This window comes from Astatotilapia calliptera, chromosome 18, assembly GCF_964374335.1.
Source record: "Astatotilapia calliptera chromosome 18, fAstCal68.1, whole genome shotgun sequence".
NCBI classification, from domain to species: Eukaryota; Metazoa; Chordata; class Actinopteri; order Cichliformes; family Cichlidae; genus Astatotilapia; species Astatotilapia calliptera.
In genome coordinates this window covers 4,747,874-4,808,821 of record NC_137439.1, presented here as the reverse complement: position 1 = coordinate 4,808,821, position 60,948 = coordinate 4,747,874, and the positions used below count along the sequence as shown (strand labels likewise).

At 51.8% G+C, this 60,948-nt stretch overlaps 2 protein-coding genes across 2 annotated transcripts; both read left to right on the top strand.

The window, feature by feature from the left end:
* Positions 1-486: 486 nt before the first annotated feature.
* LOC145421921 (uncharacterized) lies at positions 487-26,249 on the top strand. Its single transcript, XM_080292914.1, has 4 exons — positions 487-586; positions 9,417-9,534; positions 23,115-23,696; positions 24,576-26,249. The coding sequence occupies exons 3-4, from the start codon at positions 23,376-23,378 to the stop codon at positions 25,407-25,409; spliced, it is 1,155 nt and encodes a 384-aa protein (XP_080149040.1). The 5' UTR covers positions 487-586; positions 9,417-9,534; positions 23,115-23,375; the 3' UTR covers positions 25,410-26,249.
* Positions 26,250-45,476: 19,227 nt separating this feature from the next.
* LOC145422039 (uncharacterized) lies at positions 45,477-49,125 on the top strand. Its single transcript, XM_080293254.1, has 2 exons — positions 45,477-47,370; positions 47,505-49,125. Exons 1-2 carry the CDS (start codon positions 46,593-46,595, stop codon positions 48,239-48,241), a joined length of 1,515 nt encoding a protein of 504 aa, XP_080149380.1. The 5' UTR covers positions 45,477-46,592; the 3' UTR covers positions 48,242-49,125.
* Positions 49,126-60,948: the final 11,823 nt, after the last annotated feature.

Genomic DNA, 60,948 nt, shown 5'->3' with positions numbered 1-60,948 from the left:
AGACTTTGCAGCGTTTGCAGACCCAGTATCCATCATCCCTGCATTTGGCACAGGTGAATTTCTGACATGTTCTCTTGCACCTGCATGACACAATGGAAGATCTGTGCTGAGAGTCGAGGAAGGTGTGAATGTGTGTCTTTTATATGTACAGGTCAGTCGATGTGTGACATATAGATACGGCAGGCATTTCTGAAAGTTTTAACACAGAGGTTTGGCCTGCCTTGGATCTGAGCAACTCCGAGTGAGCAAATGTAAATGTGCCAGGCCTCAAGGATAATGGGTGGTTTGCACAACAAAAAACCCGAGGAGAAACAAGCTGACGACCTGTGAAAATCTCAGCATGGGTGATTAACACTTCGGGACTTGCACCAGAAAATAAAAAAGCCAGTAATTCTAGGGGTTGTTGGGTTTAGGGAAGTTACGCAAATTTGCGCAGGTTAGTAAACCTAGTGTTGAAGCAGACCGTGTAATTGATTGTGATTTTTTTCTCGAATACACACACAGGAGACCGCTTCGTCCAGTTCACACCAGTTCACACCAGTTCAAGCCCAGGATTCCGTCGAGCTTCACTTCGTTCAACACACAGGTAAGAGTGTTACCTTTCCCACGTTGTCAATCCGTAATGCAGCCAACACGTCTCTCCAGTTGTAATAGAATGTAGGTTTGAAGCAGCACGCCGTGCCTTTAAAGCACACTGTGTAATTGTGATATTCTCCAATGTCGACTTGTGGTATTCCAAGGTCAGGTGACAACTTTATGTTGAAATAGTACACGGGTCCAGCTGGCGGTGGCTCTAGGTACAGTGATTCTGAGCTCAGCATGCGTGACACAGAGCTCGACTGGTTGAACAGCAAACACAATATGCAAGCCGTAGGGCTTGCTCCATATGTGTTCGCGGTGTCGTTGTCACACCTCGCGACGTCGGCGTACGCTTGAGGTGATATCAACGCTCTCAGCGGCCGGCGTTTGCCGTCGGCTGCGCTGACCAGCATGCCTTTGCAGTTATGTGCGTTTGAACAAAATGGCAAACGTTGATCGTTTAACATTTGCAGTAACAGGTCTCTATTGTACGTGTGTCGAACGAGGGCTCTACCCGGTATAGCTCTCTCTGCGAGAGACGCCATCAGGGGCTTGGGGTTCTTAGCCAGCAGTTCCATTATGGTCAGCACCGGAGTGCAGCTTGTGCACAGAGCCGATCCCTGAGTGGAATCACACGCACACGGCTCGGACGCGGCGTGCGTGTCATGAAACAATACTTTGATGTCAGATGGAGAAATGTGTCTGCTTTGCGACACTTTGCGCAGTACACGATGTCTGATCTCCTGTCTATAACGGTCCACTTTGCTCACGTCGCAAACGCGCCGTGTGTCATCCGCCGGGCAGTCCGCCGCAGATCTCGTCTTTGGCCACAACGTGCACATTTCACGACGCTTGCCGCGTGTAGTCTCTCGTGAACATTTGACACAAGGCTCGCCCGCGCTACGCCCGGCCGAGCATCCGGCACAGAGCCAAAGACAGCACACTTTTTCCACAGCATCCTGAAAGGTCGAGCATATCCCGCACACAAAGCGCGACATGACCTCACACGACGTGAAGTGCGGCTGACTTAAGTACCATGTAGGATTGCCTCTTAAACACATGCTGCAAACTCTCACGTTGCAGGGACACCGAAGCTTGACGCCTGCTCTGTGTCTGTCTTTGCTGCTTTTCACCAAGGTCACCCGACACACTAGGCACTTCGAGTCATTGCTGTTGTGTTTTTTGTGTCCGGGTTTACCCAGTCGGCCGCTCCGCGTGTCTTTGTAGCTCGTCGTAGATACGCGCCTGTACAGGTTCGTAGCTTTGCACACAGACCTGACCAGAGCGTCTTTGCGTTTCGTCTCGCAATCTCTCAGCAGCTCTTCTGGAACCCGAGTCGCGGACAACGAAGCGTTTTTGATGGCGAACCGAGGGCTTTGCTGTGCTCTATTCAAAGCACTGTCGCTGGAGCCCATGCCTGTGATAGATGACATGGTCTACGTCCCCGGGGCGGAAGGCTTCCGTCTGACTGAAATGATGTCGGTGGCCCCGTGTTCAGATCACAGGTTCAACTTTGCTCACAGCGTACACGTACTGCTGCAGCGGACCTCCGGTTCGGCAAAGGTACGCTGTCCTTGTGATCAGCGTACAGACGGCAAAGCCGGTGATATAGTGCGACGAGTCGATCACGTGAGACACGACCGGGTCTCCGCGAGAGCAGCAGCATATCGAGCGCGATCCGGAGGCAGGCCGCTATGGGCCTTCGAGATGAGCCAAGTCGTCACAGCGTACAGATGGATATTGAACCATCGCAGCACGGACTACACCAAGTGTTGCGACGCTGTGGTTGTGTATCAGATACAGAGATCCAAGTGGCTGCCTCCGGGGCTTTACGTGTACAGAAGAAGGCCTACGCACTTTGGCTGCACAGTGGACAGACCCGTAGCTGTGATTGAACAATTCAACCTTAACCGAACAGCCGTCGACCCCGAGCTGCCGAACGCCATAACGATTGACATGTTCCCGGGCTGCGATAACTACAGCGCCATGTACATTGTGATGCGCAAACAGAGTAGGCTCACGCCCGAGTACGGCAATAGGATATTCGGAGAGGCCGCAGCGTTGGGTATCGTGGAGTCGGTGCATCCACCCGGATACATGTCAGCCTCCGAGCGTTACGAAGTGGCCATCAGGACAGAGAGGATGTATGTGTTAGACCTACGGTGGAAGGCGTTCGACACCAGAACGAGATGCGTCCACGCCATACCCAGGATCAAAGGCATGAAAGCCATCTTATGGTCTAACCACAACGGCGATGTACAGAACACAGAATGCAAAGTGTTGAGTTGGCTCTTTGGCCACTCCAACGAATTGCCCTCGGACGTGCAGATGGTAGACTACACTGCCGAAACTCTCGGAGTCCGGTATATACTAGTGGACATGGACACATTCACCGGCGTTTTACCGCAGCCTCCTCGCGCCGGCATGTCGTTTTTCACACACACACATTTCACCGGCGATTTAGCCACAGCTACGGCCGCAATCGGCCACGTTACGGGCCCTAGAAGCAGGATGGGCTCGCCTTGTCAAGGTAAACCGCTCGACGTCTGGTACACGTTACCCTCAATGGGTTCGTGTCATCCAACACCTTACACTTGTGGCGATAGATACGCAGACGTGAACATAACAGATGAGATGAAGGCAGACTTGATCGAATGGACACTCAAAACAGACGCCGCTGACTGTCAAGGCCTTGCCGTTCAGCACACACTGTATTACCACTGGGAGACCGCTCAGTACAAGATGATGTTGTGTCACACTGTACCAGACGCAGACACTTCGCTTAACATGTTCAGGCTTTGATCGTCGTATTGTGCGATACTCTAAGCTGTCTCCTTCGTTTGGAAATTGTGTGTGTGTGTGTGTGTGTGTGTGTGTGGGTGTGTGTGTGTGTGTGTGTGTGTGTGTGTGTGGGTGTGTGTGTGTGTGTGAATAAATTGCCACTGCTGGGGCTACCATCAGACAAAGACTGAGGTAGTACACCATCAGGCAAAGACTGGGGTAGCACTATACACTATTTATAAAGCACACTATCATCTAGTCCATACTGTTTCATGCTTTGTATTTCAGGACAGTGTCATGGCTCAACAGGATTATGGTGTTACAGAGTGGAAGCGCATTGCCAAAGCGCTGCATTCTGGAGCCTTGCACAACGACGTGACTTTCGAAACGACCCAAGACGCTCTCAACCATCTGTACTATTACCAGGAGTCATACATCGCCGCGGTCAGCGGCCATGACCATGGACAGTATCGTGATTTCTGCTACATTCATAAAGACAAACCGTGTCGCACTCATCAATGTCAACTTAAATTGAGTGTGTTTTTTCCCGGGGTAGCCACTGACAATCGATGCGCATTGTGCAATGGCGTGACAATGGCCCCGACCGCCGACGGAACCGTCGCCTACGGGATCGAGAACGGAAGACCGTGGTGTGAGATGTCGGATTTGGAACAGTTGTCTCTGAAACACTTGGAACACTTAGCTGTGTACCACACGCCATATTTTGTGATGTTGTTTCTGGGGTCAGTGAAGAACAAACGACACGTGTTACACAGCGATCAGGCGAGCAGGCAGGAACTGGTGCTTGTCATCTACAGCAAGTACGGGCACGGAGAGACGCCATTGACCTTTCACGATAGACAGAATAAGGATATCACTTTCCTAAAGCTGTGGTGGAGATACACGAACCGACAAAGCTCTAAGGTACTGAATCTCAAGATCCCTTATTATCTTGAAATGCCCAACACCACAACCCACGGCACGTGGAACCCTGTACACGACAAATTTGCAGATAGAACACCGGAGCCCCTCTACTCGTTTGTCAAGAGTGCGTGCATATGCCGCGACGTGTGGTGCGAGGACGACGCGTACAACGCTCCGCTATGTTCGTCTCCGACATTACAAAGCGTCGCACGTGCAAACGACAACTCTGTCGTGTATTCGCTACAGACACCCGTGCCTAAGCTTCACATCAATACAGTCTTGGACGCCACTGTGACAACGTACAACACCAGAGATTGGGAGTCCTTAGGTATGTCGCTGCCGTGTTGCAAACCGCTCGCCCCCAGGCTGGACTCGCTGGTGTTGGAGGAGTCTGTGGACTGCACCGTGCTGTCGCTGCGTGCAATTGTATCACTACACGAGATCTGGATTCCTCTCGAGTCGTGGCTGTCGCCGGAACACTGTAACGACAATCCCATTCTACCCGTGACCAGGCACAGGGTTGCCGCGGGCGTGTTGGGCTGCTTCAGAGATATCTACGAGAAAAACACAGTGCCTCCCAGGCAACTGTATGCTACCCACCGAGACTTGATCAAGACGTTGCTAGTGAACACGCGCACGTGGGACGTCGTGTCTCTATTACCCTATGTCTGTATGAATAAGATGTACAGGGCAGTAAACAGTGCGGCGGACGAGACGAGCCTGAGGAAGGCCTGTTGTGGGATAATGGTGCAGATATTGCTACCCCTCACCGGTGATGTCGAGAGTGCAGTGGACAGTTGGTGGAGTAGTGACGCGTCGGACAGTGCCGATACTATCGAGTCGCAGTTCTTACTCTTGTGCAAAGAAGGCTTCCGTGATCTGAGCACTTGGGACGCGTTACAACCCGAATCGTTTGGCGTCCGATGCATGTCGATAGTGGACGGCGGCTATGTCTGGCTGGGCGACAGCGTGACGGACGACAGCGTTATGAGAGATCGGCTGTCGGAGATCGGCCTGACCGAACCTGTCCGCGTCACCGTCATCGAGATACCACCGAAGCAAACCGTGCCATCTGAAGGATCTCTCACCGCGCCGATCCACAGGCCTGGCACAAGAGTGCTAGAATGTTTCAGAGGACTGGCAAGTGCACTCACAGTGAATGCTATGTGTGTGTCTATGCCCAACGACATGATAATACGCCGACATGAATTCCGTCGTAGCCAAGCTAGTAATAATGCCTACCACGGACCCGGTAAGAGGCCCTTGGCTCCTGACAGCGGCAGCGATCCGCAGGACAACGGCAGCGCTCGACCTAAAATGTCTTATGTTGAAACGCACACCGATGAGCCCATCATCATAGAGCTAATGAACTTTCCCCATAACAACGACACCCACAACATCACATTTCCAAGTATAGGGGACAACGTTGTCCCGAGCGAGCCATGCCATTCCATCAGCTTTTCATTCGACAGCCGCTTGTTCGACACTGGGACCTCGCTGGCGGACGTCGATGATTTAAACGCTGGATATCCGCTGATGGCACACATCGAGGATCTCGATACTATAGACGCTTCCACGCTGATGCTGCACAACGCCACAAATCATTCCTACGACATCGTTGCTCCAATGCTGAACATGGAGGTAGACGGCGAGGAGGTAGACGGCGAGGAGGTAGACAGCGAGGAGGTAGACGGCGAGGAGGTAGACCCCTACGATGTAACCTCTTTTGATGTCAACACCATGATCTCGAGCTTGTTTCCCAATGTAGCGGCCGACAAAATGCATGTTAGAAATGGCGAAGACTGTGACATATTGGCTTTGAGTAACACAGACAAACGCAAGAAGCAAACGGTGGCGCCACAGTGTGAGCAGATGGGTGGTTGCGATGACACGCCAGCGGGTCCGAGTCATGGAGACGACCAGCCAACCCAGGCCGTACATGACGTCCGACTCGAGAGCCCTGTGAGCGGTGACAGTGCACGGCGCGCCCAAAGAAATCCACTGCCGACAGACGACGCATCGGCGATCGAACTACCTGACAGTGTCCTGTACCCAAGCGAATACACATCGGACGAGCCAGAAGTACTGCGTGCTACAACCGAAGCCGATCTGAGGTTCTTAGATAAAGTGCCAAAATGGAGGTCTAACGGAGTGCAGTACAGTCACCTGAACGATGCACGCTACGGGACGACGCACTCGCCCTACTTCACAATGGCTTTCACGACAGCCTTCGAGATCCAGAAACACAAAGGCTATGCCACTAAGCTAATGCTAAGGAAAACCCCCGACACGCCTCAAACCAACCCCACCGTGGGCTTAGAGAAAGTCGTTTGCACGCACGGTTGCGATGCCAACGCTCAGCAGGCGTCCGATGTTTACAGAACAGCTGTCGAGGATATCAACTCGAACTACATTATGGGCATATACGTATGTTCTAGACTGACGAGAAAATTTACCCGTCCGAAGGAATTCACCTACACACGATCGGATATACCATCGGTGACAATAAACTGCAAGACGGGCGCTAGGGTATACTACGCAGTAGATCTATCGAAGCCACCCGAGCGGGGGTTTCGCTACGTGTGTCTACACGTCAACGAATTCCCGATCGGCATGAGAATAGATTCCATTCTCGACATCAAGAGCACAGAAGCCTTGTACTTGGGCCACGTACTGACTACACAGAACGTCGCCGGGCTTTTGATCCACAGGATTTTCTCCGAAGACGCAGAGTTATTGGAGACTGTACTGGACATGCACACGCGGTTGCAGATACACCCGTTTGTGGCAAGGACATTCGCCTTGCACCTCATGAAGATGCCCTTCACGGACACAGGCGTCACCGGGGCCTTTGTCGGGGAGCATGTGGGCGAATGGAATTTAGGGAGTCCAGACGGATTGGCAAATATGACCGACAGCCAAAAGTGTACGCTGGCGTACCACGTCACCACTTGTCTTATCAAAGCACAAATCCTCACAATGAGTATACTCGGGTTTCCCCTGTTGAGACTACACCCTGGTAGGATATGGAGAGACGGCGCGCGCTTCAAAGTGGATTTGCTGGCATGTCTGCTCGATCACATCACGTCCAAACTGATTTCGCAGGTCTGCGTGCGCAAGAACGCGAAAGAGGACTTTGACAGTCCCATTGCGCCAGTGCCGGGTGGTGTGCGTGCCATCACCGACACGCTCAGAACGTTAGACCTCGACCGATTTGTACCTCAGTGGGAAAACCTGCCCGACGATTACGAAAACGACGTTCCCGATGGCGACATAGAGGTTTTCTATAGTATGTATGAGCAGTTAACACAGCAAGACGTGCGGGACGTGCACATATTGTCTCTCCTGGGTGAATGCGAAACATATCAGCCTTTCACTGTACCGACGGCAAACTGCCGGTCTGCACCGTTTGCGCCGTTTCATGTGCAAATACACAATCAGTACGTCAAGTGGAACAAGGTCATAATAGTCGAACCGGTACAGGCAGCGGACGCTCTGCCACTGCCTACGTTGATCCCACAACATTCATCGAAAAATAAACAACGTTCTTCTTTGACCACACGGCGTCGTTCTTCGACCACAACGAGGATTCCTGCACGTGAGCCCAACGAAACCGCTCCTGCTCAAAGACAGCTTCCTGCGCCAAGACCATCCAAAAGCAGAGCCCCCCGCAAGTCAATTTCTACACCGACCCCAGCCGTGTCACAAGCACGAGCATCCCGCCAGAGAGCAGATGCCGTGTCGCTACCACGAACACCACCTTCCCTCGAAACAGAGCAACCTCCCCAACCCGCATCGCCCGTCCCTGACACTGAGCGCAATCATAGCTACGTGCACGCATTGAACTGCGGTGTTGACTATATGAACACACGTCACAGTGTTTATTACGACTGATTTGTCTCCCTGTTCACTTTGACCAGTACATGTATATATGAATGCCAATTTATGCGCGTGCACGCCTGTGTGTTTGCTTTAATGCTTTAATGAGTGCCACAACTAGTCCCTGCTGCACTGGGTTTCATTTGCTATATATATATATATATATCCACAAGTGATTTTTATTCTTGTCAATGTGAAAATGAACATGTTCATCTCTGTACATAGGGCAAGGGTTCTTTATTATACACACACAGATTACATTTGCTGTATGTCTACGAGTGCTTGGTTTTTTTTTTTTATTGTACATTCAAGGACCGCTCAGGGCATTGTTGCCCTAATAATAGGTTGGAAATGATTATTGTCAATGTGGAAATAAACATGTTCATCGCTGTACAGAGGGTATGAGTTCTTTGTTATGAACAGAGAGTTTTTCCCGTGGGCTAATAAGATGAAATGTACTTCATCCACCGAAAGCCATCTCTCCGGTGTCATAAGCAGAGTGTACAAAGCATTTTCACCGTCGACTTTATTGTCATTAAGGTACACTGTAAATTCTCGGTTCTGCGCTCTTTGCGCAAAGATATGAGCCGCCGTTTTTCGTACCAATATATCTCGTGCCTCGAATGAACATTCTAGCCCCAGGTCCAATAACACCGAAGCGGTGTGAAATCCACAGTACCCGTCGCTTTTCACCGGTTTCACTGCAATGTCATTCAAGCGAAGATATTCCTTCAAGGTGTCACCCACGGGTATCGATCCCCGTGGTGTAGGTTGATCGCTGATGACACACCAACCGCGCTGGGTCAAATGCAACGCACCGTGGGGCCGGTTTACATAGTGCGGATTGAACACGTTGTATTCGCTTCCGTGCGCGATCACTTGGATGTTCAGCCCAAACATACCTCCGACTATAGCCGTTATAGGGACAAACTCACGCTCTCTGTCGCAGATTTCACGCAGTTGCACAATATCGTTGCACACCGAAAGCGTACTGTGTTGACTTGGGAGTCTTTTCACTATCAAATGTACCATAACTGCGAGCGTTTCTGGTGTCCTGGGCTCGCTAGTAGCATGGGACCGTTTAGTCGTGAGCACCCATAACGCTTGTATCAACCATGGATAAATGTTGTCGGCGTTCACGTCGTGGTGGTCCTTGGACCCCCGTACACTGTATGATGTCCAACCTATGTTTGTCATGCAGGGATTGTTTATCACGGGATCGTCATTTACTGTGTACTCCTCTTTGTTCGCAGGGGCCAGCTTCGCCAAGAACGCGTCCTCCTCGTCAAACCCCAGATTCTCGACGCTGTCGACCACAAGTCCCTTGCATACACAGTGTTGTCTTGGTACGACGCCCTGGGACACACTAAGGTTAGCTACACCCATTGTCAACATGTCCACCTCGACGTCAACATCGTGTTGATGTGTAGTCTCCTCACTGGTGGTTGTATTTGAATTTGTCGTCTCGTCGATCGGCTTGTCCGGTGTCGACACGAGACCCTCGTCGACTGATTCTGCAACATCCGTGAAAGTAGTGTCACCGTCCTCCAGTGTGCCACGGAGCGATTCTTCTGTGTCACCGTGGTCCGTACTACTACTGTACACGAATAGCGAATCGCACCACAAATCAAAGTCTCGGACGGTGCCGTCCACCAGCGACGTCGCCACGGGTCTAATTGTGTCTGCGCTCAGTTTGCCCTTAATGCTGCTGTGAAGACCGTACGCTATGTTACCCAGGTACTCGAACTTAGGCCCCGTAGTAGCATCGGCCTCGCGTCGACTGGCTCGGCCGTGATGTTCGGCGAACCAACGGTCTCTGCTTTCTATAGCCATCTTCACGGTTGCCGGTAGCAGGGCCGTGCGACGTACGTAAGGCAGCTGTGTCAGCATCTCGGGCACGTAAAGCTGCACCAGTCTGAGGCGGGTGTGTTCGGCGAGCATGTCCCGAAACACCAAGCGCGTGGCCTTTGACATTTCCCCGCTCCTGTACTCCACGACTGAGTCGGCCGCGTCGGAAATGTCAAACGTGCGACACAGGCACTTGTCGGCGTCGGACCCCGACTGTAACAACTTGCTCCGTAACGTCGGGTGAGCGTATATAGCCGATAGATACACCATGAGATACCAAGCCGCGAAATATAACAGTCCTCCCGAAGTAACGCAGACCAAGTCGCACGCAAGAGCCGAGGCGACGGCCTGGCTAGACCGAGACAGCGCCGTGACCCCGCACGCGGCAAAGCTCAGCGCTAAAGTCGAGCTCAAGAGGCGATCGCACGAGCTATCGCCTCGACCTGCAAAGCAGGGCACGAGTCCGCGGTGAAGCGCTTCGACGATCGCCCCTCTGTCGCTCTCCGTCATCACCCCCAACGACACGAGATTCCCCAGTGGACCTAAGAAGTAAACGTCGTAGTGTTTGCGATCCACGTGCCAACACGGGCCTGCTGTCATGGGCAGGAACCGTTGCAGCGTGCGTTCGGGTAGGCCTCTCCAGCCCCTGGCCAACAGTTCAAGTAAGTACGCCGGGCTCGGGGCGACCGGAATGGCCAGCGCTCTAAATAACTGGTAACAAGCCCTGGTGGAATTCACAAACACGGGCCACAACTCCGTCGTGTAGCATTTTCTCCCAGGCGGCTCGAACGTCAGTTGATCTATCGCGTTTTCCGCGACTCTGGGGAAACACAACAGAATGGCTAAAGTCACGTCCTCCGGGTCTTGCGCTCTGGCTTCCATGGCAATCGGAGCCACGTCCATCACATCCACTGCAGTGGATATGTCGGCGTATAACTCTTCCGTTACCTTATCTGTGCGACGCGACAGCTTCTCGCCAGTGGAGTATCTAGCGTTTGCGCGTATTTTACTCTCGAGCTCGTGGTCGGGTTCGTACGCTTGACTGGACGACGACGGCGGCGGCGGCAGCGGCGATTCGTCGGACATCTCGCGTGCTCTCGTAGATACGTGGTCATTTGCGAACATAACCACCAGGGCCTCTGCGTCCTGTTGCTCTCGAGGCTTGTACACATGGTATCCCACGGAATGCGCCACCGTAGCCAGGGCCCAGTTTTTTAAGTTTTCATCATCGGACCCGGGGCACTCTCCAAAGTTTATGCCGTACAGAATCCAACATAATTCTATCACGGCTTCGTTTCGCACAAGCCAATCGCCTTCCCCAGACGCTTCTACGGCGGCACACTCTATTAGAAACGCACAGGAGGCCAGAAGACGAGCTCTGCACAGTCGACACTTTACCTTCGCTATAGCAACCTCTGCTACGCGGACAGCATGCACAGCGGACCAAGGCGTGTAACCCGACAGTCTCATTGAGCGGAGCACGAGGCGTGTGATCGCCGTGTGCTCGTTGCCGCACGCGTCTCCACAATCACGCAGATGCGTGAACATCGGGCATCCTCTGGCGTCTTTGGCAACGCATTTGTAGTCGTAGAATTCTTGCGCCCAACCTAACTTGAGATCGTTGTTAGTGTCCAGTGTGTCCTTGCGTTCCTTCACCCAGCTCGATCGCAAGATCACATGCAGCACGGGAGCCAGCATGGCATCGCATGCGAACGCACCGAACAAATCCACGGCCCAGGATAAATTGTCAGTGTCCGCCAAGTAGTCGCGAATCAAGCCTAGCAATCCGTCGTCGTTCTTCTGCTCTATCACCATTCTGTTAAGCTCGGGCAGAGCGATGCATGCCAAATACGCGCCCCGTAGCCGTAGAATCGAACGCAAGCATTCCTCGGGCGATGACAACCAGGTGCCGTTGGGTGGTATGTCTTGTAGATGTATGTCCCCTTTCAATTCAACCACAGTGCTGTCCGCCACGTACCACACGGCCGTGGTGGATGACTTCGCCACTGCCTCACCAGAAGCGTGCTCGCTGATCCCCGCATCTACGTAGGGTACCATGGCTCCGGCTGTGGCTTGGTCCAACGACACGCATATCGCCCCACCTTTCCATTCGTAAAACCCTTGTCGTATCGGTTCTTTGCATACTTCACAATCCACATCATCATCATCATCATCATCCTCCTTTGGCCCTTTAGGTATATCCAACACCAAGTAGTCACACTGACTGTCCATGATATCGTTGCCTTAAACAATCACATATACAACAGAGGGGTTATTAGTACATGTCGGTAACGTGATCTCCAGTACCGCTCGCACTTCCACTCACAGGGCGCGTTTCCACTGCGGCATTTCGGTCAGTGGAATTGAACGCAACCCTGAGTTTTCACCAATTTGCGTATCTGACACACAAGCAAATGTCTCTCGTGTAACAGCGTCTTGGCAGAGAGCGATCCCACACCAACTAACGTGTCTAGTACCGCGAGGTCGCTCCGAACGTCCAAGTACAGGTCAGACATGTGAGAATCCGAGGCGCATTGTTTCGCATCCAGGTCCAGTCTCTGTCGCATGTCTTCCAGCAGTACTTCGAGATCCTCTTTGTGAACACCCTGGTCCCGGGGAACGCGTGTCAATTTGAGGTTCAGAGCGTTCAGTTTCTCAGCGCAGTAATCAGCCACAGAGCGCGGCGCCAGGCGCTTCGACCTGTCGATTATGCGGCGTATGTACGCTCTGGCTTCACACCAGGGTTCTCCGTGTTCAACACCGGGTCTTCCCTCGGTGTAATTCAACAGTTCCATCACCGTGATGTCTTTGGACACCTTCGCGCACATTTCGCGCCAAACTTGTATGTATCGCACATACAGATCAGCGTATCTGTCTAATATCAACCTGAGCGCATCTGCGTCGTTGTAGCAGATGTTCAGGGCATCGTGTACCGCGGCGATGTCAGCCGTCGTAGACTCGCCGTAGGACTTTGGCGAGCAGGCAGCTCTCGTCGCGGATAAGCGTACCATTTCTCGAACTAGGTTATTGCGACCTAAGGCCGCCTGCACCATGTAGTACAGACGCTCATCGCTACAGTCTACTTTGAGCTCGGGGTATCTCTCCAAGACTTTCTTGAAACCCGCCATGAGTTCTGAAACGGTTTTCGTGTAGTTGTCTAACGTCCTCCTGTACTTTTCAGCCGATGATTTGCAGTGAGCATCGTAGGCCTTACACCGGTGGCACGCTACTTCGTCGTTTGACTTGCGCTCTCTGTGGTAGCTAGAGGTGTTATGTAAATCGGCTGGTGGCCACTTAGCAGGCTGCCACGCGATCTCAACGTCCCGATCCACACTTTTGTCCGGCTGATGATGCAGTTCGGATGGCGAGATGGTCATGGTTACGTCGCTGTCGCTGTCATCAAAATTGAGAAACGGTCCGCTTGCGTTTGGCTGCCCGTGTGATTCAGCTGAACTCATATCATCATCGTCATCATAATCATAATCACAATCATCACCAACATCAACATCATGAGCAGACCCTTGGTTGCTAAATGTCATAGACTCTTCGCATTCCGGCGATTGTCCGTCTGTTATTGACACTGCGGTTTCCTCAACCGCTAATTTGTATTTATGAAACACAGCATCAATTGCACTAGACAGCAAGGGTCGCAGCGACCCGGAGTAGTCGAAATCAGCATGTCGCTTCCAAAGAGAAGCGGAGACGCCCGTAGGTTCGGTCATGATGGTAGCGATAACCTGCCGGAGGACACGAAACACAACTCTGTGATCATTCACAACGGCAGACCCCACAAACGGCCGCCTCGTATGCATGATAAATACATAACGTATGTGTACACGTGCCTAAAGCGAGGCAAGCTACAGCTTGTCGACAAAGAGTTGTCACATTTGTTTGGACCAAATAACACCGTGTACCCTAAGCTAGATCCCATCTGGATGGCGAGGTTTCTAACTAGATGCAAAATATTTTACGATGACTATGTCAGCAAACACATACGCTCGTCTAGCTCCGTGCTCTCTAGCGACGAATTGCTGCTGTACGAAGCGAGAACGGCCCGCAGCACCCACACCGTGGCGGATGACCGCGGGCGCATTGTGCGACTTCACAACTTTGCAGATCCTTACGAAACCAGAGAATTATCGTGTGAAGAATGCGCTCGTTTTGAGGAGAGCACAGTCCTGTTTGACAATGCGGCGTTTGTGAAGCGTGCCGATCGAGCGGTTTTGTCTCTGGTCCTATGTGACGGCTCGCATCGGTCCCTTCACGAGCCGTCTGTCGGTATCTCGTGGGATGCGTATTTCACAGTGAAGGAAAAAGACATACGTGGATTGGAAATGGATTCTGAGTTCGTGTACACCGCAGACGGCGTGTGTCTGTATATGATGGTGGCCTCGTGGAACACGTCGGTGTGTTTGGTGTTTGACAGCTCTTGTCGAACCGATACAATTCGGACACTGTGCGCTTTGGCCCTAGGCGATCCGGAGCTCGGGAGCGCTTTCACGCTGCGGTGCAACATACCAGAAGGAGTACGAGATTTGGACCTGAGAAGCATACAACCGTTGCGGGCTGCCGACAACACCCTAGTTAAGCCAAACATAGGGCACGTCGATCAATGTCGGCGTGGGGATGCGTCGAGTGTACAGAGAGGCCTTATGTGTTTAGAGGAAATGGTCAGGGTGCCGGCGGGATTCTCGATCGTAGCCGAAAACGAGCTAGTTGTAGTGTTGAGACACATACTACGAGACGCTGTCATCGTCGTGCCCAAGGACACTTGTTTGGAAACGAACCGGACCGCAGACTGCCCTGATTCTGTCGTACCCGAGGGTTGTGTAACGGAATGGTTTTCGTGCAATTACTCTTCGTTTGTGATACGCAGAGGAGTCACGGGCGTGCCTCCGCTTGCTATATCCACTGCGCAGATGAGCGGTGACGCTCCCACGTGTACCAACGGCACATCGGCTAAAGTGGCAACGCTACGCGTGTTCCCAGCTACACCTTCCAATCGTGTAGCACCAACAACACGCCGTGGGTTTCGCGGTTATGCGTTTGACCACGCGGTGTGCCTGTTGCCAGGCTCTATGTCAATTGTAACCCAGAAACGATTGGAGATTCCCAGTTGCATTGCTATCATGTATTCAATTCTTGCGTTCAGAGGCCTGACTCTGAACGACAACACAGAGTTGTCAAACACTCCGACTGGTCTTCTCTTTGCCTGGAATGTAGAGTTAGACGAAGCTAAAGTTATCACGGCGACTTATCTGTCGTTATCCGACTCGTTTGTCCTGCCTACCGACAGTACGTTTGAACTAAGGGTGGAATCGCACGGGAGCTTGATGAAACTACGCAAGATGCTATCCGCTAACCCCAGGCCTTTGGTTTCGACCGTGAGACTGCATGTGCCGGGTACCGAAAGACCAATGGCACCTGACATAGAGCAAGGTTTGCTCGACGCACAAGAAGCACTGTACTTTGAAGGCAAAGAAAACGGAGACGCTACTACTACTACTACTACTACTACTACTACTACTACTACTACTACTACTACTACAACGGCCGAACACGCTCAGGGGGCAACGGATCGCGATGAGGACAGAGCGTCGGATCGCGTTCTACCTTTGACAACAACAAAGCTGAGATTTGGATCGCACATGATTCCGACGGGACACTGTGTGTTATTTGGCCATGGTGTTGATGACAGCAAGTGCTTTGCACGTGTGACCGTTGGTGTACGCACATTGGGTCTTTTGAACGTAAAGATATTGAGAGCGTGTGGGGTGTTTCACAAGAAGCACGGGAGCGGGAGAGCTGTGCTCCACATACCTCGGACAAAGGGGGTCGTTCCAAGACCCAAATGGCTGGGTGAAGACACGGTGTTAAGCGACGACCTGTGTGTGATCGAACTCAACGGGAGTCGCGCCGACGGCCTACCGGCTCCGTTGATGGAGCAAACGGGTTTCTTCTTTCAACTAAATTATTCCCCGTCATCCCCGTACGAGCGGGCGCAACAGACCGCATCGGAATGCCCGCCGGAGGTGACGATGTCCAGGATCGAACAAGCTATATGCAGCGACACCGCCAGAGGCTACGAGGAACAAAGACTCGTACGCCTATTCAAGTCTGCGCACGCGAAATACGAACAATGTCTATTTGACGTAGAGACGGAAGAATGCGACGATCCGTCGGCGTGTCGACGAGAGACGATGTCATGGATCGTGGCGGCTAAGAGACGAAAACCTCCGGGGGTACGCGAGGAGAAAGCCGTCATAGGAGACGGTGAGTTTTTCCCTTTGATCCACGTCGCCGTGGACTCGGACCGCGACAGGATCGAGGAAGAGGAGCTGCTATCGTCTCCTCTAGCCGAATACAAACTCCACCTGTCCCGTAAGTCCCAACCGGGACGGCACGCGATGGCCCGAGCCGACAGATCCGTGGGCGAGTGCGGTTGCGCGTACGAGGCCTGTTTGGACGAGGCCGTGTTACTCGGACACTGCGTCAGGGTGACCGAAACGGCGGGCGCTAAAAGGAACTTCGACGTCAGTGCGTGTTTGACGTGTTTCTACAGATCGGTGCATCCCTGCGTGCCCGACATGAAAGTAGGGGACATCGTGCTCGATTACGAATTCGTGGTGCACGGTAGAGGCCGGCTTCATCCAGTGTATGCGCTTCTTAGTCATTTGGCTCAGAGTTGCAGGGTCAACTGCCTTCCCTCGTATAGACTGATAATCCTGAGTAGGCACAGGGGGGCGTCGGTATGGACCAGGGGCACGGACGAGACAAACTCTCGCATGTTGCGAGCCAACACGGTGGGCGCTTTCCTATGCGCCCAAGATCACAGATTGGCCACGCTACTCGCGAGATGTTGCAACCCGACGCCTTTGCTCTGCTCGGAATTCTACAACGGCTGCGGCCTATTGCCTCGCGGGGACGAAGAAGAGCTGCTTCGGGCAGCGTATTCCAGAACCCTAGGACCGGTGTTTGAATTTGAACAGGTCGACGCTTTCCCGGGGAAAGTCACCACTAGCTTGGGCGCGTGGCGTTTTCTGCGACTGACGACGACATCCTCAGATGTCAAGCGGTTCCCGGGTATAACTGTTGTGGACGGCCACACCGTGGCGTTCGCCTCAGAGTCGCCGTTGTTCTACCTCAAAGGCGAGGGTCCTTTGGTGCAACACTTGGAATCGGTCGCGGTGATAGTGGACAGTAGCTCGCAGTACAGGACGGACGTACTGAGAAACGAGACACCCGACTGGCCAGATCCTACTGTCATACAAGACCCCATAAGACGTAGGCCTAAACACGCCGTCCTCGACGAGATGTTCATGCGGAACGGTTACAGGGACCCGTTGGAGGTATCTAGTGTGGAGCGAAGAGCGTGGTCTTCGCTCGTATGCGCGCAATGGACTTTTGTCAAGCGCCGCGACCGCGGCGGTGTGGAACGCGACTGGGAAAACGAGTATCCTGTATCTCAGAGCCTAGTCAGCGTAGGACCTAAGGACTCAGGCGTTGCTGCTATCAGATGGCTATGCGGAGCGCCACCTGAGCGTTTTTGCAACGGAGTGGCAGCAACGTTGCAATCCGAGGGCAGCGCGCTGGATCGCATCGAGTTACATTCCGAGATGGCTCGGCTCAAAGACCCGCTCGTGTGGCGAGGCTTCGACATCTTGTGTTCGCGCGTGATGGCCTGTCCTGCCGAAAAGCTGTGGTCCACGGGTCTCTGTACCGTATCGAACCACGCGCTGGATGCGTTCGACGAAAGATCCACGGTTCCCGCGGCGCACCTCGTAACGATAGTACACTCGAACGAATGGTACGCCCGTCCTTTGGGCACCGGCGACACGGCCGTCGAGTCTAGCCTTCTGTTTTCTGACGCGCAGGTTTGTTCAGCCGCGGAATTCGTTCACGCTTTGGCTCGTGTGATGCTTTCCGGGACCGTGCACGAAGAACTGGAGATTAGGTGCTTTCGCCAGGGAGTTTACGCGTACATTCAACGCTCTGTGGCTTGGTTCGCCAGAGCCGCGGGGCCGTTTAGGTCCCGTAACGTGACCGTGTTTACACCAGAAGCCGAGCGTGACACCAAGCCGTGGACGCATACCCTCCCCGCGGCGGTGGATGTTTTGAAGTCCAGCAGAAGCAGTTACATCGTATCTTGTACGTCTCAGTGCGCCGAGAGATCGGACGTGAAAGCGATGCTCGCTAACGGTGTGGCAACCGAGAGGGTGAACAGCTTCGGTAACCTAGTGTTGCACGCGGATCGCAAAAGCGTACAGCTCTCACGGCAACAGAGAGAAGCCGGACTGCATGTAGCTGTCGAGACTCTCTACTGTGACAACGCATCGCACGGCGCCGAAACCGGCGACGACTTGGACCGAGTGTACATTTACTGCGATCGTTCACTGAAGCGTTTTTGTGAATTCCACAATGTGCCTAAGGGGATACGGGGACCTGAACTGTGGGCCAGACCTATACCCTGGTCTAAGACCAACCCGTCGGCTTTTTGTTTCAAAGTATCTCAGTTGAAATACAGATGGGAGTCTGGGCTCGATGAGCCCACGCAGGTTCCCGTTCGCGACGCCGGCGCTGTCCATTCTCAGTACGAGACGCAAATACACAGGTGGCAACGGTGCGTCTCGGACGGCATGCTCGTCCCCAAAAAAGCTAGGTTTTGGTATTCGGTAGATCACAAAAGATCTTTCGCGAGAACGACTGAGCGCTCTTCGGTCAGCGAAGGCGAATCGTGTGAAAGCGAGGACTCCGACGGTCGCCCTCGGGCAGACCCGAGGCCCGAGGACTCGGATTCGGTGACGTTGGGCTGCGAGTGGTACGACGAGGCTGCAGCTGGTGTGCTGGTACTCAACTCTCACATTGCCATCGAGTTTACATACGCTACCCCTGCCACCGAGGGACACGTGTTCTTCGACCCCGTCCACAACAAGGATTACGCGGGAGTAGTGCAGTTGCAGGAGGACGGGAAGTTGATCAAGTTCTACAAGCCGTACAACTACAGATCTCTCACCTGCGACTTGTACACCGTTCTGATGTACGGATGCGGGCTAACGCCGGTGTTTGCGAAGGAGAGTGGGATCGCGCACTCGGATGCCGCGGCTGACAATGTGCTGAATCTAGCCCTGTGCGCCGTGGCGGTATCCCATCACATAACACCAATGGCCCGCACCCCGTGCAGAACCGTCGCAGTTGTTACGCCGGGAGGTCGCGAGCAAGCCCTAGCAATCGCCAGAGACATTAACCGTGTCGTCGTGGTGACAACGCCTCGTATTAAGCAAAGGGGAATAATTGCGGCGTACTCCTTCAAGCGGCTACCCGAAACGCTAGAGACTGAATTCAGAAACGTGGCTCTCCCTAGTAGGGCTATAACGGCAAGGTTCAGCAACTGTCCGTGCCCCACGGATTTCCTATGCCGTGTCGGCGTGTCTCTGTACAGCAAACTGATGCAACATTGGCCGCATCTCGCCAAACGAGGTGACGTGAAACACCCTACGAGTTCGCGAGACCCGAGATGGATGGGCCTGAGTTTGTGTCTCGCCGAGTGGGAGAGGAAACTGTCGATAGCGGACAAGTTGGCTCCGGGGGCGATAGAGTGTGCGCTTCGAACGCTCCGTCGACCACGCTAGAGCTTTACGACATGGCCTGTCGAGGCAGAATAACGGGAACGATCGACCCCAGGCTGATAGATTTCACCTCGTCCTACAGCGAACCCAAGTCCTCCGCGCGTACTCCGGAGCAACCGACGGATAAACAAGTCGGCGAGTACACGCTGTGGCTTACGATCCAAGCGCTAGAGAGATCTCACTTCATGCTGTCGAATCAAGCTCAACCGATCACGTTGTCGGCGGCCGTGGACGTCTACAGAGCTTTACTGCGGGACTTTGTGACTTGCTCTATAGAGGAGACCGTGGCAACGCTGGACCTGTTACAGGGCTTTTTCATAATAATGCTACGGTATCCGTTCATGCCAGAACTGTCGGTGGACACCAAAGAGTGCCCCGAGTGCTATTTTGAAACCGAGATCACGATGGACTCGTGGGAGCAAGTCAGGAGGCAGATTTCCTGTTGTCACTTCACGCTCAGACACGAACACATACCTTACGCGCGGGACGAGGCGCGACAAGCGAACGTGAATTTTCACATCGACGGAAACGGCGAAATGTGCCGCCTGGGACCTCGTAGAACCATGTTCATAAATCAGGGAGCCGACGAGGGCGAGCGCGTCGCGAACCCGGGCAAGTTCGTCGAGCAGATAGCGATGCTTAAGAGACGAGACGAAACGATTAAACAGAAGACGATGGGCAAAGAAATATTCCATCAGCTTTGCTTGCACACTCGAACTCTCCGGGAACTCGAGACGCCTCGGTATCTGAGCGCCTATCCCATCGCGTCGCTGTACAGGTTTTACGGCTCGCTGAACAGAAGCAGACAGAGAGCGCAGCTGCTCTCGGACCACTACGCACTGACACCCGTGGACAGGACCGCGGTGTCCGTGAAAACGGAGGACCTCCGCATGAATCTAAAGTCCATCTCGACGACCGGCAACAACGACAAGCTACTGTCGTACGTGTGCATGGCGATGATAGGACCCCTGCGTAGATACAACCCCAGGTACGGATGCGTGGCCGACAGAGTCGTGCTATTCAAACACCTGACGGCGTCCGGCTTTCCCGTGGAAAGCGCCTCGATGCTGGTGAAGAACGTGCTATCGGTGAAGCGCTCGCTCATGGTCGAGTCGACCCTGGACGCGGCCCTGGAGTTGCAATTGCGAAAAACGCTAAATCCTACAAACTATAACAGAAAGGTGTCGGCTCTAATCTGGTTATTCTCGCACATCGCGGCGTATTGCACGCTTCGTCAGCTGGACCATGGACACGTGCGCATGGGGGACTCGCCCGACGAGATGGACGCCGACGGAATCTACGTGTTCGACCAAGACCACGTCGGGATTAGAGTGTCCGGCGGAACGCCGGCCGCAGCAGCAGGCGATCGACGCTCAGTGCCCTGGGCCTCGGCCTACATGCCCTTCTCACGCATTCTGGAACTGCTTGCGTTGCGGGATTGCGCTAAAGAAAGACTTTGTTGACAAGATATCGATGTCAGAACCCGAACATTGTTACGATACACTCGTTCAATGCGGCTACATGCCTCTGACCGTTTTGGTGAACATGAGATGGAAACGAGACGTGTTGGAGAAACACAACGCGGCGCTGGCGGAAGACCACGCCGTTCACATCGAAGACCTTAGGCGCGAGTACGAAGAATCGAGACAGTCGAGACGGAGGCGCAAACCTTCGACCGAGCGAATGAAAAACACCGTGAAGTGGAAAAGGCCGGTGTCGGCTGCCAAAACGCCTAGAAGACGGCCAAAGAAGAGGACGGGCCGATGCGGCCCGTGAGCCCCACGGATTTTGCCGTTGTGCATACCACCCCAATATGTACATACTGTGTGCATGTCTAAGGGTGGAATTGTTGTTTGTTGTACTGTATAACATGTATATGAACATGTATATGAATCTAATGGTGATGACAATAAAGACAACAAAGAAAGTAAAAGACACCAGTCTGTGTTCATGACACGATGCTTTATTTTTTTTGCTCACTCGCTCACACATCGGGTAAACATCATAACGTAACATGACATTACATAACATACGGCGTGAACTCTAACACGGCGTGTGTAGGTCGAGCATCCGACGCGTAACTGTCACTTTCTGTCCAACTCGCTCGCCCTCGTCCTCGTAGTATCCTCCGTAACACGGGCCTTTTCGTTTTCTCGACGAGAGCCTTTTGGTTTGCCGCTCGGTAGCACGGTCGGAGACGGATCCTTTCTCCGCGGTCTCCTCCGTGTGCTGTGAGCGTGGGTCGTTGCATTGTCCGCCATCTGCGAGGTCTCTGTCGTCCATCTCTTGCTGTAATACTGCGTTTGAAATGTACGTATCCAAGATCGCGCTGACCGCGGTAGGTAGCCTCTTTCGCTTGTCCGGGTTCGTCAGATGCACTCTCTTGGCGAACGCCGCGTCGTTGGCGTGACGATGCACGTGCGTGGATAAAGTGGACCACTGATTGTGCTTAGTTGTAGTTTTGTCAAAGAACATGATCACCAGATTTCTGTTGTCGAACATAGTACCCAATACACGATGCTTTAAATACGGGAAAAGGCAGAGGGAGACCATGGCCACCATCGTGTAGAACCCGGTGCGACTTGCGTGCTTGTCATTGTATTTGCCGGCCAGTTTTCTCATGAACCGGTTGATTTTACCCTCTTTGCAATCGAAGAGAGTCGACACGGCCACGGCGTTGCCGAACGCCGCGTCGCGAATTACGCTCAGATGTTCCCTCGAGCACCTCAGCGGAAAGGCAGACCTAAATGCTACCTCTTTGGCAAGGGACAGGGTAATGGCCATCCAGGGCGAGCACAACACTCCGATAGAGGTGCTGGTTGACCCTCTATCGTAATGTACATGGCGGTACTCGTCGGAAAACTCCCGGGTCAATAGCGTGGCGAAAAGCGCCACCGTCACCGGCAACGAAGCCGTCAAAATCATCTGGTTCAGGTCCGTGTTACGAGGCGGCGCTGTGTTCTGTCCGGACGTGTACTCCAGGCCTCCGTATCCCAATTCCAGGCTGAGGTCCCTGGACGGCATGTGGTACGAGGCTCTGAATTCCACTTGCGGTTTGCGGAACACCAGCAGTTGTTCGACGGGGCACTCTGGCGGAGGCAACCTCTTACGTTTCGTCCAGTCCACCATGTCGCGCACCAAGGTACACCCCGGGCCGGAGCACACGTGTCTACTACAGTGATCGTGACACACGTGTCCTAGGGCCTCGCTGCTGCTGAACGTGCATGCGTTTTCGACGCAATAGCTCACCCACTGGGGATCGTCTATTAACCCCATAGGTAGGAGATTCGCACCCGGATCCCTCGATCCCATCGCCGTCTTCTGTGTGTCTGCCCTTCTTTTTCCTGTCCTTTTTTTTCCTCCTGTCTTGTGTCACGATTCCTCTGTGACCGTTGCATGCACGTTCGCCGCGATTGCGATGACGCGCAGTTGGTTCTGATCGCACTTTGTCCGTGTGTTTTTGTGCTTTCGTTACAGGCGAGTAGGGGCCAGAGCGCCGATCTGATCTTGGTAGACGAGGTGGGATTCGTCAGCTCCAAAGTGCTACTAGCCGTTCTCCCCAATATAGCGTTCAGGGGACGTAAACAAGTGCACATCACCAGTCACGTCAACAACACCCCTTGGTTGAATAAAGTAGCAGACATCCGAGGGGACGACGGGGAACCCGCCTATCACGTTGTATCGCAGAGCTTCAAATGTAAACACCACGCCAGGGACCCGGACTCCACCTGCGTTTGCATGGGAATCTACTGTCCACAGCACATTTCCGTAGACAGCCATCTGAAGCAACTGATGAACATAATTGTGCCTAGGGGCTTCGAGAGCGAGGTGACGGGTAGCAGCAGCACGTCCTCTTCGGACACCAAGAGCGACACGACTACTCCGTTCGAGGCTTGTATCATAAACAAGTTCCTATCCAGCAACTGCGTGGAGTTGGAACGCATGGTCCAGAGTAGCGTGGCCAGGGCCTACATATGCATGGACCCCACGTTCGGCGGAGGCTCCAAGTCCTGCGCCGGAGTGTGCTGCGCCGTGGAGCTAAGCGGCGGACAATTGGCGGTGAGTGCGGTCGTCTGCTGACAAGCCCGACACGAGCAGTTCGTCGAACACGTAGTCGTAATCCACCTTAGCCCGTTGTTGTTGTCGTCGTCGCGAGTCTCCCTGTGTGTCGCCCTGAGGCAAGTCGTCCGCGTGGAGGTCTAGCAGTGTACAAATGTAAGCGGTCACCCTGGCCTCCGATTGTAACGTCAGCGAGGTTTCGGTATCCGCAGTAGAGCACGACACCATGTCCATCACCTGAGCCCACGTTCCGCACGTACACTCTAAACCTGCCAATCTCATCATCCACCCCGTGATGGCGGTGGAAATGATTACGTGCAGATCGCGTCGCCCCCGCTCTCCCTGACTTTGTAACACAGCCATGTATCTCAGAGCACCGCCGCGGATGCCTTCTACGGACGCGAAAGACGCCAATGTCATATTGTCGTAACTGAGAAAATTACATTGGGCTATGCAAACGTGCACGAACCGCTTAGGCACTCTGTTGCCCAACGCCAGGGTTATAACGTCCGACAGCGTACAAGGCACGGTGGGCCTGACGAGCTCCGCGGCGTGACGGTGCTGCGCCTTGTACGTAGACGCCAATTTGTCGATCACTAGGATCCTGGCAGGGGAGTACGAGACCAGTTGAGCATACATGGTCTTAAGTTGTCCCAAGTCCATGTTAGAGTAGAACGTCATGTTGCGGCGGTAGGCGGTGAACACGATCATGAATTCGTAGTGCGATATCACATAGTCCCACGGAGCAGCGAGCAACTGGCGGATGTCTCTTCTGCACATCTCACACGTATCGCAAAACATTGTGTGTCCGCAATCTACTCAGACCGACAATGATGTGTGTGTCGATGTCCTTTTCTTTTTTTTTCTTTGCCCTTACAGGTGGTGGGCTTAGAGGAGTTGGAAATAGCGGACCTGGATCAAGTGACTCGCGTGTACTCGGCTCTGCTGTGCGCTCACGTCAGGCTATTGAAGGTGCTCATGCCCAGAGTCATGTGGAAGGAAGTTCCTGTGGTTATAGTATTCGAACAAAACACGTACGTCAACGCACTCGTGGACGTGAAGAACCTGATGGAACAATCGCTGTTGGGTTCGGGGTCTTTGATCAAATTCTACAGCAAATGGTCTCACGTCAACAACAAATACATGCTCGGGAAACACGTCAGCGCCAAGACCAAACTCGACATGGTGCTCAGCGCGGTCTCCGGCATATGCAAGGGTGCGCTTTGTTACTGCGACACCGTGATGTCTCTAGGCTGGGCCGTGCTTTCCGAGGCCACGAAGAAGACCAACGCTGTAGAAATGACTATGGGCTACACCAAGGGTGCCGGTTCCAGCAACCGAATGGGTTCGACTATGAACGTGGGCATGTACAAGCGATCTCGCAGGGGTGGCAATCTCCCCACAGCTATCACCTCGAGCGTGCTGGAGTCGCACGATGTGATATCGTTACCGGATCACAGGTTGACGGACAAAATGCACGCGGAGCAGGGCAAGTTGCTACTGGGTAAACTGAGAGAGGAAATGTCCATGGTCACCATAACAAAATCACAGAAGGGCTTGGATGTCGTGAGCACGGGCGGCAAAAGGTCCGTGGACGGTCAGTACACCAGAGACGACATGATTTCAGCTTTCCTTTTGTTGTGTCACACCAGAGAAGAGTTACAACAAGGGGGCGAAATGGTCCGTGTGCAGGGCGAAGTGTATTACAGGTGAACGATAGACTGTGTGAACCTTTTGTTGTTGTAGAGTATAGGAACCACACTGCCTAATTCATATGTCACATCGAAATAAAACGCTCGTTGAGCACATCGGTCGGTCTTGTTGTGTGGTTTGTTTTTTTTGTTTGTTTTTTTTTTTTTTTTTTGCTTGTGTGTCTGACTGTAGGTCGGGGATCCGAACTACCCCAACCCCGAACTACCTAGGTCGGGGTTGGGGAGGGGAGGGGGATTATTAAGACTCATATATTCCGAACGGCAAAGACAGGAGCCACAAGTATCACACGTTAACAATAACCTCGGTGAATCGACAGGGAACGATATGGCAACGTTACGCCTTTCGTGTTTTTGCCGTGTTGCGATGTTACTGTGCGCCTTGTCCCTAGCTACGGCTCTCATTACAACAGGTATGTAGTCACTTGCAATGTTTAAGTGCAATGGCCTGTATTGCACACTCTTGCCTTTGCTTTGCTTGAACGCTGTCCATTGCACGCCAAAAGTAAGGTTGTCACCTTTCGATCGTACCCCGCTGTGTGACTACTCAAATGTTTTTTCTTGCCATCAGATCCCAAACACGTAAGCGCGACGAGCGGACAAGATGTCGCTCTTCACTGTGAGGGTCTGAGGCGTACCAACGGCAACCTGATCGCATTGTGGACAAAGGAAGGACACGCCGATGACAGTTACGTGTTTCACGTTTGGAATAAGCGTTTAAGGGAGACCAATCAACACGCAGACTTCCACGGCAGAGTGCGGCTGATGGACCCATCCATGAACAACGGAAACGTTTCTGTGATTGTAAGGAACGTCAGTGTGGCTGACACAGGGTTGTACTCGTGTATGGTTCGGACAGGTGAACTCAGAGACCCCACAGAGCTTGAATGCCTTATCGTCCTCACAGTCACAGAACACGGTGAGTCCGCAATGGACGAAGAGCTCACGATCTCAACAGAGATCCCGCTCCATTTCGACCCCACGACCGAAGGACACGGCGAGTCCACAATGCACGGAGAGCTCACGGTCTCAACAGAGATCCCGCTCCATTTCGACCCCACGACCGAAGGACACGGCGAGTCCACAATGCACGGAGAGCTCACGGTCTCAACAGAGATCCCGCGTCATGTCATGCCCACAACAGCAGCACACGGCGTGTCCGCAATGCACGGAGAGCTCACGGTCTCAACAGAGATCCCGCGTCATGTCATGCCCACAACAGCAGCACACGGCATGCCCGCAATGCACGGAGAGCTCACGGTCTCAACAGAGATCCCGCGCAATTTCGACCCCACGACCGAAGGACACGGCGAGTCCACAATGAACGGGGAGCTCACAGAGATCCCGCGTCATGTCATTCCCACAACCGCAGGACACAGCGAGTCCGCAATGCACGGAGATGGTGCATATTCGTGTTCTACGCTATCCACACGAGGCTCCGTTGTGATAGCCTCCCTGAGCATGTTGGCGTTCATCCTGGCGGTCTAATGTTTTTGCAAATGTAACATAATATAGGCTTGCTACAGGAGCAGCTTGCTTGAAAGTATGGCAATTGTGTTATCACCAACCGCAGGACACAGCGAGTCCGCAATGCTTTCCTTTTGTTGTGTCACACCAGAGAAGAGTTACAACAAGGGGGCGAAATGGTCCGTGTGCAGGGCGAAGTGTATTACAGGTGAACGATAGACTGTGTGAACCTTTTGTTGTTGTAGAGTATAGGAACCACACTGGCTAATTCATATGTCACATCGAAATAAAACGCTCGTTGAGCACATCGGTCGGTCTTGTTGTGTGGTTTTTTTTTGTTTTGTTTTTTTGCTTGTGTGTCTGACTGTAGGTCGGGGATCCGACTCACCTAGGTCGGGGATCCGAACTACCTAGGTCGGGGTTGGGGAGGGGAGGGGGAGTATTTAGACTCATATAGTCCGAACGGCACAGACAGTAATAGGAGCCACAAGTATCACACGTTAACAATAACCTCGGTGAATCGACAGCGAACGATATGGCAACGTTACGCCTTTCGTGCTTTTGGATGTTGCTGTGCGCCTTGTCCCTAGCTACGGCTCTCAACACAACAGGTATGTAGTCACTTGCAACGTTTAATGGCCTGCATTGCACACTCTTGCCTTTGCTTTACGTGAACACTGTCCATTGCACGCCCAAAGTAACACCTTTCGATCGTACCCCGCTGTGTGACTACTCGAATGTTTTTTTTTTTCTTGCCATCAGATCCCAAACACGTAAGCGCGACGAGCGGACAAGATGTCGCTCTTCACTGTGAGAGTCTGAGGCGTACCAACGACAACCTGATCGCATTGTGGACGAAGGAAGGATACACCGATGACAGATACGTGTTTCACGTTTGGAATAAGCGTTTAAATGAGACCAAGCAACACGCAAAGGAGACCAAGCAACACGCAGACTTCCACGGCAGAGTGCGGCTGATGGACCCATCCATGAACAACGGAAACGTTTCTGTGATTGTAAGGAACGTCAGTGTGGCTGACACAGGGTTGTACTCGTGTACGGTTCGGACAGGTGAATCCAGAGACCCCACAGAGCTTGAATGCCTTATCGTCCTCACAGTCACAGAACACGGCGAGTCCACAATGGACGAAGAGCTCACGGTCTCAACAGAGATCCCATGGTATTTCGACACCACGACCGCAGCACACGGCGAGACCACAATGCACGGAGATGGTGCATATTCGCGTTCTACGCTATCCACACGAGGCTCCGTTGTGATAGCCTCCCTGAGCATGTTGGCGTTCATCCTGGCGGTCTAATGTTTTTGCAAATGTAACATAATATAGGCTTGCTACAGGAGCAGCTTGCTTGAAAGTATGACAATTGTGTTATCACCATTCATTCTGTATCATGTGTTTAACGCATACTATTTGGAAATAAACAGTATTATGTGTTTTTTGTGCTCCCACGATCACTGTGTTCTGTGTCAGTCGGTCGACGACTTACCCCCTTATTCTCACAAACACACTGGGGGGAGGGGGGGTCCATAGCTACATTACCCGGCCGACCTGGCTACATTACTCGGCCGACCTGGCTACATTACCCGGCCGACCCGGAGTATAAGACAATCCACCCAAGAAACAAAGTCTCATCCAACACAGCTTCTCGAGTTACACCTCGTACACAAGCTATGGCTGTGCACCATTACCTGACCATCTGGAACCTTGGACATTTGTGCGATCGGTTTAAAAACACGTCTTTCGCGACCTTCTTGGGCATGACGCGTCACCACGCTCTGCATCAATACGGTGAAGAATTTGCCGATCGCCATCAAAGATTGTGTAACCAACTTAGAAGCGTGTTGTATTCAAAACGACTTATGGATACAACGCACGAGAACTCTTTGCAAGCGTGGAACAAAGTCCAGGGCCGGACGACTGAGGCTACCTGCATTGAGACTACGTCTGCACTGGCTCAAGAGACAGGGGGCTATCCCACAGAAGGGGTCGTTTCACCCATGGCGCAGCTTGCCGTGTCGCCAGTGCCACCCAGAGCTCCGGTTAAAAGTCGTCTCGGGCTGAGACGTCGAGACCGGTCCGATTTGAAGCGTGCGGGCGGCAAGGACCGTATTCGCAGAAACCTGTCGTACGAGTTTGAAGCTGTGAATATGTACTATACGCCACGCAGGAATAAGCAGTACACCTCGAAGGGGACTCGGGTTCCTGTCAAAGCCAGACTGGGAGCCCCAGTGAAACTTCGTGAACCAAGTATGTCTCACCGATGTGTGAGACGAAGACTTGAGTTGAGAAGAAGACTGGACTTTACTTGTACAATGCAAGACAACTAATGTATAAAGATATTGTAACAAGTGCATATGACAGTTATTTGACTGACAACAAATGTACGACGATATTGTACCAACTGCGGCACGTAATAAAAATTTTTTATTGTCAACATTTAAACAGCAGTGCGATTCTGTTTGTTAGTGTTCGAGTAAACATTGGGTCAAATGATTCACACATACACAAAGAAAAGATTTTATACATTTTATTCAGCAATACCATCAAAAATAGTGACTGTTAAACAGAGACGCGTAGATACATGCAGCAGGTACAAATGGGAGGCATCGAGATACCAAACGCAGCCTCAACGCACGACCCAGAGACAAGCACAGTAGTATTATTATGAATCACAGCATCTCCAAATAGGACGCTTGCAGTCCCTTGCAGGCTGTGTAACAGTGTCTACAGTCACTTCTCTGCGCTGGCTGTGTCGATCCGCTAGTAAAACAGTGGTCTGTTGTTGGGCGATCCTGCACTGTGCTTGTAGAAACAGTCCGGCCCAAACACACAGTTGCCTTTGAGGAAATATTTGCATGTTATTTTGGACAGAATACTCGTCTTGTAGAGGCTGATGATCTCGTTCTTTTCGTCCTGATCTGTCACCCAGCATTTAGACGGTATGAAGTAAAAGGACACAGTCCGACATTCAGGGCATCCCTTCGCCGCGTTGTATGACACAACATCTGTCTTTCTTCTCCAGGTTCGTATACAGTGCAGGCAGAAGCAATGTTGGCAGTTTGGTAAGATGGCAAAGACGCGCTCCGAGGGATTCTGTTTGGTAAGTATGACGTCCATGCACACACCACATGTTCTGGCCAGGCTTTCGTGTACGTGGTGCTCAGACTTGACATACATTCCTTCACTGAAACGACCAACCTCGACCTTATTTCCTTGCAAAGCCATAGTTGTTTGACATTAGAGCTGCTTCTGTATATGTGTGTGTGTGTGTGTGTGTTTGTATTTATACTGTTCTCTCTGTGTGTGTGTGTGCGTGTGTGTGCGTGAGGTAGAGAGAGCTCTAATCGTCATCGCTCTCCGCGGCGGACCGATAAGCTCCTCCGGAGCGACGCTGCACGTGGGGTCGTTTCCCAACAATAGCACAGGGCTTCTTTGGTGGGATCTCAGGGTTGACCTTGTGCGTCGAGGTGAGTTGTCTGTTACGTTCGGCTGCTGTTTGTTCGTGTGCTAGAGTATGCCGAAGTGGGACGTCGCCGGGGTTATAGAGTTGCTGGTGTCGATGATGTTGTTGCGGTGTAATATCACGGAGCGTCAAGTGTTCCTGAGCATGTGTAGCGGTATACCTCTGTTCGTGTTGATGGGTACTATTCACCTGTGTCATTCCACTAGGTTGAGGCTGTTGCTGCTGGCGCACGCCGGGAACGCTCTGGTGTGCGATCATCATCGGAGGAGCGGAGGGGAAATTCGTGGATGTCACAGATTGCATCCAAGACGTTGGGATGTCCGTAAGATGCAGCGTGTGCTCTTTGTGAACTCTGCCAGCCGAACCGTGCTCCGCTGCGCTGACACAGTAACGGAAAAGGAGATATATGTAATATCTAGCCAGTTTCCTCGCGTCTACTGCAATACACTGAGGGATATCCGGAGGGTGGGATCCAGCGCTCTTATATTCCATCGCATGCAGGGATTCTAAGTCGGATTTCGGGACGTACAACCCATCTACCTTTGTCCACATGTCCCTTAGAAGCTGTAGGCCCATCTGAAGTGTCCTCACATCCCTGAACGAGGCGGCGTGCAGGTAGCCCGTGGCAGGCGAGCCGCTCATCACCAAACACTCAAACAGGTTGGCTGTCGCTGTACCCGAAAACGTGATCTCTCTGCGAGAGTTCATATTTATTTACCTGTCGAGAGAGAGAAAGGACGGAAGATTAATCTGAATTCGCTGTATTTCAACGTCCGACCCGCAGCTCTGCCAATGGCCGCCCCTGCGCGCTCCGGCAGGGGCAAACGATACTGCGACTTGCTTTTGGATCTGGTCGAAAAATACAGTCCGTTTCACGTGAGGACGTTTCGTTATAATGATCTACAAGGGATACTGTCTGTCGTCTCGGAGACCGGCCGAAGCGGATTCGTGCCAGGTCCCAGTTGCGACACGGTGGCCGAACTGGAAAGATATATACGAGAGGAAGATCGGAGCGATGTGCAGCTGTTAGCCATACAGGAGATAGCCGTACAGGAAGAGGTTAAAATCAGCAAGCAAACAAAATACCTCCTGGTGTACATAATAAATGCGATATCCAGTAAGTACAACTCTGTGGTGGTGTTTCTCATGACTAACCCTAAGATTACGGCCCCGTACTCTAAGAATGTCAGCGACCTACTGGACAATACAAACCGGCTGATCAAAACAAACACCAGACGCACTTCGTTCCTACCCACGTTCACCGCGCAACCATACCAACAGATACATCCGAGGATCCAGGGCGATCACCCGATACTCCACGTGCATCGACCACAAAGCTACAGTTCACCCGCGAAAGAAAGAAAGCGCTCCAGCTCGCTAGACAGTTTCCATAGAGAGTACGTCGACGTTGCTGACTGTGAAGCTACTACGGTAAACCCTTGGTCCGTGTACAGCGGACTACCCAGTAACCTGCAGTGTTCCATTGACATTCAGCAGTCAATGCAAGATCCCAGTATGCTGTTGGGCCGAGGCGGGTTCGGCATCATCGTGGAAACCTCCAACGTGCAAGTTGCAAAAGTTAACATGTTCCCAGAAATGGCAGACTGGAGCCTGCCGTTTATAGAGGATCAGTTTTACCGATACGCGCACATCGCCACTCAAGTGGAAGAAATCGCCATAGGCGTTTCGATGAAGCACCCAAACATACTACGTACCTTTGGAGGATATTGGTGCGACATACCGCAGTATCCGTTAGGCGGCAGGGCCGTGATCGTGATGGAGAGAGCCCTATTCTCCTTACAGGAATTCATGGCCAGGATGAACAACCTGCAGAGGCCCGAATCGAGCACCTCCACCGACAGCGCCGTGCACCTGGCGCTGATACCCATTGTGGAATTGGATACATTGAGAGGACTGGAGTACCTACACGCGAGACATGTTCAACACCGAGACCTGACGTACAGAAATATCCTCGTGTGCCATCAACCCAATAGAAAACCGGTGGAGCTGTCGTTTAAGATCAGCGACTTCGGCACAGCCTGCAACTACTCGACTCCAGACCAGCAACGGGGCAATCGAGTGCACACGGCCCCCGAAGTGCTTTGGTGCCTAAATTCCACCACGGCCAGCGATGTGTTCAGCTGGTATTGTGTCATGTGGGAACTGTACACGGGATCCCCGTTGATAGAATACAGGCGTGCTCAGACGCCGTCCGAATTCTGTAAGAAGACCTACGGGGATAGCCTCTCTAAACTCGTCGGCGTGTACACGCCTTCAGACCCCACGACTGCATTTCAAAGCAACTACATGAAAGCGTACGACGGCGCGACGCTGTACGGCAAGTACGGACACTCTAGGCCCACCACCGCAACCATTGGGCGTACGCTGGGTGAAATGGGCCGCAATATTCGAGACAAAGCTTTCGTTAACATGGGCGTGCTTTGCATCACCTTGTTTCCCCAAGAACGTAGCACGCCCGGCGAGTTGTTGAAATTGAACCGTTACACGTATTTGAACGATGACGTATCACACGCCACCTCGCCGGTTCACGTAATTCCCAGTAATATGCAGGTCGGCCAGTACAGAGCGACGGATGCCATCGTAGCAAACGACTGTGTCCCCGACCAGTTCCGCATACTAGTGCAAGAAAAGAAGCTTGGGGTGTATACACACACGAGCAAAAGGTACTACGGCATAGACTTGATACGCTTATCGCCGGATTTGCAACCCAGTCCGTGGTATAGAGAAAAAGAAACAGCGCTGTCCGATTGCGTCAGAAAGGCATGCTCCGAAAAGCGTAGAGCTGGCGAATCGCTGGAAAGTACTCTGGAGACGCTCTGTGCTGCAGATGCCGACCGCGTAGGGGCGTTTCGTCCGTGTGCAAAACGAACACAGGCCGCCGCGCAGCCGGGTGCGGTGCCCGGCTTTCACAATGTCACGGCGGACGCTGCCCTTAGCGGCCAACAGCCGAGCGATGAAACGGGGGGGCGAGCGCCTACGGGTGTCGTTGCCGCGGAGGACGCGCTTACCCGGGCACCCTCGGTCCCACAGGTGCCAGCTGCGTACAATGTAGCCGCTGCGGGAAACCGTCAGTCGACTAGGCCGTCTCTCAGTCAACCCAGTCGCGTCAAATGCCTTGTTCGTACTAAGCAGACCAAAGGCGAGTCCGACGTCACCATGGTCATTGTCACGAACCCCACGGAGGACGACGTTGCGTGTTTCCAACGCGACGTCGTGGAAAGAGCATGTCGGCTGACAAAAGAACATCCCTCATTGTTTGCCGGACCTAGGGAATCTGTGTACAAGCAAGCTAAGGCTCATGGGCTATACGTGTTTCAATACGGTCAGTTCTTCAGATCCACCAAGATGATCAACTGGGTGTTGCAACAGGGAGAATCCTTTTATCCGTGCTTGATGCAAGTTCTCTTGACATTGAAAGCTGCCGCCGAGAACAACGTGCTACCTACGAACATGGCAACCGAGCACCTACTACTCGGCCGAGGGGCTGTGATGATCGACATAGTGGGTTATCTGAGCGCTCACTTTCCCCAGCCGGACCATCAACAGTTGCTAGGTGCCCACAGCCGGAGAATTACATCTGTGTGTTTGGAACTACTTAGTAAGCACGAGCCGGGATCTCCCGCTGTGCCATTTCTAGAGAAATGTCAGTCTTCTTTTTCAAATAGCCAAGACATAGAGCGTTTGGTCACAGAGTTGAGCCAGCGGAATGTTGCCAGCGCTATCACAAGAGTTCAGCCCGTTGTGTCATCGCTAGCGCGCACGCACTTTACGTTCAGAGAATATTTGTCCGACGTACCAAATTGGGTAGGCTCGAGGGTCGGCGAGGCCAACTTGAATAAATGTACAGCTAAGGTTCTGGTGTGCGGAAACCCGACCCGTCTTCCGTTCACGAGGTTTTCTAAGACCGCGTGCCGCCCGGACTCGGCCCCCGGCGCGGCTGATGCGACACTTCACCACAGCGGACTCGTCAAAGACCTTGTGCGAAACATTGTCTTGAGAGTAAAGGCTAAGGCGCTATGGGATAACGCGCTCGCAGTTACCACTCTGGACTGCACTCAGGGTCTTACTAAGATCACACTAAGACCTAGTGCACTTTCAGGAGTGCCAAGCTTGGACGAGCTGAGGCGAGATATGTTTGAGTCCCTCGATCTACTATGCCTGTACACTCACGACAGGGCAGCGCTATTGGATTGGGCTCCCGTTATGAAAATCACAAAACATGTCACGTTGACTCCCCTGTCAAACTTCAGCTCGTATCACTTCAAGATAATTATACTACTAGTGCATATTGATGCAAAGGAGACTACCAAAGGAGCAATCAAGACACTGGACGAACTGTTTAGGGGTGTGCCACTTTACTGCACGACGGACTATTGAGCATTGTCTGCCGCGCGCAGCACGCAAGGATAAACAACATGAGAGGGCTGATCAACGTTGGGTCTCACTGCGCCGTAAACAGTGTATTGCAGTGTCTGTATGTCACAGATGACTTTAGGATCACGTTGACCAGATCTGATGACGACGATGATGATGTTGTTGTTGTCGATGATGTCGACGACGCCGACTGCGATAGAGCCAGCTACAGCACCGTGACGAGCGAACTGACGAGTGTCTTACGGGACATGGACCGTAACACTCCGGGAATGCCGCCGTGCGATCCGAATTCACTTGTGGACGCGCTAATTCGATACAGTGGCATGACATACGAGGTTCAACAAGATGCCGATTCGGTGTTTAAGTGCGTGCTAAACGCACTGGCGGACGACGGCGACCCTCGATGCAAACAAGCATCTGACCTGTGGACTATACGGAAACGACAATCGGCAAAGTGTTCAACGTGTAACGCGGAATGCGTCTCGCACCATGCGGCGAACAACGTGATTGTATATATTGGGGAAAACGAGCCAAGTAAGCTACAGGACTACATGGACGACTACTCTGAGTCCTTTAGAGTGTCCGACTACCACTGTGGCACCTGTCAAGAGGAGACGGAGCTGAACGTCAATACGGATATCACAGAGCTACCCGCGGTCCTGTGTTTCACCCTTGCCAGAGGGCAGCGGTGTGTGCAACGCGGAGAGCTTATGGTCAACGCCAGTGCGATCGACGTACCAGAAGAACTAGACTGTAGCAGGATGTCTGCAACTTCACAGCCTACAAAGTACGAACTGTACGGTATGATAACTCACACAGGCCCCTATGAGTTCGGTCATTACGCAGCCTTTGTGAAAAAGATGTCCAAGTGGTATTTTGTTGACGGCGATGTTGTGAAACAGTGCCCTGTATTACCCTTATCGTACTACAACCTGCCTGCTCATTTGTATATGTTAATGTACAGAAGAATCTAAGTGCACCCCAGCGGGTTGTTGGTTTGTGATTGTACAGTCTGTATGTGTTCACTTTGACATGTATGTCTGTCATGTATATTATTGAATGTGTTATACGGATGCAAAATAAACATGCGATAAAACAAGACAGCGTGTGTAATGTTTATTTGCAACTACAGTCAACAGGCGAAATCCAAACGTATTTATTTTGTATCCACCACAGTTAGGTCAGTCACATGAAAACTCTTACTGTCGGCCCAGTGTTACACATTGGACAAACCCTGGTAGAACAACCGCAGGTTGCATGGCCACATATCATTATGTACACCCTAGGCTTATTGCACTCTACGCAGACAATGTCCGGCTGGACACTGCTCGTGTCCACCGCACGACAAAAAGTCCATTCCGCTTTGCACAGAAAACACGAGCGCTTCTTCGTCACCCTGACGCCCTGGTCGATGCATGCCGAGCAGCACATGTGTCCGCAGCTCAACATGCACATTGGCTTCCTTTCGTAACAGCAACAACACGCCGGCAGATCAGCCCCGCGAGATCCTGCAGCCGCATCCGAGTCCGAGCGTTCTCCAGCGTCTGCGCCAATTACACCCGGCGGACCACCAGGCCCGTTCGCTTGCAAGCGACCTGGATTCTGGGTAACAAATGTCAACCGGCGTTCATGTTCAAGGTCCGGCGAGGCGAAGCCCTCCCATGGTGATCGATGATGCGGCTCCCGGACTACAGGTTGCATTCGGCCCACACCCACGCTGGGAGCTCCCCTGCATCGAGCCATCTCTTCTGCGGTCAAGGCGTCAGTGTACTTAGGTTGTGTTTTCATAGAGTCCCACAACCACGGTACATGCGCCTCCTCGTACCTTACAATACGTGCACCGAATGTAATCGCGGAGTCACTTAAGAGTTCTCCACGGCTGACAAAATAGGGCCAGTTATTGTCAGATACGTCCTGGGCGAAGGCGCTTGCAAGTGATGTCGTTGCGATCGGCTCGTTCGGGGCGTGAGATGTTATCCAGCCTTCAAAACGTGCCTTTAGTCGCAACGAGTATTGCTCGAATTTATCTGCAGGGATCACCGCATGTATCAGAGTTAAAGTCGTTTCAATGATCCTACGATCCAGGGTACGCAGACGCCATTTGCTCACGCGATAACGTCGCACGTATGAACTAACAGGAGGCGCTTGTCTCACATCAGGCCTCCCTCTGCGGACAACGCCGGCGATTATGTGGATCTCTACAGAAGACATGGCTGTATCTGGGATGCCAGCTTCAGCGATACCTTTACCGGCAATGTCAAACACCCCAAAGCAAGCGTTTGTGTGGCCTCTCAGGTTGTGTCGTATAAACCACGGGACAGTTGTATTGTAGGTTTGCGGCCCGTGCCGTAGGTCGGCCGGTGCCGTAGGTCGGCCGGTGCCGTAGCCAGGTCGGCGAGCTTGACACCCCGAGGCACAGTTTAAGTGGACTTCACGCATGAGCACAAATACAGCTACACCGTAGGCTTGAGTTTGACAAGATGGAGCCGATTGCTAACATTTCACACCGTACCATCGTGCGGTACAATGAGACAATCAGGCCCCTGCTCAGCCGTACACATAGCTGTGACCGAAACGCAGCATACAACAGCAGTGCCGTGTACGTGCCTGTTATCCATGGGGTGGTGATGTTACTGGGCTTGTTTGCGAACTCGTACATGTTGCTGATACTTCATTCGAGAAATGGAAGGAGGAAGAGGCCTGCTAACATCGATGTGTATTTTACCCAATTGGGGATCTGTGACATATGCACTCTGCTCACTCTGCCTGTGTGGCTTACCCAAAGTGTGTTACACGGCCGCTGGATATTCGGATACGCAATGTGTAAAGTCTTTAAAGGCCTGACCACGGTATGTGCTAACATCGTAGCTACTACAGTACGTTTGACGTGACACCGTGACTTGGACATGTGTAACACTCACTGTGTTTTCTTTTTTTTTTTTACCCACAGCTCTTTTTCCAGTACGGGGTGTGCCTGTTGGTCTTCGTGAACGTCAACAGATATATGAAGATTGTACACAATAGAGGAATGAGCGCGTCCCGCAGAAGCAGAAGCCTAGTGAGTGCTATATGCGGATGCATACCCGCTGTATCTGCTACGGTGGACATGTTTTACTGGCAGACTATTCGGTTATCCCCAACGTCTCCCATAATGTTTTGTTACAACGCCATGCCACCTATGATGAAGGACCTCAGTTTTTGGCTTAGGATGACCGTGTCTTTTCTTTTGCCTACAGTTGCTATCATATACTGTAACAGCATGATTGTACACACTGTAAAGAATCACATACAAAATACCGTGCTGGGCAAGCGCGTAACACGCACATACAGAAGGGCGAAGATATTGCCGATGGTCACTGTTGCATCGTTCGTGTGCTGTTGGACACCGTGGCTCGTCAGTGTGCTGTACTTTCGTTCACATAGACATTGCAACGTAGCTACAGTGTTGAACATTTGCACGGGTGTCGGTCATTTATATTGCCTGTCAAACCCTGTGTTGTATATATTCGTCAAGCGAAGGTCCAACGGTACTCTGCGTGCTATGAGCAAAAGTACCAGTTTCTAGCTACCAGGGAAGCGGTGTAAATGTGTACATGTTCTTTGTGTAAATAAATTCACCGAAAGCTTTATTCTGACTTTTTTCTTGAATCTAATTGCTTTTTGAGGTATGTTGGTCTTCTACACATTCCTGTCCTTCTTCTTTGTCCTGCACCGCACACTAGCTAAAAAGAAACAAACTAGATGTGTATAGTAAGGAAGCAGCGACACTTTATTTCATGGAAAGTATATACAACGACAACAACAAGACACTTTATTTCATGGAAAGTATATACAACAACAACAACAACAACAACATGTACGTGCACAGACACATTCTAATCACAAGATCTGTGTTTCTTGGACGATCCCCGTTTCGATCCGTGAGATCTCTCCCGTTGCGAAGAGTGGTGCGATGGCGTCTGTTTTCTTTTTTGTGAACGTTTACCCTGTGGTGCAGCATGCGAACATTGCGTTGGGTCACTACAATCCTCTCTCTGTCCACCGTGTGTAAGAGGTGTGTGTCTCCGCAACGCAAGCGCCGTTCTACCGTCGTCTGGGTCCCCACGACAAGGCCCCGAGCGTCGATAATCGCTGACCATTGTGATCATGGTCGCAGCGTAATCTCGTTTCAACATGTCGACCGTAAAAATGTCATCTTTGAAAACGTGATTGAACACATCACACGCATCCTTCCACTCCCAATCTTCTTCCAATTCGAAGAGGTAGTCCCTGTCCACTGTATCGTTCGTCAGAAGCACTTGATCCTGATGATACGTAGTCCTAGTTTTGCAAAACGAACTCATGTTCTTAACCGGTACACCCGCGTAGTCTCCGGAATACACCGTCAACCTCGGTCCGTGGAACGTGTGCCGCGGGCCCACGTTGGCTTCTTTGAGGTGGCTTTCGTTGTAAGCCAGGTGGGGAGCCTCCTCGCCCAGCGCTTCGAGTAAAACAGCTCCGTAATACAAAGGCGCCGAGCACTGAAACGTCTCGCCGCCCAGCACACATCTGTGGAAGGTTAGCTCGTCCAATGCCTTCACACCGGCTGTAGCTTCCAACACCAGCGAGCGAAGCGGGTCCTCTGTGAAGTCTAGCGTGAATGACAACCTAGGACACTGCGGAGGTCGCTCGTTCGCGTTCTCGTAACACTGACCCATAGCATTCTCCCATTCCTCCTCGTCGGCGCTCTGCTCGTAAGACTCCACCATACCCGAGGTGACTTGAGACCAGAATCCAGCATGAGAATCGGGGGCGTAGGTCGCTAACATGTCATACAGCATTTCAAGGGACAACGTGACAGTGCTCACTTTTTTATTCACCTTCACCCGACCTCTCTTCACGTGCGAGGGAAGCTGGCTATGGGACAATCTGTACGTGCACAATTTACGCGTCTTCACCTCGCTGTCGACAGCAGACCTAGCCGGCACTTTACACGTCGAACACAACATGAGCATCTCGTGCGCAGTGCCATTGTCGTCCTTGTTGTGCTCCGCCGAGAAAAACATGTCCTCTATCCCCGAAACAGACAGGCTGCCGTTTTTGATAGTCGTCTTGAGTTTCTGTTCGTACACCTGTGTTAAAACGTATCCCAACACCTTACACGCAAACCTTCCCTGCGAGTCGAGGGCGCGAGGACATATATCCGGCAGACAGGCCGCCGTGCACAGTTTGTACACGGCGTTGGTCTCTAAGCATATTTGTCCGAAGGACAGCTTGTTCAGCGCTCGCAGTCTGTTTTCGTTCAGCGTCCTTGTGAACGATTCGCAATCCGGGTAGTCGGCCTTATCGGGAATACGAGTCCAGGGAGGGATCCAAATGTCAAACACAAAATGACAGGCCAGCTTCATCGCCTCCGCGAACACCAGCTGGTTTATGCAGAAAGCAACCCTCCGGCCCACCATCCCCGCGCACTCGATGTGCGTCTCGTAAAACGCGGCGACGCACGCGTCTCTAGCGCTGTCAAACCGGACTCCGAATTGCACGACCTCGGAGTCCGCGATCATCGTAGCAGACTGTATTAGATTCTGTCTGTATAGGCAAAGCGCTGCGATGCGATCCATCTTCCGCTTCTCCACCACATCCCTAATTTGTACAGTGCTTCGAGTGCGACTGACCTCTTTAGGATGTTCAGATTCCATTATCAGACACCTGTCCGCCCAGGCGTCGCTCATGAACCCCATGGTGTTTGTGTTCCACACAAACCCGCAGTTGTGAACAGCTTGGAACTTCACCGTGGCAATTTTGCCTGTCATGGGGTCTTTGGTCACGACGTCGCTTTCTAGGGTGCTGGTGTCCAACAGATTTTTGAACGTGTTGGGGATGACGTTTGATTCTCTGTCGATCGATTTGGTGTTTTTCTCGTGTGTTATGTGAGCGTCGTCTATCATCACCACACAAGCGTTCCTCTTCTGCTTGTACTTGAAGGCCTGCATCGTGAACGAAGTTAGCCTCTCGATGCAATTCCTCACCGCGCGAAATTGATGCTCCAGCACGTTGTTAGCGTAACTTTTACCTTCCCCGGGACCGGTGATGTTCAACAGCATGATACGTTCGATGGTGTATCTGGGTGCGGTGTTTGTTATGATGTAATTAAAGGTGGTCGACGCTTGAAACAGTCTAGTTATTGCCAAGGTGTCACAGAACAGGTGTTTAACCACTGCCGCGTCGTACACCTTTACGCTGGCGTACTCCCGTTGGCCGTCGTCGCAGACTGTCCTGCATAGCTGTGAATGTATGTCCGGCAGGTGGTGTCCGAGAGACAAAGATGCGTTGCCTCGACTCCCATCTACAACTTCGTGTAAACCCATGTATATTGCATCTCGTTCGCCAAAGTGCCGTCTTGTCAAGATTGTAAAGACCATATCCGCTATGAGCTCAAACTGATCCCTGTCACCGTACTCCTGTTTCATTTCTTTGCTCATACGCTCGACTTTACCCAACTGTGGGAACAAGTGTGCAAAACAGTAGCTGTGATCGTTTTTGCTTGTGACAAATGGGTGCGTTTCTGCGTGATTGTAGTAGCAGGCATACGCCGCGTAACATTGTCCTCGGCACGGCATGTTGTCGCCACTCCCGCGGCTACAGTCGCAGCGTCCGCTGTCTAACATGCGCGCGAGATGTAGAGTTCTGCGCTGGGTGCGTATTTTGCGCAACCCGACATCCACGACACTCCTGTTCACCGGTACGTGTTTGTGAAGCATGCTTCGAGTGAACAAGTCTGGGGTGTCAGAATCTATGAGGCTGTCCAGGGTGTATCTAAACACAATCAGTCCTCGCGAGTCGACTCGCGATTGCGATCCCCGCGCCAGATCGCGGGTGAAGGCCTTGAGTTTCTCCACGTGTGTCACATCGCCAGGCACATCTGGATTATATGTTGACATGACGCTTTGTTCGAGCCACCGCGTTGGTCCTAAACTAGCCATCAGTGCTCTGAACAACGTCTGGCCTTCGCCTCGCAGGCAAATGTCCGTCATCGTAGATATCGATGTCTCGAGGGTCTTAAGCTTCAAACGAGTTATGCTCTGCGGCAACACCACTGCAGTTTTCCCAGACTGACACACCGGTGTGTACAAAGATCCCTGTAATTCTTTAACTGTTTTCTTGTCCAACTGTTTAGAGTTCAACGCGTCCGAGACAATGTCCACCCAATGGAATATGGCTGACAATTCAGCTTTCTCATCCTTCATCGCTACCATTGCATTGTTTAGCGAGGAGAGTTTCTTCCTGACCAGCTGCAGTCTCATGAAGGCGCTGAAGGCTTGTTTGTGCAGCTCCTCGTCGTCGTCGTCCTCGTCGTCCTCGTCGTCCGATTGCACATCGGCCACGTCGTCCTGGCCAAACACGTCTATACCAGCGTCCATGTCAAGTAGATCCAGTAGATAATTACTAGGTGTGTATCCCACCTGCGAGGAGTCGGGTTGCACTTGCGTACTGCCGTCTCCACTTGATACTTCGTTGTCATTGTCCATATTTAGAATAAAACAAAACAATCTTCCGTGAGCGTTATCCTCTCGGATAGGTGGCGACATGGACACGAAGTCCGGGTCCTCTAGTGTGACTTGAAGCACTGTACCTTTGCAACAATACGTGAGATATAGAAGCAGTTGGAACGTAGCTCTATCGGCGGTGGACAACGCAGAGAAGGACAGTTCGTCCGACGGACTGTCGTGTACGACATCATTGGAAACCGATAGAAATAAAGCTTTCCTTTTCCGGGGCACAGTGACATTGTCAATCACAGCAGTGTCCCTGTCAATATCAGGCAGGTAACATTGTCCAGTACTAAGCACGACCTTGGGCCTGTCGACCATGATATCGGAATGTACCGATAAAACTAACTAACTAGCTGCTGCTACTACTACTACTACTACTACTACTACTACTACTACTACTACTACTACTACTACTACTACTACACAGTATGGACCATTGCCATCTTGTAAATATTACTCGTAGTCCTGGCTGCGTGCAGTAGCTAGGAACTTCACCAGTAAGATGCGTGAGTGACTAGATTTTGTGGCTTCACAGCTATGATTCTATCAGTCATGTTCTTGGTTGTCTACGAGGTTTATTGGTCTAACAGGGTATTGGTTAACAGAATTATACAACAACACAACGGGTTGGGAAGGTTGTGATACAGGTCGGGGGCTTTGGTGCTACAGGTCGGGAAGGTTGGAACTGTAGGTCGGGAAGGTTGGAACTGCAGGTCGGGAACGATGGAACTGCAGGTCGGGAACGATGGAACTACAGGTCGGGAGCTTTGGAACTACAGGTCGGGAAGGTTGGAACTGTAGGTCGGGAAGGTTGGAACTGTAGGTCGGGAACGATGGAACTGCAGGTCGGGAACGATGGAACTACAGGTCGGGAGCTTTGGAACTACAGGTCGGGAACGATGGAACTACAGGTCGGGAGCTTTGGAACTACAGGTCGGGAAGGTTGGAACTGTAGGTCGGGAACGATGGAACTGCAGGTCGGGAACGATGGAACTACAGGTCGGGAGCTTTGGAACTACAGGTCGGGAACGATGGAACTACAGGTCGGGAGCTTTGGAACTACAGGTCGGGAAGGTTGGAACTGTAGGTCGGGAACGATGGAACTGCAGGTCGGGAACGATGGAACTACAGGTCGGGAGCTTTGGAACTACAGGTCGGGAGCTTTGGAACTACAGGTCGGGAAGGTTGGAACTGTAGGTCGGGAACGATGGAACTGCAGGTCGGGAACGATGGAACTACAGGTCGGGAGCTTTGGAACTACAGGTCGGGAACGATGGAACTACAGGTCGGGAGCTTTGGAACTACAGGTCGGGAAGGTTGGAACTGTAGGTCGGGAACGATGGAACTACAGGTCGGGAGCTTTGGAACTACAGGTCGGGAACGATGGAACTGCAGGTCGGGAACGATGGAACTACAGGTCGGGAGCTTTGGAACTACAGGTCGGGAAGGTTGGAACTGTAGGTCGGGAAGGTTGGAACTGTAGGTCGGGAACGATGGAACTGCAGGTCGGGAGCTTTGGAACTACAGGTCGGGAGCTTTGGAACTACAGGTCGGGAGCTTTGGAACTACAGGTCGGGCACTTTGCAATTGGTGTACTGTGAACATAATACAACTTTCACAAGTAGTCGTCTCTTGTGTGTTTTACATAGTGTTATGGAATATAGTTCTCAGGGTAGGGTGTAACACTCGTGCATTTTGACCACCAGATTACTCTAAGCTATGTGTTGATGTTCCAGGAACAACATAATTTGGACCTGTGTATTCTCCGGAAGGCGTTGTGTATCCAAAGAGAAATACAGATCCTTAGTTTATGTGTGCACACCGTGCTTAAGAGGATCTCAGCTCGTTTTCACTAGGGAACATGGCAGAGTACTATGCACCATACCAATGGCGTCAAGAAAACGACAGCGAACGGTGTGGACCCGTACGACCACCAGGAATATCCTCTGTTTTTCGGAACGTGCAGCGGCGACGAGAATACGAGAATAATAAGACACATCGCATATACAACAATGAAAGCCGACCATGCGGTCCCACGAGCTCAGGTTTGAGAGAATCGACAACTGTGAATCGCACCCATTCACGGCAGGAATACTACACCCCAGCTAAACAGAGACGATACAACGTGGAAAGCAACCAAACCGTTTCGTCTAGATACCAAGGGCAACAACCACAAGAAAAGCACCGTCAGCGCCTTACGTCCCGGGATACCAATACCACACCTATGTCAAATTCTAGGACTGGGTATAAACAGAAGCGTCTGGATGTCACACCAAGTCGCTTAAACAATAAGCTCGCGGGACAAGACAGGAATCGGAGCAATAGGCAGAAGGACACCTCATACCTACCCGCTAAGGCTGCTCAACCACATCACGACAAACCAAAGCCTCTCCGGGTTAAAGGAAAGCCCATCACCTTACAACGTGCGCCTCTCAGTTCTACTGGGCGCGATGCACAAGACATCAGACGCCGCGCTATCGGCCAAGAGCAGCCTCGCAGTTCACACACTGTGCCCACCCAACCGTCTCAATCGACGAGACAACCGAGTCCGAAGCAAACGCCACCGCGAGTGAAAAGTAACAACAGTGTGAAAAGACCGTGGAGGAATGCTAAACTCACTCGCACCCCCGACTCAGAAGACTGCGACTCTGACGAAGACAACAATGCCGGGTTGACACGCAGCACGGAGTATAATTATGGAGCTGCGCCTCAGGAGGAAGAGAACACAGAGATCCAAAGACACTCTTTGACGAACGGCCGAGCACTCCAGGAGGGCAATGCCGATGATGCCTCATCATCCGATTCCAGTGCGAGTGATGCAGAATCGCATCACTCCGGGTCGTCCGGCTCGAGTTCATCTGGATCGAGCGCGACGCCGTCTGCTTCGTCGTCATCGGACTCATCGGACTCATCGGACTCGGAAGACGAGGTGGCATTACCCGAAGAACATAAATCAAACAGTCAGCGCGCAGCCTCCACGAAAAAGGCCAGTCTTACTACCGCCGCTGTTGCAGCCACCAAAGGGTCTTCTCCAACCGTGGCAACGACATCAAGACAGGTTCATGGTATTGGAAAAGGATCATCTGGGACACGTACGCGGGAGCATGTCGGCGTCTTGCCGCGCAAACAAATGTCTAATCAACGCAACACCCACCGCAAGCCTCAAAGCGGCAGCAACAGCGCACTCGCTTCAGAGCAGAGCACACGGCCAACCATCACGACCCAAACTAAGGTCACATCTCCAGCAAAACCAGGTGAAACGCACAGCCGTTCCACTCCTCCTGGCCCTCGAACGGCGATGCAAACGCCGCACCACAAGCATAGGGCTCGCGGGCAGGCAGCGAGAACGACTCCTCAATGGAAACGCAAGCCTGGTGTCGTGAACGGTCAGGAAGTACCCAATGGTGAAAAACCCAAGCTTGATACACAACAAACAACGCCAGACCTTCGTGTTTTATCCAACAACCAGGCGCAAGATATTAAATGTCGGTGGGTCGCCTCAGTACAAGTAGAAGAATCCAGCCAAAAGGCCGCTGAGGCAGCCCTAAAGGAAATCAGTTCGAATCTGCGCTCCCCCGCCAAGCCTATGGAAGCGGAGCCCCTAGAAACAATCGAAACAATCGAAACAACTGACGCGTGCCGGCATCTGACATCCATTACCGAGCCTAGAGAAGAGGAAACAATCGAAACAATCGAAACAACCGACGCGTGCCGGCATCTGGCATCCATTACCGAGCCTAGAGAAGAGGAAACAATCGAAACAAGCGACGCGTGCCGGCATCTGGCATCCATTACCGAGCCTAGAGAAGAGGAGCCCCTATGCCCGACCGAAGCAAGCTCACAGTTGTTGCCCTTTGATGACTCCGATTCTACTGTGGCCGTGGTGAGCCTACAGTGTATGAGAGACATGTGTAACACTACTATAAAGAAGAACACAAGCGACGAGCCCGCAGAACAGCCGCCGCAAGACGAGGTGCCAAAATACCAAAACCACAGCGAGTTGCCTCACGAGTCGCCTGACGAAACCGTCGACGATATCCTTCGGTACCTAGATGTTGTACCGGCCCCAGCGACAGCAGACAATGTTGTTTTATATCAGGGTGCAATGCAACAACAACACAGCACCAGCCCAAGATTAATTGGCAGCAAGAGAAGCAGGGAGACAACCGAGGTTCCTGCGGCAAGGTAAGTGTACTATATCATCTACATGGCGAGGGTCCCACAGTCTGTGTGTACATCGCCAATCGTCTTTCTAAAGCACTCACATCTAATTTGTACACTGTGTTTGTGTACAAAATAGGTTCGCGGACATGGAGACAGCCCAAGAGTCTGCAGATTACGTGAATGCATTCAATGGTGACGACGACCTTGGGTTTGCCCCGGCGAGAGCGTGGACGGACAATGGCAACAGAAGCAACAATGAGCAAAACGTACCAAATCCCAACTATGTGTTGTCATCGACATCATCACATAACGGAGAAGCCGTCACAGGCCATGGGTACTATAGCAACTCTAGTGTTTCAGATCGCAAAGACGATCTGAGCTATACCGAAGAACACGCGATGCTAGCACACGCAGCAGATACATTATCCTGCGAACGCGTGTCGCCTGTTAGTACGCCAGCTGTAGCTCCGCCGCAGCCGCCGACACTGCACGTAAACCCAGAAGACGGAGAATACCGCGAAGCACTCAAGTCTATACTAGAAGACGGAGAATACCGCGAAACACTCAAGTCTATACTTGAGATAGTTTCCAACGCTGTGAAATGTACAGTGTGTCAATGTGCATTTAACGCCACTGTGCTCTGTGTCGACTACACGATTAAGCTAAACAGACCCCTGCAGTGTGCCTGCGGGTGTGTCATATGCTCTGTGTGCTACACGAAACACAAAGGGTGTGCCATACACAAAGTGCAGTCGAGGCGCGCTATTGTCAATGTCACTGTCAACCAGCTAGCTAGCGTGGCACACGTGCAGTGGAATCTAGAGCTAGACCAAACGGCTGCTTTCAGGACCGAAGGGGACGAAGGTGTGCGTACGATCATGCATCTGCATTGCAGTGCTCCGACTGTGGACGAACTGAGAAATGGTTGGTTCTGCACACACACACACACACACACACACACACACACACACACACACACACACACACACACACACACACACTGCATGGTTTCACAAGAGCACACTACGCTCACTTGAACATTTTTTTTTGTCTTCCAGCTTTCGAGAGATTAATCAACAACCGAGACGAGATGGCTTTCAAGTACTGGCTGAACTCGCCCATGCCGGAGGCGATGGCCTACAGATTTGTGTGCATGCCGCACATTCCGGGCTTTTGGGATCACATCGCCATGGGTTGCCACACGCCTAACACGCAACTCATGTTGTCGCCCGATGTGTACACGCCACAACTGTTCGATGTGAACATGGGCGGTCTGCATTTCCACTGGTGCTGTTTTGTGTTTGTTGACCAGACTATACTGGCCGTGTGGTGCTCAGGACAAACCAACACTGGTTTGGCAGAAGTTCTGCCTATCACAGACAGAAGGGACCAGAGAGTACGCCAGTTGACGTCGTCTAATGCGTTCAACTCTATGCTATATTATCTACACAGATGGATCCGCGTACACTACGGTAAAGGTGATGCTGATGTCGTTGAGGTTGTGTTTGACTGTATGCCTTCCGAGAGCTCAACCTTTGCGCATTTCATCTCTATGCTGGCAGCTAAAAGTTTAGCCTTGTCCGTGTTCTCGCCTGCGATTACACAACGCAGGGCGCAGACAGATTTGCATTACACCATCGACCACAGATACCCAGAGCAACTATTCAGTCAACCTCCAAATGATTTTGACGGGGGTGTCAAAATTGACATCAGACAAGAGTTTGGATGTCACCACGACGTGGAAATACAATCGAAGCTTTACTTTACTTCTAACGACCACAGGGTATACACTTGACACTTTCGTGTAACATAAGTGTTGTAAAACCATGAAGCTAAGTCTTTCTCACTGTACTTTTATATTTATATTTATTTATTTATATATATATATATTCGTGTTTTTATATGGTTTTTGATATACATGCACAACATGTGTTGTAAACCATAAAGTCTTTCTTACCAATGTGTATCTGGTATAATTGATGAAGACAAATGCTACACTGAAGGGAATGTGTCTCGCCATAAAGTCTTTCTTACCAATGTGTATCTGGTATAATTGATGAAGACAAATGCTACACTGAAGGGAATGTGTCTCGCCATAAAGTCTTTCTTACCAATGTGTATCTGGTATAATTGATGAAGACAAATGCTACACTGAAGGGAATGTGTCTCGCCATAAAGTCTTTCTTACCAATGTGTATCTGGTATAATTGATGAAGACAAATGCTACACTGAAGGGAATGTGTCTCGCCATAAAGTCTTTCTTACCAATGTGTATCTGGTATAATTGATGAAGACAAATGCTACACTGAAGGGAATGTGTCTCGCCATAAAGTCTTTCTTACCAATGTGTATCTGGTATAATTGATGAAGACAAATGCTACACTGAAGGGAATGTGTCTCGCCATAAAGTCTTTCTTACCAATGTGTATCTGGTATAATTGATGAAGACAAATGCTACACTGAAGGGAATGTGTCTCGCTTGGTGCCTAAAGCGTTATGTGCAAAAACGCGCATGCTACTGGTATTGTGTCTCTTATTGTAATCGCTTTTGTTTATATACACATGTATATAGTACATTCTGGTTTGCTGTGTAATCAAAGCGTAATCTACAAACGGGTGAGTTTGCCCATGGCAAGACAAATAAAATGACGATAATATCAATAAACAGTTACTCTGAACTTCAACAAAACATCACGTCTCCTGTCGTCTGTACAACAAGCAACTGCTGTAGCCCCGACAGCTCCGTGCTGCAGGTCGTCGGCGGGCTCTGTGCTACAGGTCGGCGGCAGGCTCTGTGCTGCAGGTCGGCGGGCTCCGTGCTGCAGGTCGGCGGGCTCCGTGCTGCAGGTCGGCGGGCTCCGTGCTGTAGCCCGGACAGCTCAAAGCAGGCTTTATGTTGCATCTGAATTCAGTGTAGCTTCACAGCAGTCAGAACTCCTTCTCGTGTTCTGACATGGAACTATCATGGCATTTCCGCATATCTTATTACCTGAACAAAGAACCGTCCGCTTTTCGGTGGTTGGTGAAAACGCTCAGCGAAGACACTGAGTTCGTGTACGAAATCCGACAACATCAAGAGATCAAACGCGTCTTGGAGAAATACAACAAGACCGACGGGCACCCGGAGTGTCTGATCGTACTCCTTTGTCGGCATTTATGCTGCGATGTGACGAGAGAAACAATCGAAGCTTCGTTCCGAGCTATGAATCCCGACGCGCTGACAAACGACAAGCATTACAATGCGACATGTCCAACCCAACTGGTTCTGGAGGACGTCGACCACGTTCACGCCCAGCGCATGCTTTGCCAGTTGATGTGTGAACTCAGCGGCAGTGAAATCCGTAGGGTTAAAATGCTTCTTGCTTGGAACATTTTGGATAGTCGCGATTGTCTGCACATTCCATATGGTTGGATGGAAGAAAAGAGCATCTACGAACTGGCCCCCAAGATTTTAAACTACTGTAAAAAATATTACAAGTGTGTCATGTTTGCAATCCTGAACCTTTTGGACCGTAGGGATCTGCTGGTCTACCTGGGGATCTCTTCTGAAACGGTGTTGGCCTTGTGAAAAGGCACCACTGATTGTATGTTGTACCGCTCCTATGTATCTGTGCATACATCTCATTACTAATGATGCTTTTTAATAAAAACAAGCTCTTATACACATTGACGCTCCTTGTGCAAGACTGTGATTTTTGTCTAATACCACCACACATTACACGACCAACCATGAGCGGTCACAACGATTATAGCCCATATTGGTGGTGGACGGAGAACGAGGACTGGCTTAAGGTCACAGTTATAGCGGCTCCGGTCTTCATTGTCTTGGGGTTGGCACTGATCAGCTACAAACTGTACGAAAGACGAACCCCTTCGTACATTTACAAACCGGGGGATGGCACCGCAGTATACAACGCCGTGTACAAACCCACCACCTGTGCAATGGACGACGAGTGCTGTGACGGTGGGCACTCGGTCGTCGTTGGGCCACAGAGTCCATCGGTTATGACCGTGGTAACCGAGCAAGAGGAATCACTGCTGAAACATCATCATCGCAAGACGGTCCAAGACTGACACTGCTGGACCGTGTGTCTGTCGCCACACTTTTTGGTTAGAAGCAGCATTTGTGACACAGGAGGTCCGAGGAGCCCCGGGTCGCGGAACAAGCCTTCTTTGTACTTTTGTGCAGTTTTTTTTTATTATGAGTATGTGCAAAAGAAGAAGACAACAATGTAATGTGAAAATGTTTTTGTCTTTATTTCATGTCTAACACAAAAATTATATACGAGTTCTATGAAACCTGACGATTCGCCTGTGTCTATTTCTTTCGACGCAAAGCGTACACATGCAGTACGCACCATACACAAGAAGTAGGACGGACACCATCATTACAAGTATCATAGACCATGTACACCACATATCCCGGCGATGAGTACACGTCGTACTGTTGTTCAGCATGGTGTATGCGGCTGGATTGCTAGATGAGCTTGTGTCTGTAAAGCCAAAGGAGAGTGTTCCCAGCCGACGCTTGTTTAGCCGCTCCTTTAGAGTCTCCCGTGCCTGTGGTGAGGAAACACAAAAGTTTCACAGAGAATTACTACACTTGTTACCGCCATTTATGTTATGGATATGACATGCAATCCCACGCCTGCCCACCGTGTTGCCCACCGTGTAGTCGTGTACGAACGCGATCAGACGTGGCATCTACTGCACAGTCGGCATCACTTGCGTGGACGTCCAAGGGTATAGTAAGTTGACATTGACATGCGTAGCGACGAGGACCCTCAGTGAAGACAAAGTTATATTTGGGCAATGGCCAATTGGTCTGCTGGCAGATTTCCTGTTGAAAGAGGCAATACGATGTGTTATATGTACAGCATATTTGCAATTGTAACGTTATGTGTGTAAATACACACAAGCAGCCTGACACACCTGCAGTTGTCCAATGTGATTATCAGACTGTTGAGGGTAGTGTTCCTTTGACCGAGGTGTCTCTGTGCAGTCGTCGGGGTCGGGTTGACTTTCTTCACACTCGGATGCTTCTAGGTCAGTCCGTTTTCGTTTATTATCGAGTACCGTGTACTCATGGAAGGGGTTGCTACACTTGCGTGCGTTGTCGTCGATTTGCTCTTGAAAAGGTTCGGTAGCCTTGGACGCCGTTTGCCGGTCGATCCTGTCCTGTAGTAACGCATAGAGCGCTTTAGCTGCTGTGCGTTTGGCCTCTTTCTTTCTCGAACCACGGCCCGTGGCCTTGAGATCTGCAGCGTTCTCCACGTGTACGTTGACAACGTGGACCAGTCTGTGTTTCACACCGGTCACACTTTCCCTATACACAAGTTTAAGACGCATGCGAGCTGCGCGCATTTGTAATGTGGAAATCCAGTCGACGTCCATGATTCACAAAGGCCGTAGTTAATTAAATGTGTAGCACTGAGAAATTGCAAACGCTACAAGGAGCACGAGGCCTAGTTGAGCGGGTTGCGGTCTGGGAGTGACACACTAACTTGGTGACTTTTACTCTGCGCCCAGCAACAAAGCTGCTGTGAGCAAAACAAGAAGTGCTGTAGGTCGGGAACGTTGGAACTACAGGTCGGGAACGTTGGAACTACAGGTCGGGGACGTTGGAACTGCAGGTCGGGAACGTTGGAACTACAGGTCGGGAACGTTGGAACTGCAGGTCGGGGACGTTGGAACTACAGGTCGGGAACGTTGGAACTGCAGGTCGGGAACGTTGGAGCTGCAGGTCGGGGACGTTGGAACTACAGGTCGGGAACGTTGGAACTGCAGGTCGGGAACGTTGGAGCTGCAGGTCGGGGACGTTGGAACGAACTACAGGTCGGGAACGTTGGAACTGCAGGTCGGGAACGTTGGAGCTGCAGGTCGGGGACGTTGGAGCTGCAGGTCGGGAACGTTGGTGCTGTGGGTCGGACAGGCATTTCACGTCACCGTGTGGAGTGTTTTGTCGTGACTCAGAGACATTTCACAAGAGTTGAAGATAAGGAGAGAGCTTATCCCACACAGCAATTGGAAACATCTCGGTTGGAGCGAGAACATAAAGCAGGGGCATTGCTTTCCCTTGTACATCAGAGCACTCACACACGGGACGAATATGCAGTTCGTGGTGACCGACAAGCCTGCCTGGTACTCAGATGAACAAAAGGACAGTCGGGCGTTCACGTGCACCGACACCGTTGGTTTATTCGACCAGGTAGCCGAAGCCATGACAGTGAAAGAGTCTATGTTATCCGAGAAAAGCAAAGCGTTTCAACACAAGACGACACGGAAAATCGTCAGAGACATGGTGATCGAAGACATCGGCCGTTTCAAACAAAACCCTTCCAAGTCGCTTTTGACTGCTTTGATGGATATTATGGACTTGCGAGCCGATGGCTTAGAATGTATGTCAACCGAAGACAGGGCCGGTATGAAACAGCTAATGTTGGCTTTGAAAAACTACACCCTCTTTTACATACCCTCTACAGCGTTGAAGTCCGTCGCAGAGGACCGCGTTGTCATACCGGTCGTGACAATGTGGTCCCAAACGGACAAGGAGTTAGAGCTACGGTTCTGTGACAAGCCCAGATCGATGTTGGGCACGTACACGGTGAATTTGATGAGCGGGAGCGCTGCTTATTTCATGCAGCAGGTCCTAATCGTGCCGGGTGTCCAAAGCTTAAACCTGTTAAAGGACATAACGGGCGATAGATATGAGTTCTGGGACATGTCTCTAGAAGTCCCCACTCATCCGGATGCTCTCACTCCATCGTTCAAGCACATACAACCGATGCAGTTGTTACGCAGCGGAGAGGACAATGACAGAACGTCTGCTACGCAGACGTGTGGGGAAACCGGAGACACCATTGCTGATGTGGAACCCATGTGTTGTGTACTGGACACTGAGTCAGCTGACCTGCAAGTCAGTAAACGACCGGGAAGCGTGGACTGTTTCTCGGACGTGGACGTGATATGCGATCTGTCGAGATTCACGTGTCACGCCGGCGTGGCCAAAACTGTGTACTTCAGACGCACGGCACGCGTGGTGGGCCGTAAGCGAGGTAACATGACACCGGTGGTTTCGTTGCGCGACCAGCAGAAGGACAAGCGAACGTTATACATATCTACCACCGCACGCTTTTGCAGGGCCTTGAAACACTCCTGCGTAAAAGGTAGCGGAGAGCTGCTGCAGTGTTGCTACACACTGCTAAACGAGCTCAGCGGCAGAGAGACTTTCCTGGCCGGACCCGAGTTGCATCAGGACATAACCAATCCTGCGCTTACCGCGTTCCTAAAACGGGTGAGCCCTCCCGCCAGCAACTGGTGTAACTACACCCCAAAACACGTGGCCTGCGCGATCGAAGAGCCGATAATGTGCGAGATAGTGGATCTGGGCATCAAGCTAATGGACGACAGGGTGCCCAATGCGTTTGCTGTTGCAGAGCTGTTACTGTGTAATACGCAAAAAGCCAACCAGTACGTTCGAGCCTACGAGTGCTACAACGAAGACGGCGCGTATCGCGCGCAGATTCATAGGAACAACATTGCTTTACTGCAGCAACAGTTCAAGGAAGACTGGCGCGCCCTGGCCAGCATCGACAGGCGGATTAGAGCGTCGAACAGCGGTGTCATCAACAAAGCGCAAAGGCATGCAACGAGAGACCTGTTCAGGAACTTGGGCACCCACAACATAAACGACACCTTTAAGAAGTGGCAACAGCTGATAAAAGACACACCGGCTCCGAAAGACACTGCTAGAGGCAGAGATTATAGCAACATGAAAGTGCTCTTCCACAACCTGAGGGTGTACCACAACAAAATTAACAAGCTGAAGAAGAACACCAAGACCGCCGACGATATCGACGACGACGACAACGACGACAACAGCAACACGCCGCCGGACGACGGTAACTCCAACCGCAAAGCGTCGAACGTCTCAGTCGGATCTGCCTCGCCTAGGTCAGAAAAAGCGTCGAGACGCGACGTCGACGTCGCAACCGGACCGGTATCACCGTCCCAAAAACCCTGGTGCTTTTCTATGATCGTGCCTGACAACCCCCCTTTGGGCACGTGGGTCAGAAACATAGGGACTCTATTACAAAGCGCAGCTTGGTTGTACGCAGATAACACAAGACGAGAAGCTGTGTGCAGCGTTCTCGGCTTGGAGAAAACGCTGCTGCACGAGAAATACAGTTTGGTGTTGGAACAATGGGTGTCTAGCAATCCCATCGTGGTAGAACAGCTGAACGCCCACGGTTTACAAGATAAACTGAGTTTGGCTCTGATCGACCGCTTGGGCGCCATATCGACCAAAAACTGGATAAGCAAAATCAAACGAGCTTTCACGCGTGCACCCGCAACAAAGGCCACAATTTCATCCGAGGCAAGAAAAGGCAAACGAGCTTTTGCGCGTACGCTCGCAACAAAGACCACGCTGGTGGACCGTGATCAGTGCAACAAGAAAAGCAGAGCCAACAAAACGTCCCGCTCCAACGCTGACAGAGAAGAATTGCTTTGCCAGGAAGCAATGAGCTGCGAGGATGACGCCGATGAGGAATCTGGCCAGGACGAAGAAGAAGGGGAGTACGATTACACAGCGGCCCAAGGCGAAGAGTTGCTGGCCACGGAGGAGTATGACAAGGATGAATTGTCGGGCAGATACGATGATGACAAGCGTCTAGATCAATACGACTTGGAGGACGACTTCATTGACGACAGGAGCGAGGACGATTACAGCATCGTAGAGAGTGACTCTGACGCTTGCGGCCCTGTGAAACAGATAGCCTTCGGTCGAATTGACCGCCGCCGTCGCGCTGACGACTCTGACGCTGAGTCGGACCACGACATCCCCGAACACTCTGGTGTGCATAAAGGCGCGTTATTTTCCTCTGACTCCGAGGAGGAGGAGGAGGAACCCGCCCCGGCGAGAATAGAAAAGCGACGACGCAAACACCACGGCGATGAAGATGACACTGATGGTGACGATCGACCGACGACAAGTGCAAAGTTCACTAGCAAGTCGCCCGCAAAGTCTCCTACAAAGTCACCACCTAGAAAGGTAAAGGAAACGCCGATTGATCGCTTAAGCCGTAAGACAACAACCAGCAGGAAGAAGCAGCACAAGGGCGATCGAGCGAAAGGTCCAGGCAAGCGTCGGAGAAAGTCACCTTCTTTTCATTCGGATTCGGACGCCAGTAATCCCGAGAGCAAGTGCAAGTCTCCAAAGATTAAACGCCCAAGACTGAGCTCAAGCACGGACGACGGGTCCAGTGCGTGTAAGTCTCCAGAGATTAAACGCCGAAGAACGAGCGCCCCTACAGAATACGAGTACATCGAAGACGAGTACATCGACCACGCTGCTGTGGATTCACATCGCCCTGCGGAAGACCCAGTGGCACCCGTAGAGTCCGACGGTGATCTAGAGGACAGCGTGGACTTTTGTGGACACATCGTTGCTATGTGAGCCGGGTCGAGGTGTGTAACTACAAACGCCGATTGCCCCTGTGACACCGTGGCCACTATGTCAGCCGTGCGCAGAAAAGAAAAACCGTGCCCTGGTCCTCAAAGTAGCGTCATGATCAAATATTTAGAGTCGCTGGCAAAAGCAATCGATGTCAGCCAAACACTGCAACCTTGCTCTGACCGACCACCCCTCGCAACACATTCTGATCATGGCGAGCCCGCCGCGAAACGTACCCGTGTGAGCAATAGCAAAGGTACACTGTTGAAATATTTTGACAAGAAATGACATTCGTTTGTAGGCCATGTTATGTATTCAACACACGTGGATCATTGTACCGCTGTGAAACTGTGTATGTTTGTTGCCATGTCACAATGCTCTTTGCTCTTTGTGTGTATTTGAAACAATGAAAAAATAATAAACGAACACGATCACTTTGCTCAGTGTGATATGTTATTTATTATACATATAACCACTATATGTTACACCTAAAGCACTATATGTTACACCTAAAGCCCCCCACTCCTACTCCAAAATAACAAGGTGGCCGACCTACGGCACCGGCCGACTTAGTCAGCCGACCTGGATACATTATGCAGCCTACCCAGCCACATTATTCAGCCACATTATTCAGCCTACCCGGCTACATTATCCGGCCGACCAGGCTACATTACCCGGCCGACCAGGCTACATTACCCAGCTGACCTGGCTACATTACCCAGCCGACCTGGTGGCTACATTACCCAGCCGACCTGGCTACAGCGACCGACTGGGATTTACACACAAGTTGCTCCATAATCCAGATACACCAGCGGCTAGTAGACGGCATCAGCCTTATACAGCCGTCGCACGAGTAGCCGATTGAGATAAGTAGCCAGCTGAGACACAGTAGCCGACCGGGAACGAGTAGTCATCACAAGCTTTCTAAGGCTAAGCTTGGATCGCGAACATGAGCCTAGAGAAACTCGAAGCGTACAGGCACGACATAGCCGAGTGCTACGAATCGTTATCCGACATAGTTGAGGACGCCTCGGAAGCGTTCCAAGGCTACCGCTTGGAGTGCAAGTTACTCTCCACCCCGAACCTAGTGAGGAAAACCCGTACGATCATCGATCACTGTTTGGAGAACGAAGAGCGGGCCGCTAAGTTTCTTCGTATAGTGCAGACTAACAACAAGGAGTTGTACGAGAGCATGGAAAAGCACGGGACAAAAGGTCCCCCAGGTACTATAACTCGTAAGATGACACGTTACACGCTGACTTTTAAACGTTAAATGCTAAGTCGCCCTGTCTGTTGCTTTCCACTAGAGCGAACCAAAGCCACTCACACCTTAACGGAGGACGCGCAGTCAGCGCTTGGAAGCGGACTCGACCGAGTATCGAAAGCCCTCGCCGACTACAGCTTCTTACCCAAAGTCACCGAGATCCTGGCAGCCGTGGACCACATGTTCGCAGAACGCGTGATACTGACAGAAGAATACGAAGACTTTGACGTCGTGTTCCGCAGGGGCAATTCACGGCTGCTGGATATTCAGTTTACGTGCTACAAGTGGCAGACAGTTTATCAACATGATAGAGAATACATAATTGATGCGTGTGAAAATGCAATGCTGGACATGATTCGCATGCTGCTCCATAATCCGGATATACCAGCGGTTACTAAACACAGCATTAGCCTTATACTGCTCTCACACAACATGCACATATACGGCCTGGATGACTGGGAGGCGAGCACGGTTTGCATGCGGATCGACTGACTGCTGAATAAGAGTACGGAAAACGTGACCCTGAAAGTGTGTGTGTGCTGTTATTAGCTGCCTTTGTAAAGCATTTCGAGTGTTGTACGTTGGAATTGATGATTGTGAAATAAACAGAAATTACACACACACAAGTCATAGGCTCGGTTTATTCCCAATTTTATTAGCACACAGATACATACCACCCCCCCCCCATGTACATAAACACACAACTTTCATACGTAGCACAACGCAGCCACCCCAAAACTTACGCCGTTTCGGCAAAAGTCATAACACTGTTCTCGTCTACACGGAAACCATAAGCTTCGCTTCCTTTTGGATGCGTCAAGCTCCACAGGTCGTACACATATTTCATGGTTCTGAACGTCAGCGACGATCGCGTCGGAGTCCAACTGGCTTGCGTTTTGTCAGGGATCTTAGCCATGAAAGCCAATGTCTTATAAAGAACGTGGTACTGTTCCAAAGATGCGGCGCGATCTTCGTTATCCCACGCAGCCTTTAGATCGTCACACCAGCTCGCGAACCGATCGTTCGCACCAACCTTTAGAAGCCCCTTGGGTCCGAGTCCTCGGAACGTGCGGGTGTAATCCGTACCGAACAGGATAAGAAGGACGAGGAGTTTATGTTTTAGCCGCCGGTACTTCGCGACGTCTTGCTTGACGCGAACGTACAGATGAGAGCCCATTTTGGTCAGTCGCAGGTACCTGCCGTGACTGAAGCGAGGCACCTTGCCTTCCATGTACAGCTTGCTAAGTTTGTTCATGCGTTCGAGTAGTCGCTTTGAGCTCGCGACACACGCGTCGTCCTCCGCAGTGAGCTCTCCCCCACATCGTTTGTTATTCACAGCAGAGCCCTCAGAGGCCACGGCGTCGTGACATGCGGGTAACAACTCAAAAGTGTCAACGAATGCCGATTTCGATTTCAACCCCCGCGGACCCACCACGGCAAGGCGTGCTAGTATCTTGCGCGCAACTTCGGCTTTATCCGTTGCATTTAACTTGAACACTCTGGTGAGAAATTCGCCGTACACGGAGCCTCGTATTCCACTCAGATAGAAATACCTAGCTAATCGTTGCGGCAACGTGGAGTCTTGGTCTTTGTCCGCCACGAGACTTTCCCACTCTCCGTGCAGGAGCTCGAGCTCTTCTTCCCCGAGGTGATCGTCGTCTTCCGCAATGTCGTACAGCGCACGGAATCTGGGCCTGCGGGCTTCGAAGTCCGCGTCAGTTATCCGTAAACCGCCAACCGTGGGCGCCTCCGCGAGCAGGTCGCCAAACGCGGAGCTGTGCATCGGTCGATTGCTGTCGTAGCTCGTGTTGGCCAACCGCAGTGTGAGCCCTTCGCGCCCGCAAGCCGTGAGCACGGCTATCACGTCTGAGTCTGCCGTGCATACCAGAACAGTGCCCGGAAGAGCGTTGGCCAGTTCTACCATCAGAGTATCGGCCTCTGTGCTCGAGCTCTTCCGGCACGCGCCGTCCAGAAACACGAGGTGTCCCTCCAGAGGTCGATTCGCAAACGACGCCACGTACGCCCCGTGGACTCCGGGCGGTCTGGCTACGGTTCCGATGCCGTCGACTTCATTTTTCAGATGCAACACCACGTCTTCGTTGTTAGATTCACACAAGATGTCACGGGAAGAACCCCAGTCCCGTCCGGTGACCAGAAACACTGCCTTTTTTGCCACGTTGGTGTCGCGTAGCAGTTTCAAGGTGAGATAGTCTATAGCGTCCGCGTTCCGTCTACAGAAATCCAGGTGGGGTGCAAGCGGGTAGCGGTCTCTGGTTTCTCTAACCGCCGGCTTTTGCGCTCCCCGTCCGTCCTTTACCAGAATCAGACACTCTGACGTCCATCTGTCTCGATTGTAATGTTCCGCCAGTGTTCTTGCCATGTTTTCGATGGACGCTAGCCGATCTCCTTCCACGTAGTCGCTAGCCTTGACCTTAAATCTCATTATCAAATGGTCGATTAACATCCAGTCGTATCGTTCCGTGGGTCGCTCTATCACATCGAACGGCGATAGATGGGGATTCGCGAGCATAACGTGCAGCGCCTGGTTCTTCAGTCCCATTGTCAGACGTCCTATCAACTCGTCGCGGCCTGACTGGCGTTATTATAGCAGCCGCACTCACGGGCACACACATGGGCACACACACACACACACACACACACACACACACACACACTTCAGTGATCAGGCACGCTTTGTGTCGGCTGCTGCGGAGGCTGTTGGTCGGAGTGCACTTTGTCGAGTTTAAGTTTCTTCTTTTCTTCGTTGAAACATATGTTCCTGTGGCTTAGATCTCCCGGGTTGACTTGTGAGCAAAGGTCCTCCGTGTACATAGTATCGCTTCTGTTATATGACCTCATGTGCACACAAGTAGGAGCTAGACAGTTGAGAACCTGTGTGCAGAAACATGTCAGCCAAGGGAAATTACGCCTCATGCTTTTCGATACGGTGGGCTTGGTACAGCTCCGTATTCTAACCAAATTCGTCCCGGGTCTCACTATGACCAAGTGGGCGGCGGAGCGCTGAGCCGCGCTGGGGTAGGTGACGGAAAACATCACCCACGTCAGCCACAGCTGGGTGTTATAACGCCATAGCGTCGCTTTATCTAGAACGTCGTTATGCCTGGTCTTGAGCTCTAGCAACGCCACTGTGTTTGTGACCGTGTCGTACGCAACCATGTCGATTTCGGTGTAGAACCCCCAGTCTGGCTGTATGCCCTTACACCCGGCTACACAGCGGTTATGGTACGTGTACCGCTTTTTTGCACCCGAGCAGCGGTCGGGGGACGGTATGCCGGCCACTCGTAAGCCTCCGCAAATCGGACGCAGGTGCAAGGCCTCTAGTTGCGTGAGGATAAGTTGGGAAACTGGACCGACCTGGGGTTTGGTTTTTTTCCCGTTGAATACATCTTTGCAATCCGCGTCCACCGCCACTCCGATGTGCGTTGACATACGTGTTTTATCCCACACCCGTCTACACGCCGCTACGCTAGGGACTTTGCTATACGTAAATATCCGCAGCACACCAGCCTGAAACTCTGAAGCCTTGCTCTCGGAGACGTTCAGTTGTTTGATGTAGTCGACGACCCAGTCCAACTTACTTTCGGGGTTGCTGTGTCGGTCTTGCAGCGCTCGTGTGAACACGTCCATGTTTATCAGGTTATGGTTTCCTCGCCTTCTCTGCTGAGCCATAGAGTCCAGCGTTCTCGTTATGCCTTGCACTTTGTACCACCGATGGTCATTCGTCGACTTCGCGTGCAGGCAGCCTGACACGGTCTTGAATTCG

What these genes read in the sequence shown, in the direction of transcription:
- LOC145421921 (XM_080292914.1), top strand. Translation starts at nt 23,376, where the DNA reads ATGGGAATCTACTGTCCACAGCACATTTCCGTAGACAGCCATCTGAAG. An exon ending in TAAGCGGCGGACAATTGGCG is followed by an intron (nt 23,697 to 24,575) that starts GTGAGTGCGGTC and finishes TTGCCCTTACAG; the next exon opens with GTGGTGGGCTTAGAGGAGTT.
- LOC145422039 (XM_080293254.1), top strand. Translation starts at nt 46,593, where the DNA reads ATGGAGACAGCCCAAGAGTCTGCAGATTACGTGAATGCATTCAATGGT. An exon ending in TGTGGACGAACTGAGAAATG is followed by an intron (nt 47,371 to 47,504) that starts GTTGGTTCTGCA and finishes TTTGTCTTCCAG; the next exon opens with CTTTCGAGAGATTAATCAAC.